Here is a 72089-nt window from a genome sequence, read left to right as displayed (position 1 = left end):
AGGAAGCCTCGGGAAAGAAGAGAATATATCATAAAAGTCCGGGCTAGTAACCTACAAAAATTTGTAGAAGCAAGGGGTGAGTACCAAAACACACGGTACTCAGCAAGTAAACCTCTAAACACAAGCTAAGGGGATGAAATATGGTACTCCTACCACCCCCAACTGAACCTCCACAACTACAACCTGCATAAACAACAGCCCAACCTAACAACTCACAGTTTACATAAAACGTAACTCAACAAAAACATTTAGACAAATTACATATCCTCCACAACAACACTTTAACAAATTACATATCCTCCACAACAACACTTTAACAAATTATATATCCTCAACATCAACACTTAAACAAATTAGATATCCTCAATAGCAACACTTCCACAATTTTACATATCCTCAATAACACACTTCAACAAATTACACATCCTCAACAACAACACTTCAACAAATTATATATCCTCAATAACAAGCTCAGTATTCAACAATCACAAGTTTAGCAAAAAGGCAATCACTAGATCAGCAAAACACAATATCAAGTTCACTAATGATAAGTATGTGCAATGTAATGGAATGCAATGTCAAGTATAATGATGCATGTCTGACCTAGTGATACACACCCGCTGTCTCTCAGTCCGGGACCCATGGGGGACATATCTGTCCATGCATCTGTCGCGGCGCACGACACGACCCTCGATAATAGTAACCATCGCGGCGCGCGATACGTCCCTCGAAATATAGTATCCATCGCGGCGCGCGATACGTCCCTCGAAATGGTACATCCTCTTTAAGTTCTCATTCTTTCTCAATGCATATAACACTTTTCACCATCATGTCTCAAAATAATGCAAATGACATGTTCACACAAATAAGAGAATATCACCATTTTCATAACATTGCACAATTCACAACAATAATGATTCAAAAAGCCTTTCGAACCATTCTCCATTATCAGCACATCACACACAATCAATTATTCACATTGCCTTTTATTACCCTTTGTTTTCATCATTAAAATTAATCAAGGTGTACAAGCCAACCCATCACCAAATCCCGTTACTCACAAACATATACCACAAGGAAATACACGCATTCCATACACTTAACAAGAGTTTAGAAATTCACTTGCCTTAACCAATCGAATAATCACTCTGGGACTTGAGCCTTTCCTTTCTGTTGACCTTCCAAATCGATGCAATCTATTCAAGTATATATTCATAATAAGGTTTCGAAACTAACAACACCCACATTACTATAGGTTAAGCCTAGATTCAAAAGCTCACACCATCCTATAATCAATTTCCTAAAGTTTAAATCTATGGGTAAATCTTAATTTCTCCAAACAATACAACCCTAATAACTTTCATATAATATAGTATCCCTAAAATTTAAGTAACAATATGCTGGAACATGGATATATATCAATGCGATGACCAAAAAGAGCTTTACCACTCCAAAATTAATAGCAATCATTAACCTCTAATAACAAAATAATATAAAACCCCATATTAATTCCATTCAACTATCACCGCCAATGTAAATCAAATTAATCTTATCATCACTGCCAATCATTGCCTTATTATTGGCAATGATTGGATCACTCACTTTTGTTCTTACCCTCAGTAATAATAACATGACCAATTAATCCAATTTGCAGCAATTCAACTCTTAATTTTCCGACCGAAATAATATTATAATACTAGTTCCTATATGCAAGAATATTATAAATAGATACAAATTGAAACTCGCTTTAGAATTATCAAAAGTGTGATAATTTTCTCTGTCTCTCTCGTGTAATTTCAATATAATAATATAATAATAATAATAATCCTATGACATATGTTCATACTCATAAAACTGCATACTAAACTTACCGGAAATACTTGTCGGCCTAATTACTGATGATTGTGCCGCCATATTTTAAGTTTCTGTTGAGTTCTAAATCAAGATAGGAACCCTAATTATTATAAGGACTAGTTATGAGTGTGGTGGAAGTGACCCACTAATTTTTTTTACTGTTATTTTGTTTAACCACTAATTAGTTAAATTATTAAAACTACCCACTAATTTTATAATTATAATTACAATAATTCAAAATATCCATTTAGAATTTATCAAAAAAATATTTTATGAAACAAAAGTTCCAAAACTAAAACGACCAAATGGGTCGTTACAATAGATACCAATCCCATCAATTAATTAACTCAATTTAAACGTATAGTTCAAGATTCTCAAAAATGACGTACCGGGTCATTACAAAAAAATTCACAGCAAGCATTCATAGGAGGCTCTACAGTCTGTGGAACATTCCAACGTTCGTAGTCTCAGTCATAGAACATCGACTATCTGACAAGGCTACCTAAAAAACGGAGATAACTTTTTATTTCAAACTCTAAATGAGGCAAACTTGATGGAATTGGAAAGAGAACTCATAGACCTTTAATTAGATAGGTCATCGTCGCCTAATTCATTGTGTAATGAGAGATATGATCTTTTAAAGTTGACCTAACTAGAATTTTATATCAAAACTTAATTGGTAAAGATGCTTTCAAATCAACATTGTGCTAGATGATTCTCGTGACCTTAATTCATATCCAAATTCATTCCCACTGAGGAATTGACCTTAACATCTAAGAATAATTTAAGAAACACCAAATATGACCTTATACGCAAATGGTGAATGATTCGTTTCTTAGCCTAAAATTTTTGGGGTGTTACAAATTGATGCTCTCTTCTACGTGAAAGGTCTCATCTCAAGAATGATGTTGTCAATTTTGTGAAGTGGTGTTTTGTTTATCAGATGAGTAAATATGATAATGCATCATATCCTAGCTTAATTCAACCATCATAGATTCCTTCTACAATGTTGTGCGGAATTTGATATAATACGAGAAAATATAAACGCGAAAAACAAGACAACAGATTTACGTGGTTCACCAATAAATTGGCTACGTCCACGGGAAGAGGGGGAGCAGTTTTATTATGGAGAGGCAAGAACAGAATTACAGAATAGGGTTTGCCATAGCGTCTATACATATATAGTGCTAAGCTACGCCCTAACAGGCTTGGGCCCAACATACAGAATTGACAGAAAATTAAGGGCCCGTCCTTTCTGTTTGTAGCGGGTCCGATTCAAGGCATTCAACATACAACATGGAGTAGCATCAGTATGGACGACTTCATAAGTTTATGGATAGCATCAGTATGGAATTCAGGTAGGAGATTAGGTCTTTCCAAAAATGCAGCCATACATGCAGTTTACTATGTTTAGCATCAGTATGTCGCAATCACACTCCGAGCATGTACCCTAGACATTGCCGACACTCGGAAAGATTATGTATGGCCTATATATAGAGCACAAATAAGGCACGGTTGGGTTGCTCACGCATCGGATCACTCTCTCTTGTTCTCCAAGTTAACCCTTGATCTAACGGACTACTTAGTGGAAGACTAACTGAAACATATATAAGCTTAAGATTAAAGAAGAACATTTAAAGCAATTAACTCAATGTTAAAGTTGTCCGGAAACTATTTTTGCCAAGGATGAAGACTAATGAGGATGTGAAACAAATTGATACGAAAATATTAAAATGCTCAAATATAAATTTCTCAAGATACCATAGTAGAAGTACACTTGAGCATCTTTTGGTGGAAATAAAACTCTTCTATGTTATTGCTTCGTAATGCTGAAAATAAATGTTCGATAACTACTTGCATTGACAACAAAATGTATCTAATTAGTGTTTGATCTTCATAGTTCTCCAAAAAATTAAAAGGGAATGAGGCATGAGGCACAAGTATTCTTCTAAACTATGACTGAACTCGTAGAGACACATTTTAAATAAAATAAATACGTAGACTATAAATCCTAACGTGGCATAGGGAGGGGGCACACTCTGTCGAAAGCAAGTAATTAGGGAAGAAAGTTGACACATGTCATTTTTAATTGGTAACTTATAATTAGTTATTACTTATATTTATTCATATTAAAACTTATATGTATATTTAATTATTTATGTTTGGCTAAATGCACAAGTACCCCCTCAACCAATGCCCGAAATCTCACAGACACACTTATACTATACTAAGGTCCTATTACCCCCCGAGCTTATTTTGTAAGTAATTTTCTACCTCTTTTTGGCCTACGTGGCACTAGCTTGAAAAAAAAGTCAACCAGCGTTGGGCCCACAAGATAGTGACACGTAGGCCCAAAAGAGGTAGAAAATTATTAATAAAATAAGTTCAAGGGGGTAATAGAACTTTAGTATAACATAAGTGTGTCTCTAAGATTTCGGACATTGGTTGAGGAGGTACTTGTACATTATCCCTTTATGTTATGTTTTTTATAAAATAATTATGTTAAATTTTTATATATATGTGTGTGTGTGTGTTTATTTTTAAAAAATAATAATAAAAAAGTATCTTTTATTTTAATGTTTTAATTGTTTTATATTTTGTTTCATTTTATTCACTTGTTTTGTTATATGTATGAATTCAATTATTGTGAATATAAGGCATTTGAAATTAAATTTGAAATCAAATAAAAAGGAAAGTCAAAGAAAATAAAAAGAGTAAATAAAATCAATAGAAAAATAGGAGAGAAAAAAAATGAATGTAAAAGAAAGTCAAGATACAAGGCAAAAACAATATGCATATCAAATTAAGTTAAATACAAGATAAATAAAACAAATATATTTTTTGAAAACGAATATTAAAAAATATTTTTATCACAAAAAGTAAGAAAATAATAATAATAAAAATATTTACACATGTGGCAGGCGGGTGTCTACAAACACAATCAACTTTGGTGATTGAAGGTACCATGTCAGCACAAAAATCAGGGGCGACTCAACGTAATTGGGGCCTAAAGTGAAATTTCAATTCGCAGCCTAAAATATAAATAACTTTTAGATACGTTTTTATTTAAAATTTATTTGTCTTACACTATTTAGATGAAACCTTTCAGTGTATAATATATTTTTTCAGTTATTAATTTTAGGTAAGATTTTATCAACTCAACATTAAAAAAACGTCATTTTTGTGAGACAATTATTATATATATTGTTAATGCTATAAGTAATAAGTTGACAAATATTAAAGAAAGATAAGAGTTAGAATCATAGAATTCGACTCAAGAAGTTAATGACTTGATATACTTCATTTTAATATGTTTATAGTAATGCTTCAAACTAAAATTAAAAAAATAAAAAAGAATTTGTAATTCACTTTTTAAAACACTTTTCAATATTAATTCTTATCTTTGACAAAGTAAAAAAGAAGTTAAATACGATAAAATAATATATTTTTTAAAAAATATACTTTTTATCATAAATAACCAATTTTTTCTATAATTTTTTTAACACATAATTTATTCTTGACAAAAATTTGAGGCCTCCGAAATTTGGGGGGGCCCAAACAAAGGACTTATTTTCAATACCTTAGACCCGGCCCTGACAAAAAATATGGGGGGGGGGGGGGGGGGGGGGATATAGGACCCTAGTTTTTTTTAGGTGTATTTCTAAAAATTCGGTAATTGCCTAAGGAAGTACTTGTGTCATATGCCCAAACTAAAGATGAAATTTTCCATTCGCTTTATACTATCTTGCTATGCCACTGCAACATTCTCTGCAAATATTGTGTCAATGACATATCCATCTTTATAAGACAATGTAATTGTCAAAACAACTGAAATGGTACTAAGTAGATGAACCAAAAAACCTCTAAAATAGTACATTTCATTACGTACCTTCAAATACTGACGTTTCAAACCAATCCTTTCACGCCAATTGATATCGGGAATTCTATCACTCAAATTCACTTTCAAAAAAATCTACAAACTCCTTAACGTTTTAGAGTCTAGAAAATTAAACTTTACCTAGACATTTCCTCCAATCCTTTTCCCGCATTATATTTCCCTAGGCTTTCACTTAGATTTCATCCAGACTTATCCTAACCTGAAATTTTAATTCACTACTCCAAAAGTTTCTCAATCCTTTTCCCGCATTATATTTCCCTAGGCTCTCACTTAGATTTCATCCAGACTTACCCTAACCTGAAATTTTAATTCACTACTCCAAAAGTTTCTCAATCATTTTCCTTCACTATCACCTTGCCGATAATGACGAGGAAAGTCACTACAATAACTAAATCAGAATTTAATATTTTACTCACGGATATAGTGATCAATCATAAGTGACATAACTTTTTAAAATTAGAAAAGAAAAACTTTGAGTTAGTTTGAGGGGTATCATTGAGAAAAAAAATAGGTTGAAAATATTTTTAGACCAATAGAGAAATGCAGAATATCTATGATAATTTTCTATATGTTAAGGACATTTTTGTTTTATTTTGCCTTTTTTTAATGATAAATCTTATCTATATTCAAAATAAGAGCGGATCCACGTGAGAATCAATGGTGATCAAAGCATATTGACTCTTACGTGGATTCTCTGATTTGTATAGACAATTAGTAAGTACTACACTATAACTAAAAAAAAAGTATGACAAGTTTTATTTAAGAATATTATCAAAGATAAAGAGTTGATAATATATATTCAATGTATCGGTAATATTTTATTTTGTTCTTAGTATATTTTACGTGATTAAAATGATTCATGGTCCATAGTACATAAAAAAAATGTTCATATATTTCATTTTATTGAAATGATTTTTAATGTATAACAAAATGTGTTTAGTTTGGTCCTTTAATCTAAACCTAACATATTTATCAATAAAATAGTGTCAAATTAAACTAGAGCAATTTTCATATATAGCAAATACAAAATTTATATTTGCATGTTATAGCAAAGTTTGAATAATCGCGCTCAAGTAAGAGTTGGATCGATCTCTAGTGTATTTTATTTAGGATAAATTACCTATGTATACATCTTTCGTTTTCATATTTTCCATCATTCCCTAAAATTTAAAAATACTAGTAAACTTAGTCTATGCGCGGTGTCTAAAAGTTTTTATTTTTATTTAATTTTTAAATTTAAATAGATTAATTGATAAATTTTATCATTTAGCTTTGTAATTTCCACTCAATTCTTTAATTAATTTTATCAAAAAATAAATACCTTAAATTAGCAGTACGGGCAAATACCTAAAAAAAATTTGGTTGAATAGTACCTATTCTTTTATGTTAGCTATAATATATAATTAAGAATTTATGACTTCATTATCCATTTGAATGAGTTCTCAAAATTAAATATGGTTAACTTTGATGTTTTGTTAAAAATTTAAAGTGAGATTTTTAGTCTTTTAAATTTTTTTAAAAAATATCAAAAGAATTAAAATAGTAATAAATTCAAAAACAGACTTAGAAATATAAAAAATTATTCGTAATAGATAAGCTATCTATAATTTGAAGACTCAAAAAAGTACTTCAATATTTATATATTAAAATATAAAGTTCTCTATATATTGATTCTTTGAAAGGAAATGGGTGATACATGATTTTGGTTTGGTAAAATATTTTTTAGTGATATAGAATTAACATAAAAATAATATATTATTGTTAAAATGCATAATAAAATAAGTAATAAATGAACAATTATAAATGAATTATAAAAGGTTTTATGTTAAGATTAAAAAAAATTATATATCTACTAAAACTTATAATTAGACTCTTGATTTTTTCTTAATAAAGTAAACATAAAAAAAACTGTTCACAAATAATATGAATATTTATAATTATTAACAATAAAATATAATTAAAGTGTAGGAGAAAAGTTACGTAAGTTTTTAGAATCATTATAATGGACGATGAATGGTTAAGTAATAATATATTTGAAATGATTATCTGTATTATTTTTTTCCTTGATAAATTCTCTTCTATAATTCAAAGTTTTTTTAAAATTTATTTTAACGCTATTTTTTAGTCTCTTTTTTATTTTTTTATTTTTTATTTTTTATTTTTAGTCTTTGCTTATTTAATTCTATTAAGAAAACACAAACAATTAGCATCATAATTAAGAGAATGAAGTTTGCTCGTCTTTAATATTTTACTAATTTATATATATATATATATATATATATATATATATATATATATTTTAAAACAGTAACAATTAGCAGTGTATCTTAACATAATCAAGTTAGTTTGTGTTTAGCTTTTTATTAATTTAAGCAAAATGTTTAAATTAATTCTGTTAATTAATTTTTATTAGATTTTTCATGATTCATATTTTATTTAAAATTTAAAAATAACTTCATAATAATTTTGATTATCTCCCCCACTAAGCGTATCTACAAATACACTTTAATGTTTTCAAGAATTGTTTTTGTCTTACTTCTAGTAATGATCTTGCTCTTATAATTTCATGCAAAAAAACATATCAATTATTCTCTTTTATATATCTTATTTTATCATTCTCATTAGAAGTAAAAATAGTTACACAAAGCAGTCTTTATCGATAGATTTTGAATTACAAGATTAAAGTTGAGGACAATTATGCTAAACATAAATATAATTGGTTAGAAATATTTTTTTATGTGCTTTTAAGATGTCACAAATTTAAACATTAAATAATTTGAGGTTATGAAGGTATAAAGTTGGAAGTTATAGGTAATACTAATAAGTATTGATTAAGTATAGAGGTTATGAAAGATGAAGATGTGTGAGTTTATGATAAAAATTAAATTAAAAATAAATATATAAAAATAATAGGAAAAAGGTAAAAGAAAATGTTACATATTTTTTTAATAAACAAAAGTATGTTTAAGTAAAATCCTCCACCATTTTTATGATTTATTGTATTATATGACATATTTTCTTTTTACCTCATTATAGAAATTTTAAATATTTAAAAGTCTCCAAATATGCTTCTAATAATAAATATTATTTTTAGTAATTACTATTATTTTGAACGATATATACTTTTTTCTCTTATTTTATATTACAAGAGAGATATCTATTAAGAGAAAAATTAATTAAAAACAAATTTAAAAGGGACATAGAATTAAAAAGTTAATAAAAAGGAATAGAAATTTTTTTGAAATTATCAACAAAAAAAAGTAATCGTACGGATGTTTTAAAATAAAATTAAAAAATATTTAATTTTTTGTTGATTAAATTCTCAAAATTGTGCAACATGTGGCCTATAAATAATTTCTATATATAAATAATATAATAAATAATGCAACATTAAAATTATGTATTTTATCATATCATTGTTATGTGATTGTGAGATACGAAATTATAAGAGGATATTTGATTCTTAGCTATATAATATTTAGTATTTTATTTACTTTATATTGAGATGTGATATATTACATTTTTTATTACTTATATTTATTATATATTTGTATAACATTCTTATAGATAGTGAAGATGGACATGCTTCTGATTTTGATTAGAACAACTTTCACTATATGAATTTATCAGTTGGTACAAAATTATTCTAAATCAATGTATTTCATGATGATAATTGATGGTCTACTAATACTTCAAGCAACAATTAATATTATGTTATTTGATGAATATATCAATGAGAATTGCTTGATTTGCCAAAGGGATGTTATTGGTGATTTGATAATTACAAAGATGTCATGTTCACATATGTTTCATGTTAATTTCATAAAAATTTGGCTAGAAAAAAAACAATAGTTGCCCAATTTGTGTATCCAATGTCAATGACCTAGAAACTAAATTGTATATATGACATTGAACTTTAAAGGTTAGCTTATTTATCATATCCACCACATAGATTGAATATTTAAATATGCTTAGGTTGTTGTTAATGGAAAATATCTCTGTGACTAATTCGAAAGGCTGAAGTTCGACGTATAGCTTTTTGATTGTTAAGTTATAGTATGATTGAGTAACATTTAATCGTTTCAATCCTTTTGATTTGCACTAAATTAACTTTTAAGTAACCCTCAAGAAAATCATGTAGTGTTCTTTTGCTATCTTTTCTAGATTAACATTTTTTTTCATGTTTTTTTTTATTTCTATACAATTATATATTATATATGTATTATGTAGTGTTTTCGACTATTGAATAATGTTATGCATTTTTTTTTTGTAATACAATGGACTGATATATAAATAAATCAATAAAAAATATTCGAGCTTTTTCGTTTTTAATCATTTTTTAGAGCACACTAACAAAAACCCTTGACACAATTTTTAGTTCTTTTGAGTAATATTTGCACCTGATGAATCACACATTTTATAATTTTTTTTCTTCAAATCATGATATTTCAATTTATTTTATTTATGTGAACAGAAGTGTATCCTAAAACACCATAACTATTCGTCAAATAATTATTTTTTGTGATTTAATTGCTTATTATTTAAGCAGATTCATATTTATAACTATTAGCCAAATAATAATTTTTGATTGTTTAACTAGATTCATTTTATAACTATTAGTCAAATAATAATTATTATACTTTAATTTTCTATTATTTGGCCGGATTCATGTTTATCACTCTACTAATATTCAGCAAATATAGACTTAATGACTTGATTCTTATTATTTGACCAGATTCATATTTATTACTTTAGTAAGTAACTAAGATTACTTAATTAAAATAAGGTACACAATTTTAAATGACACTAATAATATGACAAGAAAATTTATGGCAAGTGGTTGATAGACCACATCAGAACCACATCGGAATAATGAGTTCATAGACAATTTTTTGTTATATATATATATATATATTTGACAAAAAAATGATTATATATCATCTAACAAAGAAAATATTGAAGATGATGAGAAAGATAATGCCGATGTTGGTAATTTTGATTATGTTCTCTAACAAATATAATTATGGAGATTATAAGGGTGATGGCGATGACGATGTTGATGGTGATGATAACAATATTTGAGATTCTGGAGATGATGATTATGATGATGAAACTTATAATCATCTCTTAGATCTCCAATATCATCATCAACATCGTCGTCATCATTGCCCGTATTGTTTTCATCATTATTTTTTTAGAAGACACAAAATCAAGATCTCTACCACCGTTATTATTATCTTCGTCATTATCTACATTATTTTCTTTGTGAGGCATATAATCACAACCCCCCCACCACCACCACCACCACCACCACCAAATCTTTATTATCATTTTTATCATTTATTTTGTTCAAAATTGTAAAATAATAATATTTAGTAATCTTCCTCATCACTAAATCCTCATGTTTCTTGTAATAATCATTATATATACTCGTCATCAATCAGTCCAAAATGATTTTATAAGAAAATAATGTTCTCTATAATTTTAACTGTTATTTTGAGAACTATGGTCATTTACTCTATTTCTAATCGTGAAATAGCTCAAAATGTATAAGATCTAGAATCATCAATCTCAACATGTTTCACAATGGAATCTCAAAATTTTAAGAATCTAGAAAAGACTTATCAAATTATACACGATCAATTAATAAATTAACAAGTTTTATTGATCTTCAAATTCAAAGTTATTGTTGATGAGTTGATCGAACTAATTGATGAGTTGAAAGTGTAAGATACATAATTATTTTTGAAAGTATAGGTAGAATTAAGTATATATCATATAAAACGTCTGTCTAATAAAATAGTTTTCCCAGTAATCATTTCTCTAGTAGATCTAAATTAAAACTGATCTCCAATTAACATAAATATTTTATACACTACTTATATTAATCATTATTATTTCTTAAGAAACGTGCGCAAACTTAACGGAAATATTCCTTTGGAACAAACAATTAGGCTGATAATGCTAAGAATATATATATCCCTAGAGATTTTAATATTGAACCTGGTCTTCATTGTTATCCAAGTGAAGGCAAATATGAATACAAATGGTAAATTGTCCATCTGGAATATCTTTATAAAAATATACACCCCTCCATCGCACAAGAGTTAAAGTATTTAAAAATCGCGATGTGAATTTGTATATGATTCTTTAAATGCATTTAAAAGTAATATAGATTTTGTGGTTACTTGATACAAAAAAAAAATGTGATTCCATTTTTTGATTTATGCGTACCTTGTTTGATTCTTTATCTCACAATACCCCTTTTTGAGTTATATAGATTTTGTGGTTACTTGTTACAAAAAAAAATGTGATTCCATTTTTTGAATTTCACACACAATTGTGACCAGGTTCAACCTAACCAAAATGCTTTTTTTTGCCTCTTAAATTTTGTGTCACGAAGGATATGTGAATTTGCATGTATTTAAGAAATAAAAACACAAATTTTATTCGTCTTTCTCCCATCTCGCAATATTCTCCCATATACATATAAATGTATCCAGTATGTTTCTACATGACTGTTGTTTGTCTTCTTCGCCATTTTGATCACCCTATCCCTAATTTATTATATCAAATAGCACAACTGCAAGTATCTAGGTGTATTTTCCTCAACTTTTGATACAAAACTTTTAATTACTATATGATTCTTTAATTTAAAAGAAAATTGATATATATAATTTGAAAAAATCGTATAATAATAATCGAATTAAAGAAACTAATTAATTTTACAAGATAGAATTTATAAGGACCAGATGAAGTATATTATATACAAATGAAAATTACTAAAAATTAAATAAATTTTAAATATCACAAGTTAAAACTTTAGCATAAGAATTAGCAAGTGAAGCCATTACCCAAACATTAAGACATGAAAAGAAAAAAAGGGAAAAAGTACAATATGAGATTAAAAGACAAAGATAAATTACCTTTTCATATATTCTCAAACTTTAATATTACCCATATTTGTAGACACATTCAATATAATGTCACCCCATATCCTAGTTCAGACCTCACTTTCATATTTAGGGTGGAATTTTCTTATTAAAAAAATGTCATAAATAGGAGTGTATGTTCTGAAAACATTAAACAAACAATTGAAGTGCAAGAGTATTACTACTAGCTAGTATGAGATAATGAACAAAAATGATTTTCTAAGTCTATCAAGGTGTTCCCTAGAGTTCCCTTGATCACTTCATTAGGGATAACTTCGTTATTTGATGCCCTGCTGAAGTGTTTGGGGGAACTCCTGGGCTCACTCTGAAATTTTATGCAAATTAAACCAATAGAAGTGTTGGAGTGCTGGTTGTGGATGATAAACATGATAGTTCACGTAGAAATCTATCAAGGTGTTCCCTAGAGTTTCCTTGACCACTTCATGAGGGCTTACTTTGATGTTAGAAGCCTTGTTGAAGTGTTTGAGGGAACTCCTGGGTTGACATTGAAAATTACGCAAACAAGTATATATAAATGCATGATGAGTACGTATTAGCTAGAGATGATGAATACAATATTGATTCACGTATAAAACTACCTCTGGAGTTTCCTTGACCACTTTATGAGAGCTTAATATTTCATTGTTTGAATGAAGTGTTTGAGGGAACATTCATATCCACTTTGAAAATTACAAAGACAATTAATTAAAGTCATGAAGATTGGACGTTAATTTTTGTTCTTTTATTAAACCTAGAGCTTTATTTTAGCCGTATTATTATCATTTTGAGCTACATTGTATATTCATTGGAATAAGGCTTGTAGCTATTAATAACTGATTTGGATGTAATAGTGCTAAATTTTATTGGATTTGTTTGATGTGTTGACATTTTGTTTAAATTATTCTAGATAAAAATAGTGTAATATTTGAAAAATATTTTTTATGATTGGAGCTCGACTAATTAGATTCTTGTTAGGGGTGTACATGGATTGAGTTGGTTCGAATTTCTTAAAATAGCAAATCAAATCATTTATATTATGTTTTAAAATCCACTAACCAAACTAATAGATTCATGTTTTTTAACGTTGAATTTTTTTTCCGAATTTTTTCAGATTTTTCAAGTAAAGTGTTCATACTAATATATAATTAACTTGTATTTCAAATATTTCTTTAGTTTTTCAAAATATAATTATCTAAGGTGATCATTAAGAAAATAACACAAAATATAATATGACTGATAAACTAAAATATTGAAGAAAAATAACAATGAAATCACATAAAACAAATATTGCAAATAAATAAGTCAAAAGGAAAATGATTGTAATTTTAAAGGGGAAAATACCCAAGTACCCCCTCAACCTATGCCCGAAATCCCAGAGACACACTTATACTATACTAAGGTCCTATTACCCCTGAACTTATTTTATATGTAATATTCTACCCCTTTTTAGCCTACGTGGCACTAGTTCGAAAAAAAATCAACCATCGTTGGGCCCACAAGATAGTGCCACGTAAGCTAAAAAGGGGTAAAAAATTATTAATAAAATAAGTTCAGGGGGGTAATAGGACCTTAGTATAGTATAAGTGTGTCTCTGAGATTTCGGGCATAGGTTGAGGGGTTACTTGGACATTATCCCATTTTAAAGTATAAATCATGCCAAATTAAGTGTAAACCAATATATAACTAAAGAACAAATATTCAACATTATTGTCATTCTTAATATTTGATTTTTTTTCTTTTTGGGGGTTAGCAATAGTATTGGTTTGATTTTGATTTGAGCTTTGTTAGAATTAATAATATCTATGGAATATAACCTTTCCTGAACTATTCAAAATTTTAAGTCAAATTTGAAATAATATGCTAAAAGACAAAAAAAAATATGAAAATGTGGAAGAAATATTTATGAATAATCTCAAAGCCAAGTAAACTATTGCTATGTACAAAATATTTTTTAAAAATTATATATATAATATTGGATTGATTATAGTGGCATCTCAAATCGCTGCTAAAATGTAGTGGCAAAACAAGCTGCTGCTAACACCTATAATGGTCGCCACTAAAAGGCTGTTTTAGTGGCATCATAAGTAGCTGCTTATACCTTTAAAGGTCGCCACTAAAAGTTTGTTTTTAGTTTCAAATCCTATCGCTGCTAATACCTATTATAGTTAAAACCAACCCAAGTCAATTTTAGTCGAGTTTTTTTTTTCTTCAATATATACAAAACTAACTAGTTGAAATTTTTTTGGGTTTGATTTGGTGCAATTTTCAATTCGATTTTGTTTATCCCTAATTCTTGTTGTGTAGAGTCCCATTTGAAAGGAGGACGACGCTTCCTACTAAGGATTTTTTCCTTCTACTAAAGAGAGGAGCAAGGGAAAAAATATTATAAAAAAAATAAATTAAGAGAGGCTTTTGTAATTCATGAAAACATGAGGAGATAAAATAGCATAAGCTTAACTTTTTCTTTTCTTTTTTTTTTAAAATATAAATTTTCACCTGGTGTCCAATATTCTTATTTGAGCTCAATTAAATTTGGATTCATGCCTGGAAGTCCCACATTGAGGGGGTGGGGGTAAACGGCTCCCTAACAAAAATGACTCTGTTACGTACCAAAGGGATTCAAACTCCTTGGTTAAAGTTCTTACCACTCCACTATAACTTCAGACCTCTTGGTTAAGACTCTCTAACAACACTTTATGAAATTACGCGAGATAGGTTGTTGTTGCATTGTTGCCTTTTTGAACTCTGGAAAAGAAATATTCCTTGATACATATAGGATTAGAATATACTTCTTGAGGTTATAATAATGAACCTGGTCTATATTGTTATCCAAGTGAAGGAAAAAAATTATTCCAAAATAAAGAGAAAACAATCCAGGCACAAATTATAAGATTGTCTCAACATTATATTTTTTGTTGATATCTTTCTATTTTTATACCAATTATAAACCAAATTGGACAAGATCTAGAATAATTCTATAAAATATATATACCCCTTCCGTCACACAAGAGTCAAAGTATTTAAAAATATCGTTGTGAAGTGTTATATAATAATTTAAATTTATTTAAAAGAAAATTGATATACATAAGAAAAAAATATAAATAGTCAGAATTATAAGACAGCGAATTCATTATTTCCAGCAAATTGATGCAAGATTTAATTAATATCAAAGTTAAAACCTTATGTATGAGAATTATGCAAGTGAAACCATCATTTAAACTTGGGTTTAATTAATATCAAAGTTAAGACCTTATGTATGAGAATTGACCACTTCATGAGGGTTTAATTACTTCGTGTTTGATGTCTTGCTTAAGTGTTTGGGGGAACTCCTGAGTTCACTTTGAAATTCACATAGATAAGTAGAAGTGGAAGAGTACTAATGGGAGATGATGAAAGAACAATGATTCATTTCTATATATATCAAGGTATTCTCGAGAGTTCCCTTGACCACTTCACGAGGGATTAATATCTTTATTTTTGATGACTTACTGAAGTGTTTGGGGAAATCACGGGTTCACTTTGAAGTATACACAAACTAGTAAACATGCAAGAGAAGTAGAGTTAGATGATGAATGCAATGCTTCATGACTACATCTATCAAGATGTTCTCGAGAGTTCCTTTGACCACTTCATTTATGAAGTCCTGCTGAAGTGTTTGGGGAATCTCCTGGGTTCACTCCGAAATTTATACAAACAAGTTGAAGTTCAAGAGTACAAGCTGAAAATGATGAATCCAACATGTCTATATCTATGAACATGCATGACTAATTTCTATAATTACAAAAAAATAATTTTTTTTTATTGATGATGGACATGCTTCTGATTTTGATTAAAACAACTTTCACTATATGAATTTATTAGTTGGTACAAAATTATTCTAAATGAATGTATTTCATGATAATAATTGATGGTCTACTAATACTTCAAGCAACAATTAATATTATGTTATTTGATGAATATATCAATGAGAATTGCTTGATTTGCCAAAGGAATGTTATTGGTGATTTGATAATTACAAAGATGTCATGTTCACATATGTTTCATGTTAATTTCATAAAAATTTGGCTAGAAAAAAAATAATAGTTGCCCAATTTGTGTATCCAATTGTAATGACCTAGAAACTAAATTGTATATATGACATTGAACTTTAAAGGTTAGCTTATTTATCATATCCACCACATAGATTGAATATTTAAATATGCTTAGGTTGTTGTTAATGGAAAATATCTCTGTGACTAATTCGAAAGGCTGATGTTCGACGTATAGCTTTTTGATTGTTAAGTTATAGTATGATTGAGTAACATCTAATCGTTTCAGTCCTTTTGATTTGCACTAAATTGACTTTTAAGTAACCCTCAAGAAAATCATGTAGTGTTCTTTTGCTATCTTTTCTAGATTAACATTTTTTTCATGTTTTTTTTTTATTTCTATACAATTATATATTATATATGTATTATGTAGTGTTTTCGACTATTGAATAATGTTATGCATTTTTTTTGTAATACAATGGACTGATATATAAATAAATCAATAAAAAATATTTGAGCTTTTTCGTTTTTAATCATTTTTTAGAGCACACTAACAAAAACCCTTGACACAATTTTTAGTTCTTTTGAGTAATATTTGCACCTGATGAATCACATATTTTTTTCTTCAAATCATGATATTTCGATTTATTTTATTTATGTGAACAGAAGTTTATCCTAAAACACCATAACTATTCGTCAAATAATGATTTTTGTGATTTAATTTCTTACTATTTAACTAGATTCATATTTATAACTATTAGACAAATAATTATTTCTATGATTTAATTTCCTATGATTTGACCAGATTCATATTTATCACTTTACCAATATTTGGCAAATATAGACTTTATGATTTGATTCTTATTATTTGACCAGATTCATATTTATAACTATTAGTCAAATAATTATTTTTATGATTTAATTTCCTATTATTTGACCAGATTCATATTTATCACTTTACCAATATTCGGCAAATATAGACTTTATGATGTGATTCTTGTTATTTGACCAGATTCATAATTATTACTTTAGTAAGTAACTAAGATTACTTAATTAAAATAAGGTACAAAATTTTAAATGACTAATAATATGGCAAGAAAATTTATGGCAAGTGGTTGATAGACCACATCAGAACCACATCGGAATTATGAGTTCATAGACAATTTTTTGTTATATATATATATATTTGACAAAAAATGATTATATATCATCTAACAAAGAAAATACTGAAGATGATGAGAAAGATAATGTCGGTGTTGGTAGTTTTGATTATGTTTTCTAACAAATATAATTATGAAGATTATAAGGGTGATGGCGATGACGATGTTGATGGTGATGATAACAATATTTGAGATTCTAGAGATGATGATTATGATGATGAAACATATAATCATCTCTTAGATCTCCAATATCATCAACATCGTCACCATCATTGCCTGTATTGTTTTCATTATTATTTTTTTAGAAGACATAAAATCAAGATCTCCATCACCGTTATCATTATCTTCGTCATTATTTACGTTATTTCCTTTGTGACGCATATAATCACAAAACCCTCCCCCCCCCCCCCCCCCCCGCCCCGTCCCCCAAACCTTCATTATCATTTTTATCATTTATTTTGTTCAAAAATGTAAAATAATAATATCTAGTGATCTTCCTCATCACTAAAATCATCATGTTTCTTGTAATAATCATTATGTATACTTGTCATCAATCGGTCCAAAATGATTCTATAAGAGAATAATTTTCTCTATAATTTTAACTGTTATTTTGAGAACTATGGTCATTTACTCTATTGTAATCTTGAAAAAAATAATTATAGGTCAAAACGTATAAGATCTAGAATCATCAAAGTATACACGATCAATTAAGAAATTATCAAGTTTTATTGATCTTCGAATTCAAAGTAATTGTTGATGAGTTGATCGAACTAATTGATGAGTTGAAAGTATACGATACATAATTATTTTTAAAAGTATAGGTAGAATTTAGTATTTATGGTATAGAATGTCTGTCTAATAAAGTAGTTTACCTAGTAATCATTTCTCTAGTAGATCTAAATTAAAACTAAACCCCAATTAATATAAATATTATATAAATTACGTATATTAATCATTATTATTTCATAAGAAACGTGCGCTAACTTAACGGAGGAGTAATTATGAACACAAGAAATATTCCTTTGGAACAAACAATTAGGCTGATATTGCTAAGAATATATATACCCCTTGAGATTTTAATATTGAACCTGGTCTTCATTGTTATCCAAGTGAAGGCAAATATGAATACAAATTGTAAATTGTCCATCTGGAATATATTTATAAAAATATACACCCCCTCCATCGCACAAGAGTTAAAGTATTTAAAAATCGCGATGTGAATTTGTATATGATTCTTTAAATGCATTTAAAAGTAATTTGGCATATATAAAAAATTATGAAAAATCAAATAATAATAATAATCGGATCAAAGAAAATACAAATGAAAATCTACTAAATTGAACAAATTTTAAATATCATAAGTTTAAACTTTTGTATAAGAATTAGCAAGTAAAGCCACTATCTAAACTTTGAAGACACGAAAAGAAAAAAAGAAAAAAAAAGTACAATATGAGATGAAAAGGCAAGAAGGAATTACTTTTTTCCTGATATATTCTCAAAGTTTAATATTACCCATATTTGTTGCTACATTCAATATAGTGTCACCTCATATCCTAGTTCAAACCCTACTTTCACATTTGGGATGAAATTTTCTTATAAAAACAATGTTATAAATAGAATAATGTATGGTGTAACAACATCAAACAAACAAGAAGAAATACAAGAGTATACTACTAATTAGTTGGATCGGAGATGATGAACCAAAATGGGTTTTAAGTCTATCAAGGTGTTCCCTAGAGTTCCCTTGACCGCTTCATTAGGGCTTACTTCATTGTTTGATGCCCTGCTGAAGTGTTTAGGGGAACTCTTGAACTCACTTTGAAATTTTACACAAACAAATAGAAGTGTAATAGTCCTGGCTGTGGATGATGAACATGATAGTTCATGTATAAATCTATTAAGGTGTTCCATAGAGTTCCCTTGACCACTTCATGAGGGCTTACTTTGATGTTAGAAGCATTGCTGAAGTGTTTGGGGGAACTCATGGGTTGACTTTAAAAATTACGCAAACAAGTATATATAAATGTATGAGTACGTACTAGCTAGAGATGATGAATACAAAGATTACATATATATGTCGGGTTGGATTTAGTGGCATCTCAAATCGTTACTAATACCGATAATAATCACCACTAAAAGTGTGTTTTTAGTGGCGCCGCTGAAAATACCTGTAATAGTCACCACCACAAGTCTGATTAGTGTCATCTCTAGTCGCTGCTAATACAAATAACTTTCGCCACTGTGCTTTTGTGGCAGCTTACGTTGCTGCTATAGCTTAATAGTTGCTGCTAAAAGTATGTTTAGGAAACAAAAATTGCTTTTAATACCTATAATAGTCGCCATTAAAAGTGTTTTCAAAACTATTGAATAATATTATGCAAATATTTTGGTAATATATTCGAGTGATATATAAACAATTAATAAAAATTGTTTGAGCTTTTTTGTCTTTAATGATTTTTTAGAGCACACTACCAAAAGCTATTTGACACAATTCTTAGTTCTTGAGAAGTAATTGCACCTGATGAATCACACATTTTATTTTTATTTTTTCAGATCATGATATTTCAATCTATTATATTTATATAATATTATTTTTTTAATCAGCCCCTTTTTATTGAACAAAAGCATATCCTAAAACGCTAGAAATATTTGTCAAATAATGACTTTTTGTGATTTATTTTTTTATTATTTAACTAAATTCATATTTATAATTATTAGTCAAATAATTACTTTTATGATTTAATTTCCTATGATTTGACCAAATTCATATTTATCACTCTACCAATATTCATCAAACATAGACTTTATGATTTGATTTCTTATTATTTGACCAGATTCATATTTATTACTTGATGAATAAGTAACTAAGATTACTTAATTAAAATAAGGTACAAAATTTTAAATGACACTAATAATATGACAAAAAAATTTATGGCAAGTGGTTGATAGATCACATCAGAACCACATCAAAATTATGAGTTTATAGACAATTTTTTGTTGTACATATATATATATATATATATATATATATATATATATATATATATATATATATATATATATATATATATATATATATATGACAAAAAATGATTATATATCATCTAATGAAGAAATAACTAAAGATGATGTGGAAGATAATGCCGATGTTGGTAATTTTGATTATGTTTTCTAACAAATATATTTATGAAGATTATAAGGGTGATGGCAATGACGATGTTGATGGTGATGATAACAATATTTGAGATTCTAGAGATGATGATTATGATGATGAAACATATAATCATCTCTTAGATATCATCAACATCGTCGTCATCATTGCCTGTATTTTTTCATCATTATTTTTTTAGAAGACATAAAATCAAGATCTCCATCACCGTTATGATTATCTTCGTCATTATCTACGTTATTTCCTTTGTGAGGCATATAATCACAAAACCCTCCCCCCCCCCCCCCAACCTTTATTATCATTTTTATCATTTATTTTGTTCAAAAATGTAAAATAATAATATCTAGTGATCTTCCTCATCACTAAAATCATCATGTTTCTTGTAATAATCATCATGTATACTTGTCATCAATCTGTCCAAAATGATTCTATAAGAGAATAATTTTCTCTATAATTTTAACTGTTATTTTGAGAACTATGGTCATTTACTCTATTTGTAATCTTGAAAAAAAATCATAGCTCAAAATGTATAAGATCTAGAATCATCAATCTCCACATGTTTCACAATAGAATCTCAAAATTTTAAGAATTTAGAAAAGACTTGTCAAATTATATACGACCAATTAAGAAATTGTCAAGTTTTATTGATTTTCGAATTCAAAGTAATTGTTGATGAGTTGATCGAACTAATTGATGAGTTGAAAGTGTAAGATACATAATTTGAAAGTATAGGTAGAATTAAGTATATATGATATAGAATGTCTGTCTAATAAAGTAGTTTTCCCAATAATCATTTCTCTAATAGATTTACATTAAAACTAAACCCCAATTAATATAAATATTATATAAACTACTTATATTAATCATTATTATTTCTTAAGAAACGTGCGCTAACTTAACGAAGGAGTAATTATGAATACAAGAAATATTCCTTGAAACAAACAATTACACTAATAATGCTAAGAATATATATACCCCTTCAGATTTTAATATTGAACCTGGTCTTCATTGTTATCCAAGTGAAGGCAAATATGAATACAAATGGTAAAGAGAGAACATTCCATGCACAAATAAAATTAACTCATGAACTTTATTTTATTTTTGTTGACACTTTTTTATTTTATTAATCATAAAGCAAATTGTCCATCTGGAATATATTTATAAAAATATGCAACCCCTCCATCGCACAAGAGTTAAAGTATTTAAAAATCGCGATGTGAATTTGTATATGATTCTTCAAATGCATTTAAAAGTAATTTGACATATATAAAGAAATTATGGAAAATCAAATAATAATAATAATCGGATCAAAGAAAATAAAAATGAAAAACTACTAAGGAATTACTTTTTTCATGATATATTCTCAAAGTTTAATATAACCCATATTTGTTGCTACATTCAATATAGTGTCACCTCATATCCTAGTTCAAACCCTACTTTCACATTTGGCATGGAATTTTCTTATAAAAACAACGTTATGAATAGAATAATGTATGGTGTAACAACATCAAACAAACAAGTAGAAATGCAAGAGTATACTACTAACTAGTTGGACCGGAGATGATGAACAAAAATGGGTTTTAAGTCTATCAAGGTATTCCCTGGAGTTCCCTTGACCGCTTCATTAGGGATTACTTTATTGTTTGATGCCTTGCTGAAGTGTTTGGGGGAACTCTTGGACTCACTTTGAAATTTTACACAAACAAATAGAAGTGTAGGAGTCCTGGCTATGGATGATGAACATGATAGTTCATGTTTAAATCTATTAAGGTGATCCCTAGAGTTCACTTGACCACTTCATGAGGGCTTAATTTGATGTTAGAAGCATTGCTGAAGTATTTGGGGGAACTCCTGGGTTGACTTTAAAAATTACTCAAACAAGTATATATAAATGCATGAGTACGTACAAGCTAGAGATGATGAATACAAAGATTATATATATAATGTCGGGCTGGCTTTAGTTGCATCTCAAATTGCTACTAATACCGATAATAATCGCCACATAAAAGTGTCTTTTAGTGGCGCCGCTACCTATAATAGTCACCACCACAAGTCTGTTTAGTGTCATCTCTAGTCGCTGCTAATACCAATAACAGTCGCCACTAAAATTGTGTTAGTGGCAACACAAGTCGATGTAGCCACTAAAAGTGTACTTTCGTGGCAGCTCACGCCGCTGCTATAGCTTAGTTGTTGCCACTAAAAGTGTTTTCAAAACTATTGAATAATATTATGCAATATTTTGGTAATATATTCGAGTGATATATAAATAATCAATAAAAGTTGTTTGAGCTTTTTTGTCTTTAATGACTTTTTAGAGCACACTAATCAAAAGCTCTTTGACACAATTCTTAGTTCTTGTGAAGTAATTGCACCTGATGAATCACACATTTTATTTTTATTTGTTCAAATCATGATATTTCAATCTATTATATTTATATAATATTATTTTTTTAATCATCCCCTTTTTATTGAACAAAAGCATATCCTAAAACGCTATAAATATTTTTCAAATAATGACTTTTTGTGATTTAATTTTTTATTATTTAACTAGATTCATATTTATAGCTATTAGTCAAATAATTATTTTTATGATTTAATTTTCTATGATTTGACCAGATTCATATTTAGCACTCTACCAATATTCATCAAACATAGACTTTATGATTTGATTTCTTATTATTTGAGAAGATTCATATTTATTACTTGATGAATAAGTAATTAAGATTACTTAATTAAAATAATGTACAAAATTTTAAATGACACTAATAATATTATAAGAAAATATATGGCAAGTGGTTGATAGACCACATCAGAACCACATCGGAATTATGAGCTTATAGACAACTTTTTGTTATATATATATATATATATCTATATATATATATATATATATATATATATATATATATATATATATATCATCTAACAAAGAAAATACTGGACATGATGAAGAAGATAATGTCGATGTTGGTAATTCTGATTATATTTTCTAAAAAATATAATTATTGAGATTATAAGGGTGATGCCGATGAGGATATTGATGATGATGATTACAATATTTGAGATTCTAGAGATGATGATTATGATGATGAAACATATAATCATCTCTTAGATCACTAATATCATCATCAACATCGTCGTCATCATTGTCCGTATTGTTTTCATCATTATTTTTTTGGAAGACACAAAATCAAGATCTCCATCACTGTTCTTATTATCTTTGTCATTATCTAAGTTATTTCCTTTGTGAGGCATATAATCACAATCCTCCCCCCCCCCCCCCCCCCCCCCAAAAAAAAAAAAACTCCCCTTTATCATTATTTTTATCATTTATTTTGTTCGAAAGTGTAAAACAATAATATCTACTAATCTTGTAATAATCATTATATATACTTGTCATCAATATTTCTAATCTTGAAAAAAAAAATCATAGTTTAAAATCTATAAGATCTAGAATTGCAAAAGTCCTTGCACCTTCGATAGGAAAAAAATTTAAAGAAAAAATGTGGATTATAAAAACTTAAAAGGAAAAAAAATTCCACACAACATTGACTAATTACACATTTTACTAAGTTATTCAAACTATAAAAACACAGTCCATCAATCTCATCATGTTTCACAATGGAATCTCAAAATTTAAAGAATCCAGAAAAGAATTATCAAGCTATACACGACAAGTTAATAAATTGTCAAGTTTCATAGTTAATAAATTTCGTGATGTTAATCTTGAAAATCTATTTTTTTAGTCAATGACATAGTTCAACAAAATATGGTTGTATAGCATTATTATTTGCAATTTTTCTATATTACAGTATAAGGGAATCATCCTCTAAGTATGTTATTTTCCACTTTGCTTATCTATGTGTACACTTGCCTTGTATTTCCTCTTGGGAATTTCAGAAGTAGGGAATATATGTAAACCATTTCTTATTTCCTATTCGTCATTAATAACCCATTTAGTTATCATTTTTACCGGTGTGTTATGCCCCTGCCAAGTGTGTCTGATAAATATACATACATATGCGTCTATGTGATTAATTCCCAAATCTCTTAAATAGGCTTCTTTGGAAATTGCTTCATATGGCACAGTTGATTTGAACATGGTGATATCCCCGTCTTGTTTTCATTAAAATATAAGAGTGAATGGGATGACTCCGTTGTTTGTTTCGCTTCAAACTTGTCTACTGTTTATACGAACAAATATTAATTTAATAAACAATTGATTATCATGGCTGCTCGTATGCTTCGATCCTCGAATGAATACTAATGTTCACATTTGCTTTCTCCACATGTGGAACCCGCTCGAGTTCAATTGGACTCCATATTTTCCTGCATTTTGAAAGCCATAAAGGCTCAAATTTTGCCTTCTGGAGTCAATCCATAAAGTTGGCGTACAAGTCTCGAAGTGATTGGAGTCGAAGAGGAAGAGAGCGGGCTACAAACGCCCAAGTTTATTTTCTTAAATTTTTTATATTGTTGTTTTTGGGGGCAATGGAATGTTCCAAATGACGTATACATTCCACAAATCGCTAGGCCTACCCTTGGCATAAAAGGGTCACATATTTGTTTAGAACGTGAAATAATTATTTTTGTGTTATAACTGTTGGTTTGATTATGCTGCTTTATTTGGAGATGTTTTAGCCTACTCATTCTCGAAAAATATTTTCTAGAACTCTTTAAGCATAAATATCAAGTTACTATCGAAAGTATGTCCAAATACTCTTCAAGTCTTTAGTTTTCCAATAAAGTTTGAACCTTTAGATTGTGAGTTCAATCCCCCAAGGCAGCATAATGTGCGAGCTCATGGTCAGGGTTGATAAAAATTGAGATAGGAGAGATATATACATTATATATGTGTGTGTGTATATATATATATATATATATATATATATATATATATATATATATATATATATATATCATTTTTATAATGAGAAATTTTATCATATATACATTTAAGAACAAAATAATTTTTTGTATATAAAATACAATCATTAATGACGAAATTAGATTTTGTTCAACTATGAAACACATATAACTTTAGAAGAGACAATTGATTTCGTCACTGATTGAAGTAAACTAATTAGCTACGATATAATTTTATCGGTATTAATAACCTTTTTAGCGATAAATCATATTATTAACTACAAAAAATATATTTTTTATGACCAATAAATTTATCACAAATGTTTAAGCATTTGGAGACGATTTTTCTTTTATGTAGTTAATATAACATTTTCAGCGACGAAAACACTAAATCGTCTTTGTATACTTTTAGAGACACACATTTAGTGACGACTGAGTGACGAATTATTTTTCGTCACACAAGATTTTTAGTGACGAAATATGATTTATTAATGACGAAATTATTTGTCCTTAATAGTCGAATTTGTTGTAGTGAATGTATCTAGTAAAAATACGACACTTATCTGAATCAGTACAAAGAAAGTGAAACATAAGAATAAAGAATCAACAGAAACATAGTCAAGAAATAAGTGTTTCCCATTACTACAAACTGAGAAAACAAAGTCTGCAGCAAAAACAAGAGCTTTTTGCTACATAGGGTCTTTTTAAAATTTCTTAACAGGAAAAAAATTAAGTAAATATAGATTTTTTCGTGCTTTAAATTTCATAGACACAGATGTTCCTGCTGCCAATTCCCCTTAATTATTGGACAAAACTTCTAATTAAGTATTTTTACAACTTATTTTCTCTTGATTTTGAAAGGATCTTCATGATGTGTCTCCTCAAATTTTTCGATAATTATTAATAAAAATTGAAAGGATCTTGAATGAACCGGAGAAGAATTTTGAATCTCAAAATTTTTGGCAATCTTGTATCAAAATTGAAAGGATATTCGATGAACTTGAAGATACACAAAAGAAATCGTTTGTCCAACAACAATTACATCACTTTTGTATCCTTCATAACTCACCTCGCTTATCCAAAATTTCAACAAATATTTTTATGAAACAGAGAAAACGATGAACAAGAAGAAATTTAATTTTTGATTTTTTTTTTGTATAGTTACACTCTATGGTTGAATTTTTGACAATATGGAAGGAAATAACGCAATTTATGGGACTTAATATTATTTTCAACTTTTTCCCCTTTAATTAATGTAACAGATGGATAAGATCTTAATTTGATTTTTCAATATTCTTCCTTAATAAGTACAACAGATTGATACATACTGTATCCGGATCCTTAATTATGTATCTGAAATACCTAAAAAGCATGGAATTTGTGTAATTAGAAAAATATTATGGGTAGAAGGTAATTAAAATTTACATTATGGGATTTATGTAAGTTATACTTTTTGTTTATATAAACAAAATACAAAAAATTACTAAATAAAGAAGGTCAAAGAAAAAAACATACAAAATATGGCTATGTAGGATAGAACATGTAAGCTTGCATAATGAATTTCAGAAGGAAAAGCATCTAAGCTACACACTTCTATTGGTTCAACTAGTGTCACTTTTATTAAATAGACCTTTTGTCTTTGCTTTTGTTTCATAACTGTATATATGATTTAGCCATTTTTTTGGCGAAGTAGTGTCACATGACACCCCCTTCTCCCTTCCTAAATCCACCCCTGGCTTCGTGAACTCAATTATGACTCTTGCACTTCTTGAATCCAAATATTGCGGGCTATTTTTTTCAAGCTGCTATGAATTATTCTTTTTCCCTCTAATCCATTTTTTGGAATTAGACTATTAATGTTTTGGGGTGGCATACTCTATAAAATATATATGTTTTGACACACAACTTTCAATTTTTAGGAGGATTTCTTCCGTAAATGTTTGGTGGCAATGAATTTTATATTATGAAACTTAATTGAACTTTTGAGAACTATTTCCTTTTTATTGTTCAACATTTTGCATGCTAGTAAATAATATTTCTCCCACCGTGGATTTAGTATGAATGTTTCTTACGACAGGTTGGATTATGACAAAGATGGTATCAGAGTCACTACAACAAATATGATATCAACTTTGCCATAATCCAACTTGTCGTAAGAGGTACCCATACTAAATCCCTGGTGGGAGAAACATTATTTACTAGCATGTAAGATGTTGAACTATAAAAAGGAAATAGTTCTCAAAAAGTTCAAACAAGTTTCATAATATAAAATTCATTACCACCAAGCATTTGTGGAAGAAATCCTCCTTAAAATTGAGAGTAGTGTGCCAACATATATATGTTGTCTAGAGTATGCAATCCCAAGACATTAGTAGTCTAACTCCAAAAAATGGATAAGAGGGGAAAAGAGTAATCGTTAGAGGCTTGAAAAATATACCCACAATATTTGGATTCAAGAACTGCAAGAGTCATAATTGAGGTCATGAAGCCAGGGGCGGATTTAGGAGGGGGAAGGGGTGTCTCGTGACACTGCTTCGCTGGAAAAATGGCTAATTATATATACGGTTATGAAACAAAAGCAAAGACAAAAGGTCTATTCAATAAAAGAAACACTTATTGTACAATAGAAGTGTGTAGCTTAGGTGCTTTATTGCCTAAATTCATTAGGCAAGGTTCCGCGTTCAATCCTAAATAGCCACATTTTCTATGTTTTTTCTTTGACCTTCTTTGTTTAGTAATTTTTTGGTATTTTGTTTATATAAACAAAATTTTAGTATAGTATTATCAAGGAAATTAATTTGAATACATTTCATAAAAAAAGAAAACTCAGGAAAAAAATTATAATGTGTTTTTTATTTTATTTTTTTTTAAAAAAAATATAACAATATACATGAATTGTGTTTTATTTGTGTATTTTTAAAAGAAATATATGGTTTGTATTATTTTATTTATTTCTCATTTCAAAAGGGGACAATATTTACGAAAAATTATGCATACGCCACTGAGTACCGTGACGCATGAAGTGTGTAGACCGTAGACCGTAGTGTTAAGTATTGACATAGTGTCTAGTTATGTTAAATTATTAATATTTAAATTTTTTTCAGGGTAAAGTAGTAACTTGCTATAGTCTTAATGGGTTATCATTTACCCAATAACCCAAAATTAAACCAAATCGATAACCCAATAATTTTTTATATAAAACCATTAAAACCCCATTAACTCAATAGTAATGACCCAATAACCTTTTTCGATTTGTTTTATTGGTTAGTTTGATTACTGCACACCTCTAGTTTTGAGAGATTTTTTACATTATATGTCTTACCCCACCACAGAGGTCCCATTCAGCTACAGCGACAGTGCTGCAGTGGGCTCTCACTCTATAACATGAATTAAATCCACCGATAGAGCAAGATGTCACTCCCAGCTTGCACATGATAGAAATTCAAAAATCCTCTAAAATATTCTACTTCATTACACACCTTCAAACCTTGACATTCCCAACCAATTATTTCATGCCAAGTTTGATATCGGGAGTTTTATTGCCTGAATTCACTTTCGAAATGTTCTACGAACTCCTTAACGTCTTAGAATCATAAAAATTAGACTTTACCTAGACATTTTCTCCAATACTTTTCTCGAATTTCCCGACACCTTGTCTCACTCAGATTTCGTCCAGGCTTAGCCTAACCTGAAAGCTTAACTCACTACACCAAAAGTTTTTCACTCATTTTCCTTTACTATCAGCTCGCCGATAAGTACGAGGGAAGTCGTTATAATGACTATATTAGAATTTTAAATTTGAAGCATGGATATATCTGATCAATCACAAGTGACGTAACTTTTTAAAATTAGAAAAAAAAAAGTTTGAGTTAATTTGAGGGGTATCATTGAGCAAACAAAATAGGTTGAAAACAGTTTTAGACCAATGGAGGATGCAGAATATCTATGATGATTTTCTATATGTTTAGGACATTTTTGTCTTCTTTTTCTTTGATTTAATGATAAATCTTATCTATATTTGAAATAAAGGCGGGTCCATGTGAGAATCAATGGTGATCAAAGAACATTGACTCAGACGTGGATTCTCTGATTTGTATGACAAATAGTAAGTACTACACTAAATTCAAAGTATGACAAATTTTTTCTTTAAAGAAAATTATCAAAGATAAAGAGTTGCTAATATACATTTGATCTACGGAAAAGGGCCTAAAATACCCTTAAAGTATTGAAAATAGTACAAAATTACCTTCCATCTACCTATTGGCTCCAAAATACCCTTTCCACCCACCTATTGGGTCCAAACTACCCTTGTCTTTCACCTTTTGGTTCAAAATTGACCACTTATTTAATGGTTTTATATTTAAACTATTTTAATATTTTTTAAAATATGTGGTGCTCAACTATTTTTCATAATTTAACTTATTAGTATAATTTATATATCAATCCATTACCCACCCATTACTAATTAAATTCCTCTTAATAAACCCGTCACATTATTAATGCAAGATACTACCAATTAAGTGTTTTTAAAAATTATAGAAGTAAATAATCATACATTCAAGTGGATAAATAAAAATCACCGATAAACTTAAAAGTCTGACTATGTTCATCTTAATTATTCTTATGTCTCAATTATATGATGTTACTTCATAGGTAACTTTTTTTCAACATAATATATTAAAGGTTTTAAAACAAATCATAAATATTTATAAAATTATATTTAAAAAAAGTGCATGAATTAATTCGGGATGTATTACTTGTTTACCTTTAATCATAAATTTCTAATTCAATTTTGAAAGAAAGTGTCCTCCTAAATAAGCGGCTCACCTAAATTTAATTGGGGTTTCGATCGGACTCGAATAATTTTTGATGTCATTTTCAGGAATCTATAATTTCATCGTGTTTTATAGTGTTTATGACGATTTTGATATTATAATTGGATCATTAATTGAGTGAGGTTTAGTTAGTAATGAGTGAGTAGTGTGTTGGTTTATAAATTATATTAATAAATTGAAATTATAATCAATAGTTGAACGCCAAGTATTTTAAAAATATTTAAAGAGTTTAATTTTAAAACTATTAAAAAAGTGGTCAATTTTGAACCCAAAGGTGGATGACAAGGGTATTTTGGAGCCAATAGGTGGATGAAAAGGACATTTTGGAGCCAATAGGTGGATGGAGGGTAATTTTGTATCATTTTCAATACTTCAAAGGTATTTTAGGCCCTTTTCCGTTTAATCTATTGGTATTGTTTTATTTTGGCCCTTAGTATATTTTACGTGATTTAAATGGTCCATGGTCCATAGTATATAAAAGAATATTCATTTTGATCCTTCATATGTTTCATTCGATTGAAATGATTTTTAATGTATAACAAAATGTCTTTATTTTGTTTCTTTAACCTAAATCAAACATATTTATCGATAAAATAGTGTCAAATTTAATTATGACCCTAAATGGCTGGCAAAATTCATCATTGTTGTCTTCTTTGTTGGCTTCAAAGAAAGAACTCCATAAAATCTAACACTACTATCTCTACTTTCTCAAACAAAAATTAATTTTCTATTGCTTACAATGTTTTTGCGCTAATAATTTTTTGAATCTTGAAGTAAATTTTGTTGGAGAAAGTTGAGAAAAAGGTGTTATGTTTGATGGAGTTCTTTCATTCGGATTTAACAAATTAAGAAGAAAATGATAAATTTTGTGAGATTCATATAGTTAATTTAATATCTTTTTGGATAAATTTGTTAGTTTAGGGTAAAAAATCAAAATAAATACCTTTTGTTAAAGATCAATTCAAATCAAGTTTATACTAAATATTAATATACGTGATAACTTTTGTATAAACTGTATATAGGTGAGATTGACGTTGATGATAAGACTAGTGACTGTGCTAATAAAGTAATTAAGGTATTACAAATATTTTGTGAAGACTAATGTAAGAGGTAACATATGATTAAGGAGAAGTCAAATGTGATATATTTATATTGTTGTTTCCGTTGATTTTGTGATAATTTACATTGATTTAATCGAGGTTGATTTATGATGTCTACTCAATATGTGTGGTGTACTTGCACTACTATCGTTATACCTTTTGATGGTGTAAGTAGACTTTTTTTAGGTTGATTGAAGTGTGAGATGATATTTCCCTTGTAGGTGTGCATTTTTTACAAACTGTACTGCTCTTATTGATGCCTCCATATATATATGAGTAGTCTTAGGTAAGTTTGTAGAAACACGAAGTTATCAAAGTTTAATCAATATGTAAGGGAGATGAACATAAATTAATTTAGAAAAACCTAAAATCTATAAAAGTACCAGAATCTGAAAAATTAGAACAGAATAAAATCAAGCCCACTAAATTCACAGTGTGTCCTTAAGGAAATTATTCCCCTGTAGTATCAAAGGTTTGATTTGGAATATGTCCATTCAAGATAGAATGATCTCAATCACCAGCGTATAGATACCAAAAAACTCTGGTGTCAATGAACAACTCAACAGTAGTAAAGTACACGAAGAAATTTTTCTGCAGAAGAAGAAGTAGAAATCAGAAAAATCGTAAGGAAAATTTTTGAAGAACGAATGGTATTTATAGGCAATAGGAACAGGTTTCGAAAGGTTGCAACCCTTTTAGAATTCACACGACTATTAATGAAAGTTTGCAACCTTTCAAACAGTCCTGGTTGTTCCTGAAATTAAGTTACAACCTTCCAGAACAGTCATTTTCAAACGGTGGAAAATTTCAATAAAATCGGGAAAGATATTAAATAAGACGGGTCAAGCGGATCCGAGTCAGGTCGGGTTAGTCAACTAAAAAGTTGAAACTTTTCGGTTAATCTCAACTAAATAATTGAAAACGTTATCAACGAATTAGTTTAGAAACGTTTTGGTCATTTAATTTAATTAATTAATTAAATAATTAACTAAATAATTAAAACAAACTTTTTCCAAAAAATAATCTCTCGATCATTTTCAAAGCCAAAGCCGATGAGAGACAAATGTCTTTTCATTAAAGCATAAGAGGACTTTTCAAGTTCTCCATTCTTCAAGTTTCTCTTGTTTCATCTTTCCTCCATTTTCCATTAATTCTTGCTATATACCCAACACAGATAAGTGGACAGCCAGCCCGATCGGCATCAGAGAATCCAACAAGGTTGAGAGATGACTGAGCAGTGATTCAAAGGCCAAAACGAAATGTACCAGCTAGATAATGTATCGTTTATCGTGTTTTTGTCCTTACAAACCATTTACACATTGGGGATGTACTCCTGGTTAACACCAATGATGTCATAAGACCAAACATGTCCATCCGTGCAGGCATTGGTACGTCTCTGGTTTTTTGGCAACTCGTCTTTAAAATGTTTAGTACTAGTAGCTCGGTTGACTCGTTGAAGCATGCATCTTACTTGATGCACCACTAGTGGAATAGTAGGTGTTGTAATGCGTGGATATATAACATATTTCTTTGGAGAGAGAGAGATGAATTGTGCTTCTCTGAATCATTTTGTCATGTGGGGTCGCTTGCAATTATTTGGCAGGGCTTCGTTGTTTGTCGTTGGGAGTGTGTTGATGGGTTATGGAATTTGGGTTATTTCGTTCATGGTACTGACATATATAACTGAAATAACACCTAAGCATCTCCTAGACTCATTCACCATTATCAATCAACTAAAGATATGTTGCAGGAGATCACTTATAATACAACTTTTGGGCCTATTTTTTATACAAGATTCTCCTAGATGGCTAAACAAGCCTACTCACTGGAAAGCATGCACAACTTCTCTTCCGCACTTCAAGAGGAAAACTGTCAGTGTATCATCAACAACTACTTCAGTAGAAGAATTCATATCAATCCTTCAAATACTCTCCAAGGTTAACATGCTTAATTTTCTCAAAAGGAAGGATGCTTCTTCTCTGGTATTTGGAGTTGGAATAGTGGTATTGCATCAAATTGGACAAGTTAAAGCTGCTTCATATTCTGCAATTATATTTGTACTTGCACCAGAAAAGTACACATCATTCTTGCACATTCTTGAAGGCTATGTGAACAACAATACACGCACTAGTGTTGTTAGTGCATACAAGAGTACTGATTTCTTCTTGATATCCATTTGGACCTGCCAACCAGTGGCCTTTGTACTTATGACAGTTTCAGTAGCTACATCTACCTTATCACTGTCTTTGGTTGTGGGATTTCTTTACTCGAACCTTGCGGAAAATGTTCTTATTGAGAACAAGAGTATTGTTATGAACGAAGTTTAGCCCGATCTGGATACCAACGTCATAGAAGTAGTTATTGGGCTGACAAGAGCTATTGGGGCGAGAAAAAGCAATAGGGTTAGGTTAATTTAGGATCCGGGTTGAGTAGTGGGCATAAAAACGAGTGTAGTGCAATGTGATTCAGGGATTATGCAAATTGTTAAAGAAAAAAAAATGTCTAGTCCTCTCATTCCCTTTCTTTTAGTCTATGTTTCTCATTTCCCTTCTAGTTATCTTCTACAATAGTTTTCTTTGTTAGTTTCTTCATTTTCCGTTGTAACTTTGAATTCAGTGATATTATAATATTTGAATGTTTCTATTGTGAAATCGGAGTTGTTACATTCTTCATGCCTAGCTTGGACATAAGATGACAATGTGAACCTCTTCCAAGAGCCTTAGTGAATATGTGTGCAGGTTGTTCTGTTGAGCATAAAAGCAGTTGTAATTATCTCTAGTAAAGTGACAGTCAATGTCTAGGTGTTTGGTTCTTTCAAGAAAAACTGCAAAGCTGACTTGCTTGCTATCAGTAAACAAGGGGACTGGAGTCACCAATTCTACACCAAGCTCCTTAAACAATCCAGTTAACCTGTGATTGATCTTCTACTATTCACACATGACCCCTAATTTGCATCACAAAATACCCTTGTAGGTGTGCATTTTTTACAAACTGTACTACTCTTACTGATGCCTCCATATATATGAGTAGTCTTAGGTAAGTGACTAAGACATTGAGCGGCGACAGGGGAATACAATTATTATTTTTTTCTTTTTGTTTACAACTTCAAGTTATTTGGAGCTTAGACGTTTGTTTGAACTTCACAACTTTGCAATTATAATGGCTATTAAAAAAATTCAAACGGTTTACTTTGAAAGACTATAATTTAATCTTAGAAAATTGTCGGCATAATTTTATTACGTTAATTAGCTGTTTCTTGATCGCAACATGAACAATGGATCAACTATGGAACTTGTCAATTTTATTATATTATATTATAAGTTGTTCTTTGCTTCAACAATATGCATGACCATCGAGGAATGAAAAATAAAATACATTTATGGTAAACAAGCTCATAATTTGGGTAGAAGTTGATTGTAGAGTCCAACTTACCTTATACTACTTGGAGAGCAGCTTTGAATTAGAGTTAGAGTTGGAGTTGAATAAGGCTTAAATTGTATAGCATCAAATTAGAGTTAGAGTTAAATAAGGCTTTAACTTTATAACATCAAATTAGAGTTAAGAGTTAAATAAGGGCTTAAATTTTATTATAAAGCAATCGTATTAAAAACAAAACAAAACAAAACAAAACAAAAAACTATTAGCAAGATGGATGGCCGCTCAAAAATTCCTTATTTGTCTAGCGATATTGTCAACTCAATCTTGATAAAACTTCCTGTTAAATCTCTTTTACGATTCAAAAGTTGTTGCAAATCATGGCATTGTTATGTTGATGACGCCGACTTTATCAAGTCACATCTACGTAACTCATCGGGTGACAGTAGTTGTCAAAAATTTGTCTTGGGACATTTTATTCCATCTGTACGCAAATATAAATTTTTGACAACGGAAGCATCAATTAATGCTGATTCAAAAGTTGTGTATCTGAATATCCCAGAATTCTGTATTAAATATTTATCTTTAGAATTTTTTTCATGTAGTGGCTTGGTGTTTATGACGTCATACGGTCCTGGCTATAGCATGACATTATTCAACCCTGCACTTGGAAAATACAAACTCATTCCAAATTCTCTTCTCAGTCAAAAGAATAAAAAGCGTTGTTCGACTTCATCTCCAATATTTGGTTTTGCCTATGATTTAGTGGCTGAAGATTGCAAGGTTATATGTGCACATAACTTGATAGACGAAGACTTCAACTGTGTTGAAGTATACTCTATTAAAAATCAATGTTGGAGAACAATTCACAATACTTTTCCTGCTTCTTACCGGTACCTAGACTATAATCAAGTTTCGTTAAACGGTGTCATTCACAGGATGTCACTAAACGATGCAGTTATATCTTTCCATCTAGTAGATGAAAAATTTATTGTTACGCCATTGCCAAGCAGCTATTGGGAAAGGCCGACATACTTACAACTGTTGGCGAGGAAAACTGATCTGGTCATTGAAGAAAGATAGATGGAATTGCATCAACAAGTTTCCTACTTTACGCTCACTCATTGGAAAGCGGTCATATCTTCAACTCATCCCAGCAGGTATCTTCCTATTTGTCAAGAAGAACGGGAACATACTATTGAGAAAGCATGATGATTCTTTTCTTGAGTATGACGTGAGAAAAAATAAATATACTGAATTTAGATCGACACGAATTCCTTATTTTGGGATACTTAAGACTTTGTATGTGGAAAGTTTAGTTTCCTTGAAGATTTCATGGGATTAACAAATTCCAACTATACAATTTCTATTAGTATTAATAGAAGAATATTATTAATGCAAAAATTCGAAGTTGATTTATCTTATTCTAGAGAGATATTTGATTTTATTAACTTGACTTGTATCAAATAGTAGGGAAAAAGTTCAAATATGGTATCAAACTTTGAGAAAGGCTCATTATTTGTAAATTAAGAATATTTTTTATTTTAGGCCACCTCATTAATCAAATCATTTTTTTAAGGAAAAGACTCAAATATGCCATCGAATTTAATTTTGAGAAAAGTCTCATCTATGTCATCCATTAAAAGTTTGATTTATCTATAATAATGGTATGAATCAATTCTTTCTCAAACAAAAAACGGCATAGATGAGCAAATAATGGCATGATTCTGGTCTTTTTCTCAAACGAAAATGGCAAACTTTTAATGAATGACATAGATGAGCCTTTTTTCAAAGTTCAATAATATATTTGAGCCTTTTATTGATTATGATCTGCAGAGTTTAAGTCTATACAAGTTCATGTAATTCCACCTATCTTTCTTCAGCGACAAAATTAAGATTTCCTCTTGCCAAGACATAGACACGATCACCCAATGCTTATAATGCCTATGATTTTTAGCCCTCTTCCCCTTCCTCTCTAACGGAGAATTCTTCGAAAGATCAGAGCTCTGAATTCCTTGCTTTTGAATTAGTTGTATGAAAGCTTTAAAAGGTTAAAGTTTTGTGAATTTATGTTATCATGTTAATATGTAAATCGTGATCCTAAATTATGCTTCCGCTGCCTATAAATATATACTCTAACAGCAACATCCACGTACGGTGGGTCTTCTCTTGTATTAAAGTCCCAAGAAAGTAACTCATTTTATTCACTAAACAGCTTACAAAAATGTTATACAAGATTCGATCTTCATTTCAGTACCATCTCTTCTTTTGTTCTATTTCTAAAGTTCATCACAACTTTAAAATTTGTCTTTGGCACAAGTATATATTGTTTTTTTTTTTAAGTTGAACAACTTGATTTTTGAAGAAGCCTTGTTAGTTATTGGTGCAAATTTCAGTTCAAATCCTAGCAGAAATAATAATTGTGTTGGTGGGGAGGTAGTAGTTACCTAATAGAATAGTCAATGTAAGCTGGTTCGGATCGGACACCAGTGTGTAAGGATAATGTCACGTAGGAGTTTAAGTGAAAGTCTATTTGTATTGTCGTATAATTGGTTTTATATTAGGAGTCCTTAACAGTCACTACTTTGGAGTTGTATAAAATATACTCATGTATATATTGATGCATCTACGTTATGAATTGAATAAGATTGAGAAGCATCTTTAACACACTGTTCTCACAAAAAAGGAGATGGACTTGGTGATTGTAAGTTTGAGCAACAGTTGAGCACCTCACTCATAAGACTTCATTTGCTCACTGCTGTTTACATTCACCACGAAATCAGAGCATTCTTCTTCTGCAGCAGGCAGTCACATTTGCGAGTTACTAACAGAAAGCATTCTTTTTCAATTGGGATTCTTTCATGTCATCAGATGGAACTTGAGCGAAGGAATTCACAGTTACTTGATATTGTGACCAAAAAAATTGGCCACAGAACCAATTCGCCATCAGCTACAAATTCACTAGTTCGTCTCAAGTCATTTCGTGTACTTTCAGCAAGGCTATATTCTTTCATAGTCCAGACTTACATGATTGTCTTCATCTTTTCTTAATGCCAATCTGTAATCCTTTCTTATCTTAAACTCCTTTAGCTCCGCCAAATTCTCTCCGATTGCCCTGCTGATCAAGTACTTACCACTCTCTTTCTTTTTCTTTAACAGAGTGAGTGAGGACATAATGATCAGTAGTATCATTCGTCCCGAATGACTCAGATAGCTTCTCATCGCCATACAAGTTTGTAAATCCAATTTCTGGGTCGTCATGTGTAAAAGTTTTGACAAGACACTCCGTGAATTGTTCATCGCTTATGCTTTGTAGATGACTTGCTCATTTTTTCTAGAGGAGACCTAAATTCCATCAAGGCCCTCCTAAGGTTCTCACAAGCATCAAGACTGCAAGCCAATCTAAACAAAAGTTCCATTTATTTTGGGGGAGTTCATCTAGAGGTGAGGCAACAAATCATACAGCAGATTGGCCTTTTAAGTACTTGGGGATGCCTCTCTCTCTACTAAGAAAATGACAATAATACAATGGTACCCTCTCATTGACAAAATCATGGCCAGGATGATCAACTCATGGACAACTAGGAATTTGTCATATGCAGGTAGAACACAACTGGTACAGACTGTGTTGTTTGGAGTTCAATCATATTTTTGGGCACAACTTTTCATTATTCCTGCAAAGATAATCAAACTGATTGAGGGACTTTGTAGAAGCTATTTTTGGAAAAAGGCACTAGATGCTTGGGAGAGAGTGTTTTGTCCTAAATCTGCAAGAGGCATGGGATTGATTAATATGCAAATCTGGAACAAAGCAACAGTTGCAAACTTATGCTGGGATCTAGCAAATAAAGAGGACAAATTTTGGATCAGATGGATACATACATACTATATAGAGGGCCAGAGTTCAAACAAGCTAGCTGGATGATCAGGAGTGCCAAACATATAATTGATCAAACTCAACTTATGAGGTACAACAAAGGGAGCATGATGAGGCAAATTTATCTGTACATGATGGGGGAGCAGCAAAGGCCTGAGTGGAGATGTCTCACGTTCAAGAATGCAGCTGTAACCACTCATTAGAGCTTTGTATTTCATAAAATACTTTCCCATAGATTCTAAATGAATATTTTGGACTATTCATAACCACAATTATAGAATTAATGGGATACTTTTAATAATTTATTAAGTTGGTGGTTAAAGAAAATAACATTATAATTAATAGTTTGCACTTTTATAATTATCTTATATGATAATTAAGAGTAAATTTTATGTAAAAAGGAAACAAGGGTTAGGCGAGGAACCCTACCTACAATATCAGAAAGCATTGCTCCTTCAGGTAAGAATTTCAAAAATTTCAATATTATTCTATGTATAGTGAAGGTCAGGCGAGAATATGTATTAGGTTTATTATTATAATTATTATTATAACTTGAATAGATAAGAAATTGGAAAGATTTATATATTGTTACTGTATGAAATTTTTTTTTTTTTTGGGGGGGGGGGGACAAACTTTTAAAATTAAGAAAAACAACATATTAGTTCGGCCATACGGGTTTTGCCCTTCTGTTCGGAGTAGATAAAGATGATATTAATTATTATTATTTTTATCATCATATTATGATTTAAGTTTTAATATGTTAGTATAAATCATTACATATTAGGCGTAATATTTAAATGCCATTAAATTATGCTAATTGAAGGAATTTAGATTTACCTTTAGGCTTAAACATTAGGAAATTAGTTATAGCGTTGGGTGAGTTGTTGGGTCTAGGATAAACATATAGTAATGTGGGTGTTTATAGACTCGTTAATTTACAAATAATGCATACATATTTTATAGATTGGAAAGGTTTGGAGGCATTGAGGAAAGGAAAAGTATTGGAGAAGTAGCTTGATTGATTTCGGTTCTTCGGTGGAGGTAGGTTATGGTTTATGTTATCTGATAGTAAACTCTCAATAGTGATTTAATTGCACAGAATGATATAATGAAGTTATCTACGAACTTGATTGTGTGTTTGTGTGGCTTGGTTGTGTGTTTTGTGATTGGTCTGATATCCTGAGAGCGTGGAATTCATATTCTTGAACCCTCTTTATCGAAGTGATGCCTTGAACAAAGAAGGCTTGATTATATATTATCAATGAATTGAAAGTGGTGATAATAATTATAAATTAATAGTATAATTGGATCGGAGTGTCACATTCCGACACGATATTCTTGGATTAGAGTGTCACGTCCCGACACAGTATTCTTGAATCGGAGTGTCACGTTCCGACACGGTATTCTTGAATCAGAGTGTCACGTTCCGACACGATAATATTAATGGAAAAACATATTGAACTTAACGGAATGTATTCAATCTCAAAGAACTCAATTCCCCAAATGGTTTGGTTGGAGACATGAGTCCTCATGGATGATCTTGATACTGTTGACTTATTATATACTTAAGTGTTGTTGACACTTGTTCATGTTGTTTGTTATAAGTTCTATAGTTGAGTTCATACTATTATTTATTGTATGTTAGTTTCTATTTTGGGTTGGCCGATGATACCTACTTAGTACATGTTACCCCGTACTGAGCCCTACTTGTGTTTTTCTTTGTTTTCCTTTTATGGAGTGCAGCAAGTGTACCAATGAATTCGAATTTCCCTCAGCTCTAGCAAGTCTCGGCATATCAGGTTCCAGGGTGAGCTATTCATTCAAGAGCTTGTTGGATTCTCTTGTTCATGACATGATGTCTTTAGTTTTCGGACATAAACTATTTTATTCATTTACTTTGGTGTCTTTGATACTCTTAGACTTAGTAATTGGAGATTAGATGTCCTTGTTGTGATGACTTTCAGATTTTGGAAAACGGTATTAATCAGATTTTGAGCTTTCACATTATTCTTGTATAATATAATTTAAGGTTGAATTTGTTTGTTCGCCACCTAGATAGGTAAGTGTGGGTGTCACTCACGACTCGATTTGAGTTCTGACAGCAACAAGACCAAAGATTTATTTCACTATGTGGCTCGTGTTTAACAGGAAGTTAGCAACAGTGGATAGTTTAGCTAAACGGGGGAGTGAAAGCAAATACGACTTATGTTTTATGTCAGAATACAAATGAGACTATTGAGCACATGATCATACAATGTCAATTTGCAAGAAAGATGTGGGAAAGGTTGTTTACATGGATCCATCATCATAGTGACATTCCAAGAACATGGGGACAATTTATACAATGGTGCACTAAACATGGAAAAGGGAAGACCAAAGCAACCCAAATATTCAAGATCATTTTGGCTGAAGGAGTCTATGGGGTGTGAATTGAGCGAAATAACAGAATTTCGACAAAAAGAGCAAAACGAAGGAAAACGTAGCTAAAGAGATAGCCTATGTGACTATAGCTAGAGATTTAGCTAGTATTAAGGAAAAAATGTATAAGTATCCCTAGACTATGATCAAAATCTCAGAGACACACCTTAACTAAACGAAGGTCTTATTATTCCTGAAAGCGACTCGGGGTAGATTTCGCATTCCATAAAACAAAAAATAACTAGACCGTAGAAACCAGTCAGAATACTTCAAAAGAACGCAGAACCATGATATGCTTTTCTTGTACCATCACTTTTTAAGCAATAATCAGGAAAAACACAACGTTCACAGTTTTTCATATTCAGTGAAAGTACTTGTTTCTATGAACCAAAACTGCAGTTTGAGATTGTGGTAGGATACTATACCATCATAATCATTAATTGGATGCCAAAAGTTTCTTTTGGGAAATGGCACACTTTTCATTTCAAGAAATTATGGCTTATGTCCGAATTTTTTCTGACGGAGCACCAGTACTTTCATTGAAAATATAAAGAGTCTAATAAGGAAAATTAACAAGATATCTTTGTCCTCGTGCTTTTTGATCTAATACAAAAATTTAAGAGATCACAAGGCTTCAAATTGACCTATAAAAATGTTGTATTAGTTTGATCATGTTATATAAACCCAGGAAACAATTATGACATACAGGGATCAGTTGGTTTTGTGGCTCATTCCAATTCAATTTTATGTGAAATCTACCTATAAATCTTCATTTTTACACGTAAGAGATCTTTGCAGGGTCATTTTCTTCCATCAAATTCCATCAAATTGTAAAAGGTTGTGTTGAACTATTTCCTCGACATTCACTTATCTGTCACAGACACTATATCAATATGAAAGGTTTGCATTAGTGATGGTATATATTAGATGATCAGCAGGTAGAAATATGTAAGCTGCTTGAACTTTTAGAACATATAGGTATGTTCCATATGGATATCATTTTAGATTAGGACATGTAAAAGAAAACATAAAACTATGGTGCCAAGCATGTTGATTTGAGTGTCCCCTTCCTAGTTCAACGATATGAAGGTTTAGTCATCTTACCTGTAATTTACTCTGATTTCTTATTGACTCCTGCTGCTCCCTGACCTTAATCTCTCATTCCTGGAAGAACGTCACAAGTCATATCCGTGCACAGATAATAGTAATTCCAAAAGTTATTGACATAGTAAAAATTTACATAAATATCACCATGTGTTAGTATAAAGAAAATGCATACACTGCAGTGAAATAAAATGAATGTACCAATGTATAAAGATAATACATAACGTGGAACTATGTAGACTGTCCATGCTCTTCAGCCTAGACACTAGAAGATGGTGCAGTCTGAAGCTAATGACATATTTCATTGCAAATAAAATTATGTAGAGATTCATATATGCATATGACCACCATAGAAATTGTCAAATGGTGAAGATCAACTATAAAAGGGATGACACAGAGGGGTCAGCAGCTCGTGGACAAGTTTCCTTCCAGTGATTTTCTTGATTGATCGACCACGGGCGCAATCAGCCAGTAACCAAAATTTTGACAACCCTATTTCTCACATAGTCTGATGCATTGGATACTAGAAAGTTAGTTTATAGTATTATCACTGTCATACAACATAGATCCAAATACTAACAGATTCTTCCTTAACACGTAGGTTTCATTAGTTCACACTATTATATATGGCAAGGTTATCAAGATATGAAGAACACATACCACATGCTTAATGAAAAGCATATCTGACATGGGCAATCACTTAATATTGTTTCACTCTTAAACTAGATAATTAAGGTGTTCTAAGCAGTGAATTTTTTGACATGCAAACAAACCTATTCCACAAAATTGAAGTAAAATCCAAACACGGGCGGATATAACCTTTTGGCAACAGGTTCACCTGAAACCATAACTTTCAACATGGAACACTTTTCGCACAAATCAGATTCAAGCACAAGAATCTATAACAATGAAACAAAAACAGCCAAGACTAGGAACAAACAATGAAGAGTGCACTCAAGATCACAACAAACCATCAAATTTCAAGATTCACCATTTTACATATAACAGCGCATATCGTTCAAATCAAACAGAAAAAAAGGAAAAAAAGCAAAGAAAATATACCTCCTGCAATACGAGACTACGAGATAAGCAAGAACTTTTCACTACCACACAAGAAACTCCGATCGAGAAACGGGACAAACAAAGTAAGAGCGTCAAAAAGCTCCTAATTTCTATCTAATTTCAATTTTCTAACCCTGAGAACGATGAGAGAAGGGGTTAATACAAAGGTTGAATTTGGGGATAAAATATGAACGTTGGGATAGGAAAATTCGAATTGCTGTGAATTTTTGACACTGCTATTGCTGATGAACGTTGGGGAATGTTGACATTGGAATGGGTTGGGCTGAAAATGGTGGGCCGGGTCGGTGGGTATGGTTGATTATTAGAATTGGGCTGATGGAAGTAATGGCCTATTTATTGGGAAACTGACATAAATATACTAAATAAAAAAATATTAATCATTTATAGCAATAACATTTTTTTTCACTTGATCACTTTTAATTCATTTATAATACAAGTTTGATAAATATTATAAAGAACAATTTATTATTCACATATAATACAAGTTTTAATTATGGATAATACATTTATCACACATTTTAATACACTTATGATACAATGTATCAAACTTTTACCAAACAAACATAATATATTTCAAAAAAATAATTATAATTCATATATATTGCATAAATAATTCACTTTTAATACATATTCCAGATTTAACATTGCTATAAATAGTAATAAATAAAAAATATTACTAAAATCTGTAATTATTTATTTAAATGTATTGATTCATGTAATTTTTCCGGTATATGGTCTCAAAAATCAAAATTTAGCTCCAAAAGAATTGGTTAATTTTGCAATTTTGGAAAATGTCCAATTCATTTGCAAATTTAGTCGAATTGATAGAATTAAGAGGAATTAATATAAATTAATTAATTTAGTCATAAACCAATTTTTCCAAAACTACAACTATGACTTTGAACTAAACAAACTTAATAAAATATGACTCTAAGAGATTGTTTGGTAGCTAGCTAGAGTTACACATGCATTAATAATAGATGAATTAGTTATATGATAAAATCTATATGTTATTTTATGTAGGATTTAGTTATTCATATATCATTATTTTTCCAAAAAAAAAAAGGGAAAAAAAGGTACTAGTAATTTTGCAATTTAGGAAAATGTCCAATTCAATTGCAAATTTAGCCCGATTGAATCGAAGAAGATGAATTAATATAAATTAATTAATTTAGTTATAAACCAAACTATTCATAACTATAATCATAACTTTAAAGTAAACTAACTTAATAAAATATTTAAGTAAGAAATAAACACTTTTGAAATGATTTTCTAATAATCGTAAAATATACTAGTTATATGCAAATTATTATTTTAAGACTCTAAAAGTGACAAAATTACATAAAAATAACTTTAAAATATTTTGAATTTCATTAATCATGTACTTAATACTTATTAGACTTATTTTAGCATGATTTAGTATTTTTAAATTATGATCATTTTAATTATGACTCATTAATTTGTAATTTTTATTTTATATAATTTATTATTATTATTTTTTAAATATTTTAATGTCTTCATTCATATAACTTTTTTTGTCATTATTTTAAGAAGCATTTTAGATAATTGTATTTTGATTGGATTAAAGAAATATTTGGAGTACAAGTAACTTATATGTTTATATGAATATTTAACCTATAAAGTCCAAAAACAAGAAAAAAAAATTCGAGGTATATTAATTTGGTTTAATTTATAAAATTAAAAACTCGACACAAATGACTTGGTTTGATATTTGAAAAACCTGAATCAACCCGAGGTTGAAAACCCCTCAAAATCTGAGTTTTACTAGTTCGATCTGGCTTATAAATTTAAAAATTTGACACAAATAATTTGATTTGATATTTGAAAAATCTACCAACTCAAACATGCAACCTATTCGATTATACTTTGAAAGTTGAAATAATGATCTTGATTGAGCTATATGTCCAAGGTTGAGAAAATAATCTAGGCCCAAAGGAAGGCCGAAGGTGAGCCGAGCCACTTACGAAAACATCTCTTTAAGCATAACCAATTTGGCATATTAGGATATAGGAAACTTACATAAAAATATTATAATAAAAAAATATTTATCATTTATAGTAATAATATTTTTTTCACTTGATCACTTTTAGTTTATTTATAATACAAGTTTAATACATATTACAAAAAACAATTTGATAATCACATATAATACAAATTTTAATGATGAATAATACATCTATTACACATTTTAATACACTTATAATACAATGTGACAATCTTTTACTAAACAAACATGATATATTTCAAAAAACAATTATAATTCAAATATATTACATACATAATTCACTTTTAATACATATTACAGATTTAACAAGCATTGCTATAAATGGTAATAAATAAAAAGTATCGCTAAAATCAGTTATTATTTTTTAAAATATATTAATTTATGTAATTTTTCCTTAGGATGGGGATTCATTCCTTTATTTTACTGATTTAAAAAACAGAAACAAAACAACAATTAACAATTTTTTTATAATTTTATTTTCTAAAAAAAGACATAATTCATCACTATTCACACCTAACTTTTTTTTTATCAAAGAAAATATTTTTCCCCTTTGACTTAAACCAATAATTCAAGATGTAATAATTATTTTTTAAAAAAAAACAATCCTTTAATGATGCATCACTATTCTCCCCGGTGGATGGAGGCGTTCATTTTCCCCTCGAGATCAACAGGTCCATTACTGAGGTCTTAACAGAGGTTCATGAAAAATTTCGATCAGAAACAAGCCTGAATATCATATCACCAAAAATTCATGGACTGCATATGAGAATCGGCAAAATATGAATTTACTTGCTTTATGACTCGTTTGAACTTGAAAATGTGTATGTTAGCCCCTTGGGACCAACTGGCTCCTTAACTGAAGTCTTAATGGACATTCATGAAAAATTTTGATAAGAAACAAGCCAAATTCGGATCAACAAAAATCCATGGAATATAGCAGATGGATATGGCAAAATCTGGATATACCTTCTTTGGGGCTCATTTGAAACTAAAAATGCGTCTGTTTTCCCCTCGGGATCAACTGACTCCATTATTAAGGTCTTAGCGGACGTCCATGAAAAATTTTGGTCAAAAACAAATTGGAATCTCAAATGACAAAAAAATCATGGACATAGCACACGAAAATTGATAAAATCTGAATTTACCTGCTTTGAAGATCATTTGAATTTGCTAATGTGCATGTTTGCCTCTCGGGACCAACAAGCTCTATTAATAAGGACTTGAAGGACATCCATCAAAATTTCGCCCAAAGTAAGCCAGAATCCCGGATCACCAAAAATTCATGGACTATAACAAATAAAAATAAGTAAAATCTAGTTTTACCTACTTTGGGGCTCGTTTGAACTTGAAAATCCGTTTATTTTTCCCTCGGGCTAATTGACTCCATTACTAAGGTCTATAGCACACGAAAAGTAATAATCTAGTTTATCTGCTTTGAGGCTCGTTTGAACTTGAAAATGTGTTTGTTTGCCTCTCGGGACCAACTGGCTCCACTATTATAAATGATAAGATGATATAAATTTCATTTTCCTTTACATATTAATGTTTGTTAGTACATTATCTTGTATGTAAGATAATTTAGTATTTTAGTTTTATAAATGACTGGTAGGTTTAAGTACTATTTTATAAATTTTGTGATATTAAATTCTCGCACAATGCACGAGTAATTTTACTCGTGATATATAATTATAGATTGGTTTGGTCTCGAGTTGACTTTCTTTAGTTAAAACCAAACCACTAGTTTGAGTTGTTTCTCCAATTTACGACTTGGTTCAATTTTGTTTACCCCTGTTGCCTAATAAGCAAAATGACATAAATAATTTCTTAACTATAGGAGTATGTTTAAAACGTCCTTTAATTGTACAATTAATGAATTTAGTTCTTTAACTATTCAAAAATTTGTCAGTTTTGATCCTTAATTATACACTTGCCGATTTTAGTCCATTAACTATAAACTTATCGATTTTAGTCCTTTAAATATTTAGAAACTTATCAAGCTTGGTCTTTGTCCATTTTTAATACAAATAATTTAGGTTTATACCAACGAGTCCATGCCTTGATAAATTAAATCCTTTAGATACTTTTCATGTTGTTTCTCTCTATGTTACTTTTTCTTCAAATTAACCTTATGCAAACAAACCTTAACCTCAACGATTTAAAATAAAATTCGCGAGGAAAAAAATTTTAAGTCACAATTTTGTTCCATAGAGGATAAAATAAAGCATATTATTGTTATTAATGACTCGAATACGCCAAATTTTATTATAAAAAGAAAAAAAATTACTACCCATTAAATCCAAGTTTATACTCCAACGACTTCATTGAACTGACTTTGTTTAACTTTTCAGAAATTGAAATTTATAAAATAGTAGATTTGCAATTCTTCTAAATTTTTTTAAAAAAAATAGATCAATTTTATTATTCTATTCATTTTATTTTACGTAAAAAAAATTGAGTAAATAAAATAAAATTCACACTGATTAGCATATTCAAGTGCTTAATTTTATCCTCCCTTGAACAAAATTAGGACTAATATCTTCTTTTCTCATTAATTTTATTTTAAATCGTGGATGTTATTGTTCTTTTCGTAAGAATAGTTTGAAGAAAAAAAGACATGATAGAGAAACAAATTTAAAAATGGATTAAAAATTTAATTTCACAAAGATTTTGGTTAGTATAAATCTAAGCTATTTCTATTTTTAAAATGGACAAAAACCAAACCTAATATTTTGATTACTTAAAGGACTAAAATCGACATATTAAAACTGGCAAGTGTATAATTAAGGGACTAATGCCGATAACTTTTTATTTAGTTAAAGAACTATGCTAAATGTATAGTTAAAAGGACTAGTTTAGAACTACTCCCACGAACAATTTATGTCATTTTCTCTAATAAGCTAGCTCAATTTCTCACTACCAGTCTATCACCACAAACTTCAGAGTTCTTTACACAGAGTCACATTCAACTTAAACCATAATCAAATTTGGATATATAGAGTAGTTATTGAGAGACACTAGGAATGGTTAGCCAAAACACACCCCATATGATGCTACTTATTAGCTGGCATAATGGATTTGTTTCAAAATATTTAAAGTTCTACAAAAACAAAGAATCACTTTGTTACCCCCTTCCCCCCCCCCCCCCCCCCCCACACACACACACACACAACAAATATATCCTTGCTATTCTAATTAGTGGAGTTTTTATTGAGAAATGCTTTTATAATTAAGACATGTCTTTCTCAAGGAATTTGCAAAACCTTGAAAGACATTATATGAGGAAATTAGACCTTATTTCTATTGTGGGACATGTACAACCAGTTTTTCTATGCAGGATCCATCTCAATTCCCAACCACCTTGTTGACATGAGATTTTCTCTAATAAAAAAAAGAGGATGAGTTATGGTGAACATTGAACAATCCATTGTTGCACAGAAAGGTCATACCAAACATAAATGAAGAATCAGAAGCACCTGCAGAAATTACACTGGCTTATGTCGAGGCCAATGTTAAATTTCTTTCGTATGACTTCACAAAGTATTATTGGACCAAAAATTCCAATCTACAAACAATCATTCGTAGCTAAACCCTCTGAAATGAAATGGTCGAAGTTATGACATGAAAGCACAAGTGGTAAAAAACAAGAAAAAGAAATCTATAGCCAATCCATTGCACTGTGATTCCTTACCAAGAATACAAAAGTAAATGAATATGTTGACTAGCAAAGCTAGCAACTTCAACAAATATGGCAACTAATCCAGCATCTTAAACTTATAAATCAACGCCTTGACTGGTGCAGGCGAGGCCTGTTACAGAACATGCGACCATTGGCCTTCACAAGTGCAGCTATGGCCAAACTTATGCTTGCCCAAATCAGTGAAAATAATAAGTTCCAAACATCATTCCGAACTGTAGATGGAAGAAAACAAGAACCTCGTATAAGGTTTATGAGTATCAAGAGATGTAAACATTGGCACAAATGTTGTTATCCAAGTCAAATTATATTGGCAACGATCCTTTACTACCAGACAGAGTTTTTCCCTCCACCAGAATTCCACGCACACACACAGAGAAAAGAAGAAAGAGGATCAAGAAAATGCAACATAAAGGGCATAAAACATCCCTTCATCTTAAAATACATAGTTTATTACCCATCTCATATACATACTGCAAATACACTCCTTTGGGAGTTCCATTGTAATCTTTTACCCTAATTTCATATCTTTGAAGTCATGATTGATAACAGGCATGATTATAGAACATGAGTACATGATCAAGGTATTACTAACACATGGATCATTTTACTCTAGAAAGTCATGAGGCCATATAAACCCTTTCAACCCCCACCCCACCAAAATAGAAAAAAGAAAAACTAGAAGCAACTAAACTGGTTTGATTATTGAGATTGAAATTCAAAAATAATGATCATACAGTAGAACCATAGGAAAATTTCCATGTATGGAAGCTCACCTCTCCCCAGTGACAAGGTAGCAAAAAATAAGCCAGTCAAAATCAGTCCCAAGGCAAGAGGAAATGACTGCACATAGAAAAGTTTATAATTAGGTGAGATGATATGACTGACAACGTCAACGTCTGCTTAAAAATATCAGCACATATTTGGACCCGATGATTATTACGAGCAAACAAAAGGGAAATATAACAACACAGATATATAACCTTCTCAAAAAAAGCTTGAACACATTTTCCAGTCAAGTTTGGGCACATTGTGACAATCAAATGGCTGTCAAGTAGATTAAAAGAAAAAAAAGGCCAGCCCGGTTCATGAAGCATGGATTCAGGCAGGGTCCAAGAAAGGGCTGCAACCCTAGTGTTCTGGCTTTGGGTACCATAATCACTTATCATGAAGCTGTAAATGATCACTCTTTTCTGTCCTTTGAACTCAGATTGTGAGTAAAAGAGAGGGACAGGTATTCTTATATACAACTCTCCTAAAATACTGCGATTTTCTGGCTGGCAATTCTCCTTTCAGATGCATGCCTATCTTTTGTCTTGACGTGTTGGGATCATAAATAGCTTCCCCGAGAAATTTGAGACTAATGCTATTCTTACAGTTGAGGGAGCTCAGTGACGACATAGCTTCACCTACTTTATTTCACAATTCCAGCAAATGATAAATATGGAATATGACTGAGGTGAATTGCCTGTTAAATAATAATGGATTATAATATAAACGCCCAACTCCTACAAAATACAACTCTTTAGATCATTTCTTTGCATGTACCTGCAGTAGCATTCAAGTAAAGTCCTTTGATTTCACCTGTATCATTTTATACTTCGAAAACTGTTTCTCTAGCAAATTAGTTAACAATCTCCCCAATACATAAATGGCTGTGAGCTCACAATCTCGTCAACTTTGTTAGTGAAACATCCAAATTAATAGCTCCGGAGAAACTTTAACCAAATAACCCAATTTTAGTTATAATAGTCTATTTAAGATCATGGCATTTACTTGCACCATATAGTAACTTGTAGAGGTATTTGCAAGAGCATAAGTGTGATAGATCAACCTTCAGAAGAGAGTTTCACCAACTAATCTCATATCCGCACAAAATCTCTACTAACTAGGCAACAGGATACTATCTACACTGTTTTTACTATTCTCCTAATTTTGAGATGTGTCTTGTATTATCTTTGCTTATCCCCTAGTTCTACCTCATGCACATGAAATATAAAATTCACTACAAACTACTTTAACCCTGTAGGTTACCAATGAATGCAACATTTTGTTATACACATACTCAGTAGAATCAAACAAATAAGAACAATATAAACTTGATATAGCAAGAATAAGTAATAGCACTCACAGCTATAGCTTCAATGCCTCCTTTCTGCGATGTCGCCGTCATATCTCGGGAGACAGACATAATGTAATGTCCTTGCATTAGATCGATTGCATCCTTCAGAAAGTGTAAGAAGAAGATAGAATTTAAGTGTTTAAGTAGACATGAGAGAAGTATAAACAGATTGTAAATTCTTAATCCTATCATCTCCCTAGCAATTAAGAAGAAAGTCATCCATCAAATATCAATAAATCATAATGAAGACAAGCAAAAGACTAATCAATGCATGACTGCAATTACTACATCCCACATACACCCAGATACATGATTTCAGTATCATTCAAAGAAAACTTTTCCAAATTTTCATATGAACACATGGTACATGTAGGTAAAATGGATGCAAACTTAGTAACATGAAGTAACTAATTGCTGGTATGAGTAGCAATACCTGTTTAGTGCCATCAACAAAGTTGTTCAAGTAGTATCGCATTAGGGCATTGCGACCATCATTGACTATTCCTTGGACTGTTCTCTTACCAAATCTGCATCAATAGCCATTTTAAATTGCAATCATAGGTGAACAAAATACTTAGGTTCAGAATAGTAGATTTTCAAGATTATTGACGAAAGTACATGCACATACAAGTGCTAAATCCATGATTTAATTCTAAATACAGAATGAAAGACATCTTCAACTTTCCAGCTAAGACTTCTAAATCTTCAAAAGATTGTAGTCTTTTTATTATATTACTGGTTTGCAAAAGCAAATCTAGTTGGGTGCAGATACTGTTAAAACAACTCCAAATTGGCATGTGACTGACAGTTCACCAGGAAAGGTTTATGCATGCATATCAGCAAATATAAGAATCTGACTGGTGAATGTAAGGTTCAATTGCATTTGCACAACTAAATATGCCTATAATATGAAATACTGGCATAAAAATTGCTGCCTGTGTTTCATCCCTCTTAAAAATAACATCTACATATTTCAGCTGAACAAGAAGAGACATCTTTACCATGATCAAAGAGAAATATACCTGACAAAATCTCCCTTTAGGGCTGGAGTACCAGAATACTGTATGCTTATATCATCTCCATGGTTGGCCCACACTGCACTTATTCATATAAAGTTAAAAAGAAGATAGAACAAAAACCTGTAAAAGCAAGAATAGAACTAGGTGCTTCCATGAAAACCATTAAAGTTTTAAAAAAATCATCGGCCACAAATTCTAATATACTCTCGAGAGAAAACATTAATACAGATAATCAAAAATTACTCACATATTTTGAAGCTCTCATCAAGGTTGGAGTGTGTGCTTATAGTTTCTTCAGCATCAAAAATACCAAGTCTTCTGAGTTGGAATTCCAACATTCTGCGACCAAGCATGCTCTGCAAATGAATATCATTTATTAGAACATTACTTGAAGTAGGAGAGAAGAAATGCAGATCACGGCAGTAGCCTATATGGTCAGCTTAATTGGTATGGGCTCCTCGTGCATCTTTTCTTGACTCAAGTCTCAGCTACAAAATATTGGTCCTCCTTGCCCCCACCCTCTCCCTCTGTCACCACCAGCGGGAAGTCCTGAACACACACAAAAGAAGGAGATCCCCTCTATTCAAAAGATCCCATACCTAAAACAAGCTAACTAAATTTATCACTAGCCAATATGTCCTCATAATCGCGCCATAAAGCTAGCACACACAAGCATCTATATTACATCTCCTGTACAGTGATTGCTTTGGCCTCAAACCACCTACATTTCCTCTCTGTCCAGAAGACCCAACATACACAAGCTGGAGCAGTTTACCAGATTTCCTTATTACTTTGTTTCCATTGACACCCAAACCAAGTAGTAGGTGGGGGGGTGGGGGTGGGGTGGGGGGGGGCTTGTTTCGAACAGTCCCTCAGTTCACCTCATGAACTAGTTTTGGGATTGAGTTAGGCCCAAAGTCTCTCAACAAGGAGCATAACTATGTGTGTTAAGTGTGAATAAGATAACATGCAAATATTAAGCAGTATCCTTTCACAGTGGCAAAGTTAAAGCATGTTAAATAGAGAACAAGCACTGCAAATGGGACTCGACATTATCCTCCCTGAACCAGTAAATCTAAGCGCTTTTTACATCCATATCCCTATAAAAAATCAAGTAATATTTTTATAGGTAGGAGATACCTGGGTGACATTTGTTCGGTCTAAGCAATCAATGCAGTTGGTCCTCACAACTCCAAGTTGCACCTCAACTTTTTCATCTTTCTCATTCAACAAAAAGTACCTAATATGGAAACAAGAAATCAAATTTAAGAATGACAGATGGGAAAAACAAGAAAGTATGTTGCTTGCAGAACGACAGAGAATGCATTTCTACCTCTCCATGCATAATGAAACACAAAACCGTACAAAATAACTTTTTGATGCAGAGCAATACAGAGTCTATTTTAAAGACAGTAATGCCGTTGCTTGTTACTTGCTCCACCTAGTATCAACAAAGTCCACCTTTTTTTTCTGTTACCTTTTCAGTATGCTCTCTCTCTCTCTCTCTCTCACTTGGTTTTATTTTCACATAATTCTCAAATCTAAAGTAAAAGAAAGTATGTGTGCCCTTGCTGCTATTATTCTTTCCTTGCCCGCAATGCAGGTAGTCTTGGCATAAGCTTCTTGCATCTTAGATGCATAATATAAGATAAGCATCTTGCTTCACCTGCCCTCTGACTTCTGAAAGTGAAATATTTCTTTGTCTACTCCCTATTAATTAGAGAGAACAATTTTTTGAGAAGGAAAATTAAAACTGGACTTATTGACTAGTTATTGAGCATAAACCTGTCATTCAGTTCATGTATGGAAGAAGGGGAATAAAATGTGCAAACAGGTACCCAGAAACCTCCAACTCCCAAAAAGAAAAAAAGATGTAACCAACTAAAGCTCTCAACTATAAACCCGTGATATCCTGCATCCTTTAGACTGTCCTGCCCCTCAACATGCAGGCCAGAATAGGTGCCTGCATCCCATTTCGACCACCATCCCTATTCAGCTAGATAAGATTGGGATGATCCAGACTAGGAGCATGGCTTATGTGATCCCAAAGTACATGCCACAGTTGGGTGGCCAATAATGAGCTAGGATGCAAGATACCATACATGAAAGCAAAGAGGATAATATTACACAATATATACATGAAAAGTGAACTCAAAAGAATCTATACATGAACTGTAAACTCAAAGGAGATTATACCTATTCTTTATGAAGAAATCCTCAATTTGATCATAAAGGATAGAAAGCCGCTCAAAATGAACATGCCCGCATATATGGTGAAAATCAAAGTGCAAGTATCTGCAGAACTCGTTCAATATTAGACTGATACGCAGAAACTTAGTGCTATGATTAGATCACCAGAAGAAAAACCCTACCTTACATCATCACCATCAACATGTTGCATTGCATTGGCAAACTTTTCATTCAAACGCCCTTCTCCTCCATGCTGAAAGGTTTCGGAAAAGAAATGAAAAATTGATAAAATTGCATGACGCATCACCATGAAAATATTTATAGCCACGTTTTTACATACGCGGCAATCAAACCACTTTCTATGTATCAGAGGACATTTTTTTCCTTGATAAGGTAAAGGTATTAAAGGACATCTTCTAGAGCAGCATTTTTGTTAAAAGATAGACTAGTCTGGAAAAAATAGAATAATTATTCAAAGATTGTACCTTGTTGACGAGATCAACTGCTAGAACATTTCCGTATTTCTTTCTGAGGTCCAAAAAGTGTCTCTCAGCTACTCTAGGCTGCGGATACGTCACAAAATGAGGAATTATAAGAGAAGCCATATGAAAAATGTGAAGAGAATGAAGACACTGTAAAGCAGAAAATGCTACTCAACTGCTTCTTCAAGTCTCACAATCTCAAACTTAGGTTTATATGTCAAATCAACAATCTGATCCCACAGTAGTGGGATTGACCCTCTGACCTACAAAAGAAAAACTAAGAAGTTATACAAAACAGCATGATATCTCGAAAATATATACAAGCATGTGCATGTAATGAAACAAACCAATATATCTGGCCAAAAGGAACGCAGGTAGACATTTAAGATTGAAAATTTCCCTACTTTATCATTTCATTGAAAACCCAAAAAAGTTATTTGCATTATTTGACATAGATGATACAGTCTAATTTCGACCATCACATATTTATTATGTTAAAACTCGTAAAGAATCTGTAATACTTCCTGTTCAAGTAATACGAGTATTGGAACCAGTCGAATCAGATATGATGATATGTCAAGACTGAGAAATTCATCCTTGCCCTGATAGAACATCTAAATTTAGTAGATTTCTATCGCAAATACAATTCCAAAGGATGGGTAAGCCAAATATGTCGAGCAAATGTGACAACGTAGAAATACAACACCAAGTTTCTATGACATCTTTTCCGACTTCTATTGTTTGTTAAATGCTACTTATCACCAGATTCAGAGCTTCAGTCAGTTCTGTTCTTATCAGAGGGTAAGCTATAATCCTGTGGCCAGCAGGAAGGAACTAATAGTAATCCTGGTGAAGACTGGAGAAGTTAAGTGATTTATCTTAATTAAGTTCTATTGCCGTTGGCAAATCCAAACAGTATTGTTGATCTCAGAAGCCCATATTGAGACTTGAACCTTTTGTCATCACTAAGTTCATAATTATTATTTTGAGGTGTTTAACACAAATAATTTAATATACAGCAAGCATGACTTGTAGACAGAATGATCTTTTAACATAAAATGTTTTTTGATAATTGAACAAGTACCTAAGTATACTAGAGGTAACTTGTCTTACAACCATGATTAGTCGAAACTTTGTTTTATCAGCCAGAAAGGTACAATGAACCAAAAAAAAAAAAAAGAAGAAGGGAAAAACAGAAAGCTGAAGCTTCTCCACTCAACTCTTAGTTGCATTGTGCAGAGTGGAACAAAAGTTACTATAGTTAGTTAGTGTACCTGATTTTCCTAGGTGACCTGAAGTATCTCCTGTCGAGAATATTAAGTCATCGCTGCATTTAGCAAAAAATATTGATTGGTGTATTCGGCAATATTTGCATAAATTTTGGTGTTGTTTACCACTTGTTTTAGTGTTTTTTTGTGCATAAACCATTGAAAATGGTCAATTAGGCTTGATTATGAATTTTGGACGTTTAGGAAGCACTTTAAAAAGAAGGAGAAAGTAGGATGGCCTGGGACGAAATTTAGTTAAAACTGGAAGATCTGGACAACCTGAAGTTGACTCACAGCCAGTCGTGAGAAATGCTTAGGAAAATTTTGCAAGACTTTAGGACTTATAGTGAAGGAAGACTGCCGCAGCTCCATCCCATGAGGAATCCGGGGACTGGATGATCAATCTGGGTGGCTCTTGCCAGACTAATGTCGTGGTTCGAACTTCAATCACAATGAGGAAAAATCTAGGCAGAAACAGGTGAGCTTATTTTATTCCACACAAGATTTGTAGGCCATGTAAAAGCCCTTCTACCCTATTTTTAGCAGACATTCTGACTGGTTTACCAAAGCTTTCTTGAAGCTTGGAAGAACCCAGATTAGTTTCAATTAGTGGGCCCATCACACTATGGGATGTAAGTCTCCAATTCATCATTTCTTGGATGATGAATTTTTCCTATGAATACAAAGTTACCCTTTTCTCAAAAAAAAAAAACAGTTTTTTCTGAGCTCTTCTTATTTTCTACTGCTGAGGACGTAGTTTTGACTTGGTAGTTGGTTCACAAACACGAGTAGCTAAATTTCTTATCTAGGGTTTCAATAGAACCACTTGTTGGATGAGCTTTCTACTGGGTTTTCCATTAATCAAGCCTTTTTCAGTTTCATTTGGTCAACTATGATGTGTATGTTGTTTGATTTTGGTGAGCGCTCAATTATTGTGCCCTAAAATCTTGTCTTGATTGGGAAAAGAATCACGATTGGGTTTTTGTTGTGCAACAAGACTTCAAAGTAATTAAGGAATTAATTGTTTCGCTTCACAGGTATTAGGTATGATTTGACCTTGTTGTGATATCTTTGATGAGTTGGTTACATGAATACTTAGCTATGGAGTGTAGTTATTGGAATTTATTGGATGTACTATGAAGTGTAGCTATTGGAATTTATTGCTAATAACTGGGAGATATTAGTGATAATATAAGAACTCATGATCATTTTAGAAGAATTAGGCCAGGTTAAGAGAAACACACCAATAGTTCAATCCAACATTTGGGATATACTGATCCTATTGAATTCTCCCCTCCATCTATTTAGTTGGCTATTCTATATATTTTTTTATTGGTTAGTATAATTTCATAACATAAAAGAACCTTGTTTTCATTACTAGGAAATTGTTTGAGTTTTTGAATCTAGTAATATTAACTAGCAATAAATAGATGCAGATACCTATGAGTTCGACCCCAGACTCAAACGGCAGGTTATATTTGCAGTGATTGCTTCCTTATTTTATGACTAAATAGGGTGTGATCAATTAGTAAGTATTTTATTCAAGCATGAATAAATACTAACATTTATTTAAATTATAAACCAGAAAAAGGAAAAAGGCTATCACTCTCTAATCACGTATCAAGAAAAGCAGATTAATTCACGAAAAACAAGAATGGAAGTAGAAAGAATCACACCATCACATTGTTAAACAAGTCTACCTGAACAAATGATGCAGTACATCCATTCAGCTGAATGATTTGCTCGCTTTCCACAAAATTTGCAACAAATCCATCAGTATCGGCACCTCTTCTCCACATTCGAGTGCCTACAATGATTATGAATAATTAACATAAGCCAGAGATCAGGTTATTGCTAATTATAGTTTCCTTAGAGCTCTCTCTCCATGATTTGAAAATCTAGCGACTGTTTGAAGGATAACTAACTGAAGAAGATGAGAAAAGTAAAGGCTTACTTTCTTCATTATTGATACTGATCAACCTAATAAGCGATAATCACTTATCAGATAGAATCTAAATACAAAGTCATCTATACAGTACTAGAAATGTGTTATAAGCAATTCATCTAAGAAAATATTTCTCATTAGGCACAATAAAACCAAGTATTAATCTGAAGATTTAAGGCCTAAAAATATAAAAAGTTATATTCATAGTCCCAAAAAACATTATCTAGGATTTATTTTAAACTGACAGGTATCTGAAGTGGGTGTAAGTAATGATCATAAAAAGAAAGTTGTAATGTACATAAACCAGTAAAGGGCGAAAGTAAGTGAAGTCAAGAGCAGAAAAGACATAACATGGTAAGAATCATATGTAAGACATTGTCCATATGCCAATGACATTACATGAACATTGAACAGTCAAATAACAAAGAAGAAAGGTGCATTATGGGCCTTTCAAAGAATTACACAGTTGAATCACCATTGATATCTTACAGTAGTTAACTGTTACCATTTCAAAAAATATCATTCACCAGTTTACTTATCAAAAACAATATGTATCATTCAGCAGATACTGAGGATCGATGGTTCTTCAGAAAACAACAACTACAATTCCATTCCTTCAATCACATTGATCATTTTTGTCAAATTGCAAAGTTAAGAAGGAAATAACAAGAGAAAGCAAAGAATACCAGTTCTCCTATTACACCTCCTTGCAATCAGTGTAACATCAACAATGTCTTTCCCAATTGCTGCTTGAAAGTTGTGAAAACCTTATGAAAAGTTAAGGTATAACCTCAAAAGATAGCAAACAAAGATATCCTTAAACATGAATTGACGCCATGAAGGTTAAAAAAACCATGTATAACTGAATTGCAAGGATACTGCCTTGGACAACTGGAAGCAGGAAAGGGTCGAGCTGCCATGACAAGAAAAATAGATGAGTTACAAATCTAGAGTAGATCCAACAAAATGAATGAAACTCACAAAATATATTTACCTTGTGATCTATTAGCACTTCCATCATATAGTTGTTCCAAAGAAACCGAGGGTCTGCCTGTGCAAAAACAAATGAAAGTGAAGTTATCAAATCAATAGTTAACCAATCAACAACAGGTTCTACATCAGTTAAAAACGTAACAAGCTACCAGATATGAGTAAATGACTAGACTATGGACTTACATTTATGTAGGATCTAAAAGACTTACTTGTCTCCATAGAGGAAGCAACTTGGATTCATCACCCAAATCATGCAATCGCTGAGCACTGCAGTAGGAACCTCCATAAGTTTCATATTATTGAGAATTGCACCCTATATATTCTTACAATTAGATGAAATGTAACAGTGATAGAAATGTCATAATTCTAGTGTACTTTAAATTAAGAGCAAGTAACTTCAAGTTTAAAAACTTTTAAAACGTAAAATTCACCTCCAAGAATGATAACCTAAAATAAAATCTATAACAAAGGGGGATAGCTTGCTTAGTTTATTGTCTAATGTAGGGAGATACATTTTAGAGGGGTTCAACGTAATGAGATCAGCATAGAGGGAGATGCAAAATAAGAACCTTAAAAGATATAAAAATTTAGCATGGAAGTCTGTTATACGCTAATTAAATAACCTTCAGAAAGAACTGACTTGAATTCTGAAGGATTTTTTTTTTTTTTGCAAAGTTAACTTCTGTAGAAAAACATATATGTGTCCCTTTTATATAGCACTTTCCAGGATAACTCAAATACTATTCTTTTTTTTTAAAAAAAAAAACATAATTCTTAAAATTTTGACAGTTGGATACCCAATTCGCTCAAATGATCAAAACAACCGTATACTTCACCTAAACTAACATAATGAACACTGTAGCCTCAGAGGTACGTTCATCTTAGTTCAACATAAATTATTATGTCTCCACATTCTCAATGTTAAAGACAACCAATTCAAACATCAAACATCTAAAGCTCAGAATTTCATGGTCCATGCTTTAGTGTCAAGCAATAGCCAATTATAACACTTCCAACCAGAATGTTCCCATTTCTTGAAAATAACAAGAACAAATAGTATTTTGTAGGCACAAAAAGCTAGTTGATCAATTTCCAAGCACCTTCTAGAAAAGAAATAAAGGAAGCAAAGCTTGTTTAAGTACTGTAAATGCAAAAAGATAATTCACCTCAATGTTATATTGACATCATAAGAGAAGTACAGACCAGGAGTCTTTTCTGCTACATTTAGCAGGGCAGAAAACTCAGCTTCCATTTTTTTCTGCCAAAGGAAGAAGAAACATCATTGCACCAGAAACAGAAACAGAACCAACTAGATACGCTTCAAAATAAACAGAGATAAGAAGGTAGATATGAGAAACTACCTGTTCGACAGGAGTGTTCTTGAGAGAATGATCACAAGGGAAAACCTTCATTGATGAAACTTTAAAGATAGGGTGTCCCATGTAAGATCCAACACTTTCGCGTTCAGTTATGACCAATAAATATGATCCTGAATGCAATAAAAAGAGAACTTATGACCATTCTTTTCTGGAACTTTGATGTTTTCCTGCAACCTACGATATTCGATTTATCCATTCCTCTCAGAGTATAAGTATGATAGATAAAAAGGAAGAAGTTTTTTGATGGCATGAGAAAACTTTTTAGCGACTTTTCTAAAATAAGTCTTGTTTTCCCTTCCTAATTGTTTCAAACATATCTGTGCAAGACCAAGAGATTGGTGCAATGATTCTAACCGAATTACTTCGTAGAATGATCTGTGAAGAGAATGATCAAGAAAAGGGATACTTTCACATACAAATTATTTAATCATAATATTCTCCTATTTACTGACTTGCCTGCCAAAAGCTTTAAAATCCCAATAACTCCAAAAATTGTCCGAATTTTGGGAACACGAAGTGAACTGCAATGTGGTATCTCATCTAAAGAAGAGAAAATATACAAGGAAAGAACAAAGTTAGCTTATAGAAAAACTAAAAACCAGTAGAGCATTTGAAAACAGCAAAATAAGAAAACAACCTATTAGTTTCATCGACCCATCAACACGACTAATTTCCAAACATGAACCAGAGGATCCATCAGTAGGCTCAACAACATATTGGTCTGGAAATTCCCAAAGTCGCATCCGTTTATACAGTTTCTGTGAAGAATCTCCCTTCTCCATCATTATTGGAATTCAATCACTATAAAATTGTAAGACAAAATCAAATCACTGAACCATAATTGATACTATCAGTTTTGAGTCTCAAAATAAGAAACATAACAGCATTAAAATTCTAACAGGATGAAAACAAATTGCAATAAGGACAAGAAACCTATGAAATGCTAGCAATATATGCAGTTATACACAAGTAACAATTTTATGTGTACCAATGTCTCCATAACAAGCACTATAGCAGCCTAACAAGAATAATCCATCAAGTAACTCCCAAAAGAAACCAACGCCCGTGAACTATAAAAGTGATGGTTGCATGTTTCACTGTCTAAAAGTAATTCAGCTGGGTTTTTTTTTTCTCTTTTTGTTCATGTCACAATTTACCCAAGTTGACATCCCAAAGTTTCTTCATTTATCTATGATTTTAACTATAGAAGGGTGTTATCACCATCATATCTGTGCTTTAATATCCCTCCCATGAAGTAAAACGAAGTATTCAACAATCACATGATAATTTCTTTATTATCTTTTTTTCATAGACTAAAAACAATGTCAGGAAAGTTCTATTCATCATTAAATATATATCCGAGAATAACTAAAGCAGATCTAATAATCGAATCTTCCACAAGCTCCTGATGTTTCTTAAACAAGATATACATCAGTTAACAAAAACATCTCAAACAATGATCTAACAGTTTACTAAGACTCCTATCGCCAATTCTACCATCAAGATTTGACCTTTAAGGGAAATGAAATACAACCCATGAATTGTAGAAACAGAGTAAACAATATGCATGATAAAACCCCAAAAACAAGAAACAAATAAAGAAGTGCAAAAATTGAATACCTGAATGGAGAATCTGCGAATAACTAGAAAATGGGTGGTTCTAACAAGGGAGTAAAATCAATAGAGGCAGTGAGGGTAGGCTGAGGCCAACCCAAAATCAAGAAGGAGCAAGAGTGGCAGCAATAGTAGAAAGTAAATCGAATAAATTAGAGAGAAGAAGAAGAAAAAAGGTTTCTTTTTTCAGTTTCACTATTATTTGGGCGCAAAAACAAACTCAAAGGTAGATGGAATGAAAACAAAAAAGGGGAAGGAATGATACAACGTTCGATTCGCTACCAATTTAACGGAATACCCAACTCTTCCCTTACTTGTCGCTTCTAGTCTGACTCTATTACTCTTTCATCTAATGTTTGATATTTATGTTATAATTCAAAATTTAATGTATAAATAATATATTTTGATTGATTATGATGATACGTAATTATATAATAAAAATATGCATTTTAATTTTTAATACATTTTATTATGATGTTTAATATATGATAAAATGTGTTGTTTTTATTATTTACCTAAACTTAACATATTCATTTTTAAAAAAAGTCTTACAGACTTTACATGGCTAATAAAGTTTACTATTAGTCTTTTTTGTTAGTTTTAAAGAGATAGCTCCATAAAATCTAACACCATTTTCTTTAATTAATTTCTTCAACAAAATTTACTATTTTCTCCTATTAAAATACTATTCTATTGACGTTGTATCCATTTCTGTTTGAAGTAAGAGAAAATAATAATAATTTTTATTAGAGATTGTAAAAAAATTAGTACTCATTAGATTTCATGAAAATTTTCTTTGAAGTTAACAAAGAAAATATCAATGGTGAATTTTATTAAGCACATGAAGTCCATAATTAAATTTAATATTTTTTCTTATAAAAAGTTTGTTACGTAGGATAAACGATCAAAATGAAAACATTTTATTATATGTTTATGTTATGATTATTTCAGTCAAGTAAAATATATTAAGGACTAAAATGAACATCTTTATTATACATTAGGAACTATTTCAATTAAATGAAATAAATTAAGAATCAAAATATAATATTACTCATACATTGAGGATTATTTTGGTCATTTTCTTAATTATTAAATATTACAGAAGTAATACAATATTTAATAGTTAATTATAAGTATGAATAAAATTAATATTTTGTGTTTTATTTTTTTAGAAATATACATAACTAATAGTATGTATATATATATTTCCTGCATTTGTAACAAACGACTTCCAAGTGCTTCATTTTGCGTAAATGATTGAAATCAAAATTTGTCATTATGTTTATTTTGAGTCTTTAAAAACAGTTTATCTATCTCGATTTATAAGATAATGCTAAGATCTACATATATTTTACCTTCTTTAGGCTCTACTTCTGAAATTTCACTGTTTGTATTGTTATTGATCGCATAGAATAAAATTCATTCAGTTATGAAAATTGAGATAATAATATAGTTTATGCACTTATTTTAAGGGATAATGCACGAGTACCCCTCAACTTATGTCCGAAATCTCAGAGACACACTTATACTTTACTAAGGTCCTATTACCCCCTGAACTTATTTTATTAATAATTTTTTACCCCTTTTCGGCCCCGTGACACTATCTTGTGGATCCAACGCTGGTTGGTTTTGTTTTTCAAGATAGTGTCACGTAGGCCGAAAAGGGACAAAAAATTACTTATAAAATAAGTTCAGGGGTAATAGGACCTTAGTATAGTACAAATGTGAATCTGAAATTTCGGGCATAGATTGAAGGGGTAGTTGTGCACTTTCCCGTTATTTTAATCCAACGTGTTATACTAAACCTTAGTTCGTTGGAGGAATATATTATTCCAATAGTTATGTGATGTACATGTTCAAAAATGTACTGTCACAATGGTGCACCTCACGTTATTCTTTTCTTTATTTTTCTTCCTAATAATGAACAAAATTCAAACATCTTTCTACCATCCGTATTTTTTATCAAATCTATAATTATATTATATACTCAATTATAAATATGATATGCATTTATTGATCTGGTCTGATATTTCTGTTTTCTTTTAAACAATATGTTTGTGAGTTTGTCTTTGATTCTTTTCTTTACAACTAGAAGAAGATCATTTTCCATCATTATATTTTTGAATTTTGATGGTTTTATTGGATGATGATTAAATATCTTATGATCTGTATCCTTTAATCAAGTGATAAAGATAGTAAGAAATAGAAAAAACTAGGTAACTACCATAGTTATTTTTTTGAATAAATGAGTTTAAAACTTCGAATTAATAAATTTTAGGCTTAAGATGTGAACTTTATTAGTACATTAGAGATAAAATTTGAACGAAAAGGTATAAACTATAAAAAGTATAAATGGCATGGGATGTTGTTGGAAGGTTCTGATGCACCTTTGAGGGTTGAGATACTTCAAACTGTGGAATAGTTCTACCAAGGCACGTCATGGACAACACTTATTGAGTGGAACCATCATTGGTTCCTAAGCAAATCCTGTGTAGGTTGGCTACTAAGTGGAAGAATAACTCAAGTATACACGAGCATCAAAATTAAAGAATAGCTTAAAACAGTTTTCTGATTTCAAAACTATTTGAAAATATTTAGACAATTTTTCCTCCTTTGTATATGTATAACGAAATATACATATTTATGTTTGCTATGAAGCATAATTATGTAAATTATAGCTATATCATACGTATAAATATGATTTTTATGTTTGTTATATGTTAAAGTTGCTCTAGTAAAAACTCGTGTACCAATCTAGACTAGGTCCTTGGAAGTTGTTAAGAATTTGTAATGTTAAGTGATTTTTTCTTATTGTTGTGTTTTGTCAACCCCGATTCTAACTATATAAAGAAAATTTTTAATTAAGAATGTATGGTAAGACTTCGCCTATCTAATTAAATACAAGTAAATTTTTGTGTCATCCCGTAATTTAAATTGTAACAAAGTGTACGTGGATTCTCCAATTTGTATGTACAATACTCTATAATTAATAAAAAAAGGAATGAAATTTTCGCAAGTCATTTCAAAATAATTATTAAAAACAAAAATTTTACGATAAAAGATTTGATAATATCTATCACTTTGTGAAATAGATCCTACTAAGCCAAATCCCCAAAAAAAAAAAAAATAATAATAAAGTAATTTTTCATTATATGACTGTAATTAATTCACAATAAATTTTTACTAACCAAAAGTCACAGAAAATTAAAAGTTAACACCCCAAATAAAAAAAATCAAAAGTTTCATTTTTTTCCAACAAGAAAATTTTAATTTTTATAGTGCAAAAAACTAGTCATGTACTATGAGTGATCAAGATTTTCTACTATTTGATAATATCAATATTGGAGATTTTTAATATACATTACATGAATTAATTCTTTAAGTACGTCAATTAATGACACTTATTGAGTAATGATTTGAATTTATTCCAATAGTCCATAAAAAGTTAATAAAATCAATAGAAAATAAAAAGGATAAAACAATAAATGAAGATAAAAGAAAGTTAAGATATAAAGCATAAACAATGTGCCTATTAAATTGATTTAAATACAAGATGAAGAAAATAAGAATAATTTAATAAAAAGTTTATTAAAAACTTATTTTTTTTAACAAAAAGTAAGAAACATAATATAGTAAAAAAATATTTACACGCATGACAAACGAGTTTGTATAAACACAACTAATTTTGGTGGTTAAAAGTATCATGCTAGCAAAAAAATATGAAATAAATGAGTTTGGAGGAGGAGAGGGGATAGGACTCTAGTTAAGTTTAGGTGTATCTCTAAAATTTTGGTCATAATCTAAGAAAATACTTGTATCATATCTCAAAACTAAAGAGAAAATTACCCATTAGCTATATACCATCAACATATAATGACTATATATCTTCTTGTCCCACTACAACATTCCATGCAAATATTCGTCAATGACATCTTCATCTTTAGAAGATAATTTAGTTGTCAAAACAACAGAAATGGTATTAAGCAGATGAACAAAAAAAAAAAACTTAACGAATAAAAATGAAAAATAACATTATTTTCAAGATTAGACGCATACTCTACCATTTAGATATATGTTGTTGTACAATATCCACCTTATGCAATCTCTCGTAACGGTTCAAAAGCTCTCATTTTCAATACCATGAAACTATGAAGGTTTCAACTTCAAAAACATAGTTAATAAGTCATGGTTAGTCTCCTAGTATTGAATGAAAGAACACATCAATACCCGAAGCTTCATCCATTCTTGGAGCGATACTAGCAGCAGAATAAGTGTCTGGGGCTTGAGTAGGAGTGGCTCCAGTAAACGCTATCCCACTCAGGAAGGTTAACACTTGTCGACTTGCCGAATAACCTCACAAGTCATAGGGGGAAGGCATAAACCCTAATTTGAGTCGCCATCTCGATCGGGTTCAATACCCTTCTTGAACTCTACCTCCACACCATTTTTCAATATGAACCTGTGTAAGGGAGGGGAGGGATTGCTGGTCTCCACCTCTAGCGGGTGTTTCTTTCCATATGCCTTTGCCTCTTCCTCACCCTCACATTGTTGGTTCTGCAATTGGAGCTGGTACTCTCTCTCTGATCTGTTTCATCTGGTGTCATCCACCTAAAGGAAAAAGAATTAAAAAAGTCGAATATCAATTCGAATCAAGTTATAACATCAAAAGAAAAGAAGAGAAAAATATACTAAAGCCTAATAGCCTCACGAAGAAAAGTACAAAAGTCTAAGTATCATTCTGTAAGACTTTACTAGACCTATTTTGGTATGACGAGATCAAAACACCTAAGACTTCGATACCAGCTTTGTCATAATCCAACATGTCGTAAGAAACACCCATATTAAATTCCTTGTGAGAGAAACATTACTTACTAGCATGCAAAATGTTAAACAATAAAAAGGAAATAGTTCTGAAAAAGTTTTAAAAAGTGTCATAATAGAAAATTCATCACCACTAAACATTTGTGGAAAAAATCCTCCTAAAAATTGAAAGTCGTGTGTCAAAACATATATGTTGTCTAGAGTATGCAACCCCAAAACATTAATAGTCTAACTCCAAAAAATGGATTAGAGGGGAAAAATCCATAACGGCTTGAAAAAAAATAGCCCGCATTATTTGGATTTAAGAAGTGCAAGAATCATAATTGAGGTCACGAAGCCAGGGGCAGATTTAGGAAGGGAAGGGGGGAGGGATGTCACTTGACACTGCTTCGTCGGAAAAATGGCTAAAGTGTATATATGAAACAAAAGCAAAGACAAAAGGTCTATTTAATAAAAGTGACACTAGTCGAACAATAGAAGTCTGTTGCTTAGGTGCTTTTTTGCCTAAATTCATTAGGCAAGGTTGTGTGTTCAATCCTACATAACCACATTTTTTTTATGTTTTTTTCTTTGGCCTTCTTTGTTTAGTAATTTTTTGGTATTTTGTATAGATAAACAAAAATTTAGTACAATATTATCAACGAAATTAATTTGAATACATTTCATAAAAAAGAACTCATGAAAAAAATTATAATGTGTTTTTATTTTATTTTTTTAGAAAAAGTTATACCACTATACATTAATTGTGTTTTATTTGTGTGTATATTTTTTTTTAAAAATATGGTTTATATTATTTTATTTATTTCTTATTTTAAAGGGTGACACTGTTTACGAAAAATTATGTGTATGCCTCTGAGTACCATGATGTGTGAAGTGTGTAGACCGTAGTGTTAACTGTTAAGTACTGACATAGTGTCTAGTTATATTAAATTATTAATATTCAATATTTTTGAAGGGTATAGTAGTAACTTGATATAGTCTTAATGGATTATCAGTTTACCCAATAACCCAAAACTAAAAATCGATACCAAACCGATAACCCAATAATTTTTTTATATAAAACCACTAAAACTCTATTAACCCAATAGTAATGACCTAATAACATTTTTTTAATTCGTTTTATTGGTCAGATTGATTAATGCACACCCCTAGTTTTGAGATTTTCTTTTACATTATGTGTGTCTTACCTCACCATAGAGGGCCCACTTCAAACCTTGACGTTCCAAATCAATCCTTTCACACCAACTTATATGTCGAAAGTTCTATCGCGTTAATTCACTTTCGAAAAGATCTACGAACTCCTTAACGTCTTAGAACCAACAAAATTAAACTTTACCTAGACATTTTCTCCAATACTGTTCCCGAATTTCCCTAGACCTGCTTGTCTCACTCAGATTTCGTCCAAGCTTAATCTAACCTAATATTTTAACTCACTACACCAAAAGTTTCTCACTCATTTTCCTTCACTATCAACTCGCCAATAAAGATGAGGGAAGTCGCTATAATGACTATATTAGAATTTGAAATTTGACACATGGATATATGTGATCAACCACAAGTGATATAGCTTTTTAAAATGAGAAAAAAAAAGTTTGGGTTAGTTTGAGGGGTATCATTGAGCAAATAAAATAGCTTGAAAATAGTTTTAGATCAAATGGAGGATGCAAAATATCTTTGATGATTTTTTATATTTTTAGGATATTTTTATCTTCTTTTTTTGATTTAATGATAAGCTTATCTATATTTGAAATAAGAACGGATCCACGTGAGAATCAATGGTGATCAAAGAAAGAACGTAACTCCATTAAATCTACCACCATTCTCTCAAGTTTCTCCAACCAAATTTACTTCATAATTTAAAAATTATCCTTCAAGATTCAAAAAATTATATGCTCAAGCAAAAAAATTTAAGCGAGAGAAAAAAGTAAATTTTGTTAGAGAAAGTAGAGATGAAATAGTGTTGTATTTTATATAGTTTTTTTCTTTAGAGCTAAGCTAACAAAGGAGACAACATTAATGGTGGATTTCGTTAGCCACATAGGGTCTATAGTTAAATTTGACACTATTTTTCTGATAAATATGTTGGTTTAAGTGAAAGTACTAAAATGAACACTTTTATTATACATTAAAGATCATTTTAATCAAATGAAACATATGAAGGACTAAAATAAACATCTTTTTTTTAAAAAATATATTATGCACAATTTCAATAACGTAAAGTATATTAAGGACTAAATAAAACATTACCAATACATTAATATATATTATCAACTCTTTTTCTTTAATAATTTTCTTAAAATAGCTTGTCATACCTTTATTTTTTTTGTTAATTATAGTGTAGTACTGACTAATTGTCTATACAAATTAGAGAATCCACGTCACAGTCAATGGTGTCGTGAACACCATCCTCACATGGATCACCCTTATTTTAAATATAGAATAAGATGTATCATTAAATCAACAAAACTAGAGACAAAATATCTTTAACATATAAAGACTTACTCTAGATATTCTGCATTCCTCTGTTAGCCCAAAAGTATTTTCAAACTTTTGATTCCTTATTATCAAAACTTATGACTGATAACATGTATTCGTGTGTCAAATTATTGTAGCGACTCCCCTCTTCATCATCGGTGAGCTAATAGTGAAGGAAAATGAGTGAGAAACTTTTTGAGTAGTGAGTCAAAATTTTAGGTTAGGCTAAGCCTAAACGAAATTTAAGTGAGGCAAGGTCTAGGGAAATTCAGGAAAAGGATTTAATTCATGTTATAACGTGAGAGCCCGCTGCAGCATTATTGCTAAAGCTGAATTGGACATTTATAGTGGGGTTAGTCACACTTAATGTGAAAAAATCTCTCAAAATTAGGAATGTACAAAAATCAAACAGACCAATAAAATGAATCGAAAAAAATGTAATTGGATCAAGGTTATTGGGTTAATGAGTTTTTAATGATTTTATATTAAAAAAAAATTAGGTTATCGGTTTAGTATCGATTGGTTTATTGGATAAATCAATAACTCATTAAGACGATAGTAAGCTACTGCTCTACCTTCATAAATATTAAACATTAATAATTTAATATAGCTAGACACTATATCAATATTCTACCCTATGGTCTACACACTTCACACATCATAATCCTTCTACTTCACGTAAGAAGTTCCATATTATGTTTTTAGTAACATATTATTGTAGTCTTCGTACTACATCTACTCTTATTGAAACAATTTCCCATAATATTTCTTGTTTCACTACATCAAAGCATTTGCAGCTACTTTTCTTGTCTCACTGTATTGTGCTAAATTGTTAAAGAAGTGAGAAATTATATTTTTATTTTATGAGCATTTTCTTGATGGGTAAACTGAAAATTGAATCGTTAATGACCAAAAACCGATAAATTGAAAACCAATAACGAATATCTTATTGGTTTAACGTATTTACAAATCAAAAATCTATAAATCGAACTGATAATACATAAAAGTGTACTAAACCGACCAATGCACACCCTTACCCAAAACTGCTCATTGTTTAGAAATTACGTTTTGGGGAAGAGCAGAAGTGACTTTGGCAAATTTCTTTTATTTTCCATCGTAATCATCCGTTAAGGTCAGAAAATTACTCCCTTAACTTAGTAATTCGATTCTAGAGCCTTAGAATAAGTGGTTGTGATCTTAAGAACCGGGGGTGGGGGTGGGGTGAGGGTGGGGGGGTCATTTAATTTAAAAGTGGGAAACCCTTATTTGGGTGGGATAATCATAGAATGGTCCGGGTTGGGATTTTGATAATTAAGGTGTTTCTAGGTTATTTGGATATGATAATGTGTTATATATATAATTTGATATCAAAAACTAGTTAGGCATCATAACAAGGGGAAAGTTCAGATTCAATGGAGCCATTTTGGGCATGATTCGAGGAAGGTGATGATTGTTTATTTTTAGTTTATGTTGTATGTGCATGTTTACTACTTTGTCAGTATTATCTATATAATGTATGACAAGTGTAATTTTTATTCATTGTAACGTTTGATTGTTAGTTGGCGCAGGTACCATACATGGTACATACTAATAGTTGATTTGAGTAACACGTTTGATTCATGAAATCTTTTGGTTGGCTCAGGTACCACAACTTATATTTTTTATTAGCTAGGGTACGAGATATTTATATGACTGATTTGGGTACCACGCTGGTAAAAATTACTAACAGTTTACAGGGGTACCACACCTGTACCATTTGTGTATGTAGGCTCCATGAGTGAACAGAATTGGCTTGTTGTAATATTGTTGATCATGTTATTACGTATGTTATCTTATTCTACCAAGTTGAGGTCACTTGTTCATATTTAGTATAACTAGAGTTTGTCAATGATATTACCAGTACAATGTGAATTTTGCATGCTAGTAAATAATGTTTTTCCTACCAGGGATTTAGTATGGGTTGCTTTTACAACAAATTGGATTATGACAAAATTGGTATCAGAGCCCTAAATTTTTTGATCTCACCATACCAAAATAGGTTTAGTAAAGTATTACAGAATGGTACTTATAGACTTTTGTACTTCTTATCATAAGGCTATTAGACTTGAGGATATTTTTCTCTTCTTTTCTTTCTTAATGTTATAACTTGATATTAATTGCTCCAAATTGATATTTAACTTTTTCAATTCTTTATTCCTTATATGGATGAAACCTGATGAAACAGAGTGAGAGTACCAGCTCAAATAATAAAAGCGTTAGTAAGGGGCAAGACCAGATGGAGAGCAACACCTGCAGTTGGTGGAGCTTGGGCAATAGCTGGGACAAGAATAGCTGGGACAAGATCAGTGACCCCTCCCTTACG

General features: G+C 30.7%; 2 protein-coding genes and 2 long non-coding RNA genes across 4 annotated transcripts in view; 1 reads left to right on the top strand and 3 right to left on the bottom strand.

The window, feature by feature from the left end:
- The first annotated feature begins 35835 nt into the window (after positions 1–35835).
- On the top strand, positions 35836–36300 carry LOC138342129 (uncharacterized). Its single transcript, XM_069294318.1, has one exon. It carries the CDS (start codon positions 35836–35838, stop codon positions 36298–36300), a length of 465 nt encoding a protein of 154 aa, XP_069150419.1.
- A 5774-nt stretch (positions 36301–42074) lies between these two features.
- Positions 42075–43918, bottom strand: LOC104645250 (uncharacterized). Its single transcript, XR_739096.4, has 3 exons — positions 43679–43918; positions 42617–42676; positions 42075–42395 (listed from the first exon to the last, which is right to left on the bottom strand). It is a non-coding gene; the product is annotated as an uncharacterized lncRNA (long non-coding RNA).
- Positions 43919–49177: 5259 nt separating this feature from the next.
- On the bottom strand, positions 49178–62788 carry LOC101251565 (phosphoinositide phosphatase SAC6). The gene is made up of 21 exons (XM_004253188.3): positions 62438–62788; positions 61455–61618; positions 61274–61357; positions 60800–60927; positions 60605–60696; positions 59648–59705; positions 59440–59496; positions 59325–59358; positions 59132–59212; positions 58201–58307; positions 55409–55495; positions 55236–55313; positions 54933–55003; positions 54757–54855; positions 53701–53800; positions 52808–52916; positions 52564–52636; positions 51975–52068; positions 51551–51643; positions 50196–50262; positions 49178–49634 (listed from the first exon to the last, which is right to left on the bottom strand). The coding sequence occupies exons 2-21, from the start codon at positions 61600–61602 to the stop codon at positions 49504–49506; spliced, it is 1791 nt and encodes a 596-aa protein (XP_004253236.2). The 5' UTR covers positions 61603–61618; positions 62438–62788; the 3' UTR covers positions 49178–49503.
- A 5835-nt stretch (positions 62789–68623) lies between these two features.
- The window catches only part of LOC101251868 (uncharacterized), a 12182-nt gene continuing 8716 nt past the window's right edge, over positions 68624–72089 (bottom strand). Inside the window, exons 2-3 of the long non-coding RNA XR_183397.4 lie at positions 71569–72089; positions 68624–70293 (exon numbers count right to left, since the gene is read on the bottom strand). The exon at positions 71569–72089 is cut by the window's right edge and continues 196 nt beyond it. This is a non-coding gene — a long non-coding RNA (uncharacterized lncRNA). The remainder of the gene's footprint in view (positions 70294–71568) is intronic.

Source organism: Solanum lycopersicum, chromosome 2 (assembly GCF_036512215.1).
Source record: "Solanum lycopersicum chromosome 2, SLM_r2.1".
In the NCBI taxonomy this organism is placed as follows: domain Eukaryota; kingdom Viridiplantae; phylum Streptophyta; class Magnoliopsida; order Solanales; family Solanaceae; genus Solanum; species Solanum lycopersicum.
The sequence above is the reverse complement of the archived record's forward strand: the minus strand, read 5'-3'. Positions and strand labels throughout refer to the sequence as shown.

What these genes read in the sequence shown, in the direction of transcription:
- LOC101251565 (XM_004253188.3), bottom strand. Translation starts at nt 61,602, where the DNA reads ATGATGGAGAAGGGAGATTCTTCACAGAAACTGTATAAACGGATGCGA. An exon ending in GTACTGCATCATTTGTTCAG is followed by an intron (nt 55,496 to 58,200) that starts GTAGACTTGTTT and finishes TTTCTTTTGTAG; the next exon opens with GTCAGAGGGTCAATCCCACT. An exon ending in GATTTCTTCATAAAGAATAG is followed by an intron (nt 53,801 to 54,756) that starts GTATAATCTCCT and finishes TTTCCATATTAG; the next exon opens with GTACTTTTTGTTGAATGAGA.
- LOC138342129 (XM_069294318.1), top strand. Translation starts at nt 35,836, where the DNA reads ATGACGTCATACGGTCCTGGCTATAGCATGACATTATTCAACCCTGCA.